Genomic DNA, 58986 nt, shown 5'->3' on the forward strand with positions numbered 1-58986 from the left:
ATATCTGGAGCAGAGCAAACAAGCACCATTTAAACATATTCGGGAAATAATGTTAAAAGTCCGTAAAAAATTCAATGTATAATCATGGCATAACAATTATTATTATATAGTTTATTTATATTCCCTACATAATCTATACAAACGCAAACAGTTCATAACACTACATATTCACCGGATTTTAGGCCGTATTCACCGGAGGGTCAATGCGCGTGCTACGGCATTGTGACGTCACAATCAAAACATTGAACAACGTTGTAAACAATGGTTGCAACGGCCGCAGCAAGCTCCGTATTTGAGCAGGAAAACAATTATTCAAACCTATTTCAGGATTATTTTTTAACATTTGGACTTCTTACACATAGCGAAACTCGGAAAGGAAAACACGCAGGTTATAAACAGTAATCTGGAGATTTTTTTTTATTTTCAACATGGAAGATCGCAAATGAAAATGGTGTCGTCATACAGCCTTCAATGTCTTATCTATTCAAATCCCGACTATATAATAAAACAATTATGGACTCTTTTGGTATTGAATATGGTTTGTTATTCACCAGAAAAATATCCATATTGACCTCGGCTTCGCCTCGGTCAATATGAATATTTTTCTGGTGAATAACAAACCATATTCAACACCAAAAGAGTCCATAATTGTATAATATGAAACACGTCAGTTAGCATTTGACAAATTGGTATATGTGACAAGGTCATTGTTTCGATCATAGAACTTGCAAATTGATGACTTTAAACGATACTGTTGATATTCTTGTTGCTTCAACTTGTTTGGTATTAATTTATTACGTTTTAGAAAATTTGTATGTGTAGCGTATGTTTTTGCGTATTTAACTGAGAGATATAAATCTAATTTGTGTAAAGATATATTGGTACATACATATTAGTAAGGGGGGGGGGGGTCAATTGAAAAATTGAAGTCATCACGTTTATCATCAAGCTTTGAAGGCCAATTGTAAGTATTTTTGTCCTCTCATGTGTAAAATTTTGAATAAACTCTGGTTTATATAAACATAAAATTAATATAGGCCTGATAATAAAGGGTGGTGATTGGTACCCATAGGATTTCCGGCAAATTGTTTGAAGACCCGGTTTCCAAAAAGCACATTGATACTGTCAATCAAAATTCAAATATATTTTGATATTAACTTCAAAGTACTTGTTTTTGCAATCAAGATGTTTTTTTTAACAAATCATTTTGCAAATGATCAATTACATTATAAGTAGATTTACGAGTTACATCTTTTCAATTTGAAAAAACAGCTGTCAATGATGTCAAAAAAAATGACTTTAATCAATCTTGCGGAATGGTTTTACTTGATATATAGAGAGAGGAAAAGTCATAAGTTTTGATGTAACTGATTTTGGTAAAAATTTCGTGATTTCAATTGTTCCAAAGTGTCCTTGGAGTTTTTAAGCCTCCAGATCTAATTTACCCCGCTTCTCAAATAAATATCGTTCCACAGTTCTCCTGAAATTTTCTTCTTTAATGTTGTTAAAATTACTAACATTGTCTTTGTGATTTCAGGGTACATATACCTTAGTCGATTGTTATTTCTAGTTTAAATGTGAGCTCTGTCTTTTTCTATTTACCCTTCATACTAGGATCACACGGTAGATATAAGCCCGGTCAACAGAGGACTGCGGAAAGTGGAGACCGGTCCTTAAGTGGAGACCATTTAAACCGAGGTCCCGTGTAGGTGCTACCATGAAAATGATCCCTTTGCTGCTCAAGGGCCATAAGTGCCCATGCAGGTCTAAAGTAGCCATCCACCGGCAAGTGATTGAATCTCAATATTGATGAAACATTTTCGAAGGAACGTTCAATAAACACAGTTTTTTGAATTTATACCAAGATTGCATGGACATCCGCTATTTTAAGTTAATTTAAGGCTATTTTATTGTTGTGGGATTTTTACTTCTTTTTAACCTTTTTTTATTCATCTGGGAACTTTTCTTCTGCCATTTCTAAAAATGTCCACTTTTATATGATTTCATTTTTCTTTCAGTCTAAAATTCATCTTTCATTCAAATTCTGCTTAAAGAGTTTTCCTTAATCTTCTTTTCCTTTTGGGGGGATTTTCATAGTTATCAATTTTATGAAATTTTTGAATTTCAAAACAATTCTAGGTAGACCTAAATAAATGAAGTAAAACCTGTAAATCTCCGTGTGCATGTTTGATTGAAATGATAAATGAACATTGTATGGTTTTATGAAGATATTTAAGTACTATGACCATCTTATGTTAAAAATACTGTCTATACGTTGGTGCTAATATTAATAAAGAAAGTGTTTGCTGTGGAAACGATAAACATTACTTATACCTCAAATAACAAATACCAGTAATTTTGTTCTAAGTACTCTTCAATATTTTGAAAAAGATTGAAGATAACATAAACCATGAACATACATGTATAACGGATACTTTTCCGAGTGGTATGTGCTGTTTTCAATTTTAAACGAAATACCGATAGAAAGGTTGATAAGCCTTTTTATGAATGGAAATCCTCAGGTGGCCAAATGTTTCATGATACGTAATCATTCAGGGTTGATATGACGCTGCATTCTGTAGTTATGACGCATCATTCAAGATTGATGTGACCCTGCCTTTTGTAGTTGTGATGTATTATTCATGTTTAAGCGACGCTGCATTATGTAGATGTGAAGCATCATTTAATGTTGATATAATGCTGCCTTCTGAAGTTATGACGCATCATTCAATATTGATGTGGCGCTGCATTATGTAGATGTGATGCATCATTCAATGTTGATGTAAAGCTGCCTTCTGAAGTTGTGACGCATCATTCAATGTTGATGCGAGGCTGCCTTCTATAGATGTGAGGCATCATTCAAGATTGATGAGTTGCTTCGTACTGAGAGTCAAATCTCTTAGATTTAACCTTGTTACACATCATTTAGGATTGATTTGACGCTACCCTCAATTGATATGAAGCTGCCTTCTTTAGGCTGTGACGCATCACTCAAGAGTTGCTCCGTACTGAGTGTCCAATCTCATGGATTTAATATTGTGACGAATCATTAAATGATGATTTGTCGCTGTCTTCAGTTGATATGAAGCTGCCTTCTGTCATTGTGACGCATCATTCAAGATTGATGAGTTGCTCCGTACTGAGAGTCCAATATCTTGATTTAATCTTGTGATGCATCATTCAATGTCGATTTGACGCTGTCTTCTGTAGAATGTGACGCATCATTCAATGTTCATTTGACGCTGCATGTTAGTACTGTTAGTCCAATCTCAATCTTGTGTGTTTCTCTCTTCAATATTCTATACTGTAGCTTGAAGTCAATCGAAATAAAAAAGGTTCGATCTTTGTAGTGCAATCACTTTTTGAGATGTCTGATTTATAAATTAGGTCTACTTTCTTTTTCTATAGCATAGCTGTCGACCTCAAACTGCAGTGCAGACACCCAACATCAAAGCGGAATTCATTCAAGAGTAAGTCGTAGAAGCAGTTGCTTCCATAATGGAAAAGGTAAAATAACAATATTTGGATTCAACTCTGCAAGAGAAGACTAGAAATGCAGACCATTTTTGCCGTTTAAATTTACGAAAAGACCCTAGCTGGTTTGAATTGAAACATGTATTAAATAATGAAATTGTAAGTTTGTACTTTTTCCAAAGATAATTTTTTTATTACATCCAATACGTAGTATCTTAATCCCCTTACAACAAAAAAGGAACAATTTTGTTCTTCTTACAACAATTTGTATTATATTTTTTTGAATTAGAGAATTTTTTGTCTTTTTTGTATGGTTTTATTATCATTTTGAGATAATTGAAATAAGCATTTTGCACTCCATTTAAAAGATTTGGGGTTTGAACAATTCCTAAGTAATTTTGATCTAAATTGAAGAAAACAATTTTGGAAGGTTTCAGATACTTAGAATTTCAACTCCTTTTGACGGAACTCTTTCGACTTTGGTGAAAATTCTGAGTTTTGTTTGTTTGTTTTTTTTTGGGGGGGGGGGGGGGGTGTTTAATTTTTATTAAGATGTTAAAATACCAATCGGTACATTTTTTTTCGAATGAATGTCTCAGAATCGACCAAAATAGTAATTTTTCGTACTAAAAACTTTCGTTGGTGCCGCTTGTATTGCTTAAGTATATGTTTTGAAGATTTCTTTGCTATTCCTACTAGCTTTACCTTTCGTTATGCCTTTTAAAACTCATTCACTTTTTTGATTTCCATTGTGCCTTAAAGGCTCTTTCTCCCGGATGCTGAAGTAGCAATAAATCGATTATCTTAATGTATTGGAAACAAAATATATTAACTTAAAGAACAGTTCCGTCAAAGTTAAAGGATAAGTTAATATTTGATGCAGTAGACAGTCATTTTGTACGCAGGGTAATTTTATATTTTATTTATTGAGTGATCAAAGACAAGTCTAAGCCATATAGCAGAAAGATAATTCTTGACACCACTGGTGCATGATTTGATATCTGTAGTGTTGTGTCACACACCCCATGAATAATGGTAGAATTCCATTACATATATGTGTATTGATTTCTAATACAGTTCATTCATTTTTCTGTCAGAATCCTCGGAATATAAAGTGAAGGCGGGGTTTGATGTTCATAATTGATCAGGAAAAGTATTGCGCGCACGTTCTACATATAATTGCTAAATTACAATTGCGTGTTGTTAGTTGTTAATTAACACTGCGAGCAGATGACACTGCGATAATACGCCAAGGAAACCTATTTGCTACTGTTTTCACACCATATAAGAAGCAATATGTCGTTTTTATGAAGCAAAGCCTAATTTGCAAGTTAAAATTCATTACTAGTTTTGAAGAAAATCGAAAGAATCTTCGCGATTTACTGTCATTAATATTTGATAGGCGCTCTCGCTTTGATGATTTTGGACCTGTAACTCATTTCATGGCCATGTTCCGGGAACTAATATTGTTTTAGCACTATATGAGACAATAAAGGTAGACTAATCATGAACGAAATGAGCTGTCGACTGCTGTGAAAATTCAGATATAGGGTCAGGAGCCGAGCGGTAAGTCTTTAAACAAGTTATTTTGAACGCAGATTGACTGCCATCTTTTTTTTCATTTCTACACCATTAATAATTTTTATTATTTTATATGCTTAATTGGTATTAAATTACATAAATATTTGATGGTCCAGCATAAACCTATCTAACTCGCGCCTTTTTTTAATGTTTAAAGTTCCGTTAAAGTTTCTTTGATTATGAAATTAATTGTGTTATACTCAATTGCAACTTCTATATCTTTCAATCATAAGTAAAAGAGAAACCATATTAATTCGTATCATTTGAAGCAGTTATATAGCAGTTAGTAGGAGAACGTGACTTTGAGACGATGCTAAATGGCCGTTAATTCAAGACTAATTTTCTTGTTTAGAACAATCTTAGAAAATAGCAAAAATATTAATTCTTGCTGCAAAGTATTGACTGTTGCATTTTTTTTCATTTCAAGAACTATTTAAATCAATTCAAACCTCGGAAAGAATCCTTTCAAACTTTGGTAAATACACTGAAGCAATTTGTCTCCTTGTGAACTCATATTGTTATACATACTAGCAAAAATCTACTACATAGACCCCACTTAATAATTTGATAACAAATTGCATATCTAATGGCACAATATTTTTATAAGTTTCTGGAAGAACACAGTAAAATTTCCATGGTATGTTTAAGTAACATTAAGTCTTAGAGATATTTGGCTGCAAGAGAGAAGCAGATTTTCTAGACAAAAGTACAGAGACCATGTACAAGCAAAGCACAAAAAAAACCTAAACGGGTGTATCCCAAGAGTTCTAAAGAATTCAGGAATATGAATTTATATCAATATAATCTAAGAAAAATATTAAGTTGATAAATGTTAAGGAATTTCCACCCTCACAATTTTATGGGTTCAAAGTACAAAAACTGCACTTATTTTCATTCCATATACTTTAAACTTTCCATTTATTGCAGAAAATGTATAGGTCACCATATTATTCAAGATGCAAAACATAAATAAACAGAAGTGTATGTCAACATAAAAAAATGTACATTTTTTGTAAACAGTTTTGAGAAAAATATGTAAAAACTGGTTAAAATGCATAATTCTGATGCTGAGTGTTCCTAAATACTTCCTACTTAAAAGATACTTTTGAATTGTGAACATCAGGTAAACTATTTTACAGAAAAGCAAATGCCTGAATGAAGAGACCTTAGAAGGAGTTATTGCCCTTGTAAACATTTTTTAAAGATTGAATAATTGATTAAATATAGAAAATACACATTTTTTAAATTCTTTAACTAAACAATATTTATCATTACACCTATTATAAAGCATTCTTCCAAGAGATATTTTTCTATAAGGTATGAATTTTAACTAATGACAGTTTTTGCAAAAATCTATGACATCATAGGAGGGTGGAATTACCTTAACAGCTAAAAGAAACGTTTAGATGTTGTATATTAAAAGTTTGTGTGTATGTGTGTGAAACAGGGCCCTGATTCCTAACTATTCAGTATTGTTAGGTTATCATCACATGCTACCGTTTAGAACCGTGACTTAAAACACCTTTGATATGTGTTGAGTATGAATGTGATTTGTTAAGGACATCAATGCATGTCTGGGTTAAAGTGGGTGGACGTGATAGAAAAACCATCAGCACCCATCAATGTGACCGATAGTAAGGTGCATTCACCTGGAATATATGTCATCTATTTTCGAATTGCATTAAGACATACTTAATCACTGCTTACGAAACTATCCCCTTTTTGAGAGAGTTTAAAAGTCGAAGACAGACTTTAAGACCATAAACTGAGAACAGACAATACAATACAATATATATGGAGGTAACGAACAGTATTTAAGTTCCAAATTCCATTAAACAATACAAAATTGGAGCAGAGCAAACACAGACCTCCAAAAAGGAAATCAGAGCTGGAATCAAGTACCATAGAGGATGGAGCATCCCCTGCCAAACGGTCACACCCGCTGTGTGCTCCTTATCATGATCGGGAAATAACAGAAAGATATGGGGCGCCGTTTTGATATTTACTGTTAAAAAGTGATATCACCTATTTGAATAGGTGATATCACCAATTCGAATAAGTGATATCACCTTTTCGAATAAGTGATATCACCTTTTCGAATAGGTGATATCACCTATTGAAAATGAATAGGTGATATCACAAATTCGAATAGGTGATATCACCTATTCGAGTAAGTGATATCACGTATTCAAAAAGGCGATATCACTTTTTGCCAGTAAATACCAAAATGGCGCCTCATAGAAAAATCCATCGACAATTCAGTATGTATAAAATGACCTTACAATTAGTACTGAGTATGAAAAACGTCGGTCAGCATTTGACTTTATGATTAATTTGTACTTGCTGACAAGGTCATTGTATCGACCATAGAACTTATGAAATGATGATTCAAACCAGTAAAACTTTTTGAAATAATGTTGATTATAAAAAAACAACCTGCATGTTAGATTTTAAATATTTAACAAAATTATAATTTTCAAACCAAATACTTGAAATAAAACTCATCAAAAATTTTACTTAAGTAAGGTTATGGTCTTGGGACCTGGATTATCAAACAGAGAACATTTTCTGCATCCTATAGTTCTCTTGTGCCTCGAAATATTCTGAAGACATCCCAAGGACATCAAGATGTTGCAACCTTGTCTTACATGTCTTGATAAATGTACTCTTGATGAAATGTAAAATTACTTTATTCCTTTCATAAACATGATAGAGTAGCATTCTACTAACCAAAGACAACCTCTTGTAGTCCCAATATCCTCTTTAATTCCTAGTTCTGACGGATGAGAAAAGGTTTTTTAATCTTCATTTTTTCCCGATTAGTTGTGGTAGAAGCAAATTAACCCGCGAATCGTGTGTCTTGGTTTGAGATACGGAAAATTACTAATTTTAGATTATGCTTGTCCTGAAAAGTTACAAAATGAACAGTATTTACTTTTACTTCGATTAATATTTTTTTCTCAATCTTTCCATTAATATCATAAAAACATTTTTCAAACGATCAAAGTAGTTCTTTAAGGTTCAGATATACTCTTCGTGTTACAATCTACAACAAGTTCTTATTCTCAACAAATCGCCTCGTGGAGTCTTAAGGTTTAAGTTCCCTCTCCCTAATCTAATACGTTTTTACTGTGTAAATTAAGTGTTATACATACGTGTTTTGTGCAGTAATGACCACATTCTTGAGATCATCTTCCATATTAATTAGATTGCAACTAACAAATTGAATTCAATAATTATATCTCTATGATCATATATAATTCATTCCTGGTGTTATCTAAAGTACAATCTGAACATTTGGACACGTCAGGAGAAGTGAGGTGTCTTTTGATCTTTGAACTTAGAAGTTTTAGTGCAAACTGTCCAGGGAAAGCAATTTCCTACATTATGTGCACCAGATTCTCATGATCATGTTAGACTAATGATTAAAAAACCATACTGTACTTTATCACAAGGTGCATAGTTATGAAATATTCCAGGTGATGTTCCTTTTGAAGGTGAAGAAACGCAAAGGATCTATTCACTAACAGATCCATGACTTTAATTAACTGGATAGTGAACTTAGCGGACAACTCGTCTCTCCCCTATTGTGTTTTGTGATGAGAGCTAAATCGGGTCTTGGTCATAGGACTATCTGTATTGGGTGGTTTGCGGACTAGAGGTTGAAGCTTGTGAACAGATGAGACGATTATGAGAAGGATTAGGTTATATGTACATGTATATATTTCTATTTGGTAGTAGACAGAAAAAAGACGGGTTCTGTAGTCCTAAGACAATGGAACGCAATATCTGCCTGTTTCTTCTTACGTTGATGAGCGAAGGAAATGTATGTGCAAAGTCAGAACCTAATGAGTCCTGGGATCTCATGAGCGAGAGCAATTTTAAGAGTTATTTTTTGGAGAATGATAGAGAAATATTTTATTTTTGATTATAGACAAACGAGTTATTGGTAGTTGGGATTTGGTAGTTGATAGCTGGTAGATAAAAAGGATTGTAGTACCCTCGGTGGTGGACAGAAGAGACAGGTGAGGTCGTTAGTTCTTTGTGGAAGACAGAAGACGAAACTGGGTTAACTTTACCAAGTGTAAGATAGAGGGAAAACTAGGTTTACAGATTTATGAAATGAATGACAGACGAGAGGAATAAGATCTGTATCTCTGTATTAGGAAGGAAAAAAAAGAGAATATTCTGTTATATTGCTAGAAGGCAATTGGAAAAAGTTGATTATTTAACTATATAGGGAAGTAGACAGAGAAGAGATGAAGGTTACGTGGTTTAATCGATTGTAATTAGTAGTTGTAGTAACTACCCTAAGAATAGAAAACAAAGCGGAAAGTGTAGCTCTACTGGGTGGTGAATAGAGCGGAAAGACGAGTTTCGCAGCTATCTAGGATTACATGAATATAAAGGGATGGGTTCTGCAACTGTACTGGTTTGTATCTAGAGCCAATAGAGGGTTGTTAATTCAGAATCATGGGGTGCGTTTCGTCGCTTTATAGACAGAACGGTAACCCCTTCTAAGGCTAAACCAACAGGAAATGAAAATGTTAAGCCATCGAAGGAGGTTTGCGGAATAAGGATACACGTTTTACGGATGATGACTAGAAGAGAGTGAAGTGATCTTTAGTGCTAGAATGGTAGGCCCTGTAACATTGAGTTTTACTAGATGAAGGAAGAAGTGGAGGGAGTTTTCTCTTGTAAGCAGACGACTGGGATGATTCCTGTACCTCTGTCATGTTTTAAATTAAGAATTTTCTGGCTGTGAGTCAATACAAAATTTAGAGCATAACTTGTAAATTGTATGTACTTCCAACCTGTGAGTTCAAAATTTAGAACATGACATCTCAGTCGATGATAGGTGGCATGCAGAAAAAAAGGGTATGGTTAAGTGTTTGATGGGGCTCTAAAAGGGAACCAATTAGATACAGAAAGAGGATATGAGTTGTGACAAAGAGAATTCCGAGGAGAGTTCATTGCACAAATATGATTCTTATGAATTCAACACATGTGAACGCATTCTCTTAACGACTTTCACCTTTTGAATGAACTCCTCGAAGGTTCATGGAGATAGTGTCAAATAAAAAAAAGCCAAGGAATCAGAATCATTCTTCTTTACAAATTAAAAACGAGAGTATCCAAGTGTTAAAACTATGGCTACAAAAGATTCTGGATGAATACTCTCACGCCTTGATATTCTACAAAGAAGTAAAATAATAGGATTGATAAAGATTTCCAGAGCCAAACGCTCAAGTGAGTTTGCTAATCGAAACGACTTTTAAAAGCTACGAGCCTCATATTAAAGAAAAATAGTGCTAATATTATGGAGCGTAAATTTGAATAAAAATGTTATCAGGATTCAAAAAACCTAGTTTTATGAGGAAATACATATAAAAATAATTCTCCAAAGATCAATGAATTTTCAATAACAGTATGTCAAATCAGTAGGATGATATCCTATTTCTCTCAGTAAAGATACTTAACATTCATTCACTCTTAAAAAAGTTTTACTTAGTAGTCATTTTTTACTTGAAATAACAAAGATAAGTAAAAGATAATTACTAAGCATTTACTTAAAATTTTAAATCAATTACTAAAATATATGTCAATTACTAAATTCAAATGTTTTACTTGATTTTTTTATTTCAAAGAATTGTTTTACTTACACACTAAAAAGTTTTACTTAGTAATTTATATTTACTTAAATCTGTGTATATAAGTAATAACATTAATCTTTTACATTTTACCACTATTTAAATCACTATATAACTAATAATTTTTGCCTCCGTAAATGAAGTTTTGGGGGTATATACACTGTCTGTCTCTCTGTCTGTCTGTCACACAAAAACTTTAACCTTGCCCATAACTTTTGATTTAGCGGAGTTATGACTTGCATATTTCACATGCCCAATGGCATTGCTTTTGACAAGACCTTTCTTTGAGTATCGCCAAATTTGACCTTTTGACCTTGACCTTGGAGTTCGACCCACTTTTAAAAAGCAAATATTGACTTTAACTTTAAAAGGGTTAGGGTTAGTGCATTCATACTTTACATATTTCATCCTTGTGACAAGACCTTTCTTTGGGTACCACCAAATCTGACCCTTTGACCTTGACCTAAATCTCAAAATTGGTAACCTTGACCATAAGTTTCGAAGGGTTAGGGCTAGTGCTTTCATATTTCAGATATGTATTTTTTGTGACAGGACCTTTCATTAGATACCAATAACATTGACCATTTGACCTTGACCTTTGAGATATCAAGAAATACCAATATATTGAATTTGCATATAAGAAAAGTTTAACTTTTGCTATGTTTTACGAAGGGCATCAGTGTTTCACAAACACATCTTGTTTAAATTGTATTTAATTGATTTACTTAAAACAATAATTTAAAATCAAGGAGAAAAGCAGTTGCAATACAAATAATTACTTAAAAATAGTAGTCTAATCACTATCAGGATTGAATTCTTGAAATGTAATATATAATTTTGGCTTCCATATTAATTGTCTGTGAGGAGGAGTTATCTTTCTTCCAAATATTCCTTCATATAAAAAAAGAGTCATACTAATTAAAATGCTGTATTAAGTACTTGAAACTTTAAACCATTTTTAAAATGGTCCTGAAAAAGATACAATTTATTCAATTTATAAGGCTTTTGATGTTGGAATTAAATATTTTATTGTTAAATATAATAAAACAATTACAAAGAAATTGGCAAAAGAAATAGAAAGTATTGTAACCATCTCATGTAGATTTCATCTAATTGACAACTCAGAAAGCTCAACTACACTCTTAAAAAAGTTTTACTTAGTAGTCATTTTTTACTTGAAATAACAAAGATAAGTAATAGATAATTACTAAGCATTTACTTATAATTTTAAATCATTTACTGAAATATATGTCAATTACTAAATTCAAATGTTTTACTTGATTTTTGTATTTTAAAGAATTGTTTTACTTACACACTAAAAAGTATTACTTAGTAATTTATATTTACTTAAATTTGTGTATATAAGTATTAACACTACTTGGTCTATACTTATATTTTACAACTATTTACTATATAACTAATATTTTTTTGCCCCCGAAAACGAAGTTTCAGGGGTATATAGTTTTTGTCGTGTCCGTCTGTCTGTCTATTTGTCTGTCTGTCTAGCTGTTTGTCTGTTTGTCCGCAAAAACTTTAACCTTGCCCATAACTTTTGATTTAGCGGAGCTATGTCTTGCATATTTCACACGTCCATCCCTTTTGACAAAACCTTTCTTTCAGTATCGCCAAATTTGACCTTTTGACCTTGACCTTGGAGTTTGACCCACTTTTACAAATTCTAAACTTTTTCTTCAGCCATATCTTTTTAACAGTAAATACCAGGACATTAATACTTCACATATATATTCTTTGTTGAAAGACCTTACATTGGATACCAACAACCATGACTATTTGACCTTGACCTTGGAGATTTCAATCCTTGTGGAAAAAAACTTTAACCTTGGCCATTACTTTTGAACGATAAGGGATAGGGCTTTCAAACTTACATATATGTAATTCCTGTGAGAGGACCATTCATCGGATACCAAGAACTTTGACCCTTTGACATTGACCTTGCAGTTTGACCCACTTTTAAAAAGCAAACCTTGACTTTAACTTTAAAAGGGTTAGGGTTAGTGCATTCATACTTTACATATTTCATCCTTGTGGCAAGACCTTTCTTTAAGTAACACCAAATCTGACCCTTTGTCCTTGACCTTGGAGTTTGATATACATTTCAAAATTGGTAACCTTGTCCATAACTTCTGAAGGGTTGGGGCTAGTGCTTTCATATTTCAGATATGTATGTTTTGTGGCAGGACCTTTCATTAGATACCAATAACATTGACCATTTGACCTTGACCTTTGAGATATCAAGAAATACCAATATATTGAATTTGCATATAAGAAAAGTTTAACCTTTGCTTGAGTCAGTGTTTCACAAACACATCTTGTTTAAATTGTATTTAATTTTAAATTACTTATAACAATAATTTAAGTACTGAATCAAGGAGAATTCAGAGCAGCTGCAATACAAATAATTACTTAAAAATGGTAGTCTAATCACTATCAGGACTGAATTCTTGAAATGTAATGTATAATTTTGGCTTCCATATTAATTGTCTGTGAGGAGGAGTTATCTTTCTTCTAAATATTCCTTCATGTAAAAAAAAAGTCATACTAATTAAAATGCTGTATTAAGTACTTGAAACTTTAAACCATTTTTGAAATGGTCCTTAAAAAAGATACAACTTATTCAATTTATAAGGCTTTTGATGTTGGAATTAAATGTTTTATTGTTAAATATAATAAAACAACTACAAAGAAATTGGCAAAAGAAATAGAAACTATTGTTACCATCCCATGTAGATTTCATCTAATTGACTACTCAGAAAGCTCAATTAGGAAACTGTGATCAAGAAAACTGTGATTAGTCTTACCTTTTATACTTTCATATTTACATGTATCTCCTTTATCAGAGGATCGACACAATACAGTTTTTCTAGTAAATAATGTCTATTTTAGTAAATATGACAAGTATATCATTTACTTAGTATTCTCTTAAGTAATAATATTCTAGAATTTAATTAATTTCAGAATTACATTTACTTAGTAATAATTCATAAAATCTAGTAAATAGAAAGCATATTATCTCTAAATTAAGTAATAATAATTTACTAAAAATGAGTAGTTCATTTACTAAGTAATATAATTCCTATTAAGTATTGATACTTTATAGTAAATCATTTTATAAGTAAATGAATTCATCCTTATTACTAATTACGTTTACAATTACTAACCATGATAGTCATTTACTTGCTATTCTGACTAAATGGATTACTCATAATTACTAGTTTTTCTTAATCTAATATCTTATTTTAAAAACAACAAGTAAAACCTTTTTTAGAGTGTTTTTTTTCACCATTACAGCCATTTGGGAGTCACAGAGTGAATTTAATGATTCACATTAAAGTTCATCGCAGAATAAGGAAATTGAAATGAAAATCAAGGGGAAAAACCCAATTTTCCAAGATGTTTGAGTTTTTTCTTGTTGACAAGTACAAATTTTGTTTCACCAAACTATGTCTTACAATAACACAGTCACACAAACTTCTTGCTTGAAATGAATATGAAAAGGTAAAGATAAAAAAAAAAACATTGATCTAAAAACAATACAAATCTGTCAACAGAACATGAATCAAAAGATTTTTGGTAATTCCAGAAGTGGGATCAGGTGCCTTGGAAGAGCAAACACCTACTGTTAAAGCAATATGATCTCCAACTTTGATGTCGGAAATTTTTATTGCAAGACTGAAATTAACTATTTCAAAAAACAGAGAAAAAGCATATTTATAAATCTTCTGCTGTTCGTATTTGCGATAGAAGAACTTTTTATAAGCTTTGATTGAAGCAAAACTGCATTATTGTCGTCCTGTACAATATTGATTTCTTAGATAATGTTATATAATTGACTGTACAGAAGTCTTTCTTTCAAAACAATTTCATTCTTTATTTTAGTCTAATTGAACATAAAGGTTTAATAAACATACAAATTATCATAATATCACATTTTATCAACAAAATAAAATTCTAAAAAATGCTGCTCCTATGTCTTTAATCTGTCACACCCGCTGTCTGCCTTATGTGTTGATCAGGTAGACAGAACTTTCCATAGTCTAATAAAACAAAGGTCTGACAATTGGTATAAAATAAATAGACCAAATACGAGCCCAATAATAGGTTACATTTGGTAAAAAGGTCATTATTATTACCATAGAAATACTAAATTTAAACGACTTTGTTGAAAACTTGAAATCCTTATAACATCAACTTTTCTGTCAATAGCTTGCCACGGATTAAAATTGATAATCGTCCATATGTCTAAATGTCGAGTTGAAAGCAAGTGTTTTCTTCTTCTACTTAAGATTGTTTTTAATAGATCCTGCATTATAGGAACATGAAAACAGGTCGGGAAATAATGGAACACAGTAAGTGCCTATCAGAGTACCAAAATATGTTGGAAAACTTTGTCTCCTAATGTTAGGAACATCTTTTTTTTTAATATCAATTTCAGACTATTTGATTAGAATGAATTTTGATGAAGTCATTTTATTAATGACCAATCACAAGATATGAAAATTTCCGACTTCCAATTTTGAAGAAAGGAGAGTTTGTCAGGCGTTCTACGGCAACGTGTTGACTCAGTACTCCTGGCGACTATGCGACTATGGATATTAAAGAATTCTTAAAAAAAAAAAAAAAAAAAAAAACAATGCAGGGATCTTTACTTGGAAAGGATTTAAGTTCCCTTAGCATTGGCAACGAAGAAAAATATCTAGAATAAGAATGTTCTTCTCGAGAACAAAAAAAGAGTTAAATCCTTCAAAAAATAAGAAAAGATGAAGATTGTGAACAGCGATAGATCTCAAAATTATATAAACATTTCAGATGTGTGAATAGATCAGGGCATAAAGCAATAGCCTCTTGAAATTCCAGAGATGGGATCAAATGCCTTGGAGGAGTAAGAATCCCCTTTTGACGTAACATCAGTCCTGAACTCTATCTATAGCGGAATCTTTTAAGATATACCCTCAAGTTTGCACAAAACTGTAAATGTTTTGCTGATATTATATTCTTAAATAAGATAAACAATTAATGAAACCTTTGAGAATATTATAGTCCAAGCGCCTAGCGACTCATGCATATTTTATTCCTCAAGATCAAAAAAGTTTAACCATTATGAGTTCTGATTATAAATTCATATTTCATGAGTAATTGTTAACAAAATCGAACTTTCCTCTCACAAAAAGAACAATTTGTTTGATTTTATTATTGTTACAATGTGGCAACATTTTCATCTTATCCTATGTATACACAGCAATCAATGAGCGACTAAATTTTTATTGCATGAGTTAGCCAGAACTTTCAGATCTTTTTATGGGATTTGCATTTGTGATTTTGAATTGTTATGACTAGGATGTAGGCATATTTACCTGAATTAATAATCAGTTGATTTGTTAATTGTTGCAGGAGATAGGGCACATAAAGCAAAAGATTCCAGTCCCTTGTCTTGCTTTCCCGCGATTATTTTTACATTGCTTTTTCCGCAATTAGTTTTAAGTATGTTATGTGTTGTCTCCTGATTGGCCACACGTAGAGCTTGGAATCAAACGATTGCCGATATGTACCTTTATTTTCTCAAAAAATTCTTCTGAATAGTGAGTGCAATTCATTTTAAATAAATTTCTGAGTAACATTATTAGCTGATATATTTTCAGCATCATAAACATTATTCATACAGAAGCAAATCATGGTAAGCAAAATTAAGGATATCCAATCAACGTCCAGGAAGGAAAACTCTCAAATTTATAATTTAATTTTAAAAAACTCAACAAGCTCGAAATTTAATACTTTGAATTCACCAATTTTAATTTTATGCATAATTGTATGTATTCCATTTCCATGTGAGAAGGCCTATCTTTGTATACCAACAATTTGACCTTTTGATCTTGTCATTGGAATTTAAACAAATTATCAAGAATTTACACATTTTTAACCTCTACCATAACTTTTGAACAGTTGATGCTATGGTTTTCTTGCTTTACATGTATATTGACTGGTGATAAGACCTGTCCATGGATATGATTTTTTTTTTCACCTTTTAAGGACAGACGAGACGTTCCTTAATAATAGATAAATTTTTCTAAAAGTTTGTCATTGAAATATTGCTACTTAAACATGTTTTCTCACAAAAAATTGAGGTACCTTACCAAAAACAGGGATAGTTTTTCTTATATAATCCTTTGGGCAAGAAAAATAATTTTCCAATTTCAAATGTTTAAGTGTTTGGATTTTTTAAAAACGTTTAGAAACTGGTTTAGAAATCAGAATGTCATGAAAATTTTGAATATTTTTCAAACATTACGAAACAGATTTTTAGGAACGTCTCGTCTGACCTTAATCTTGACCTTTGAATTATACCCACTTAAAAAACGTTAGCCTTTGACATAACTTTCGAACAATTGGTACTAGGGTCTTCATATAGTCCAGTCCAGACTTTGCAATAGTTATATCCCTTTGCGGGGCCTAACAAAAGGTCAAAAGGGAAAGAAATGACATTTCTCCTCTTTATGCTACTAAACATTTGGGTGTGCTCTAATAAAACCACTGTGTTTAATTTTTTTTCTTTCGATATATATGTGTAGCCCCATCTTGGGGCAATCATTATACAATATGCACATAATTTTCCCAGTCAGATGACAAAGTTACAAACCAGAAAACTATAAAGGCTACTGTGATGATTCAATTGGTTTTTCCCCAAAGATTGGGGCCAAGGGACATAACTTTTAAAAAGTGTGGATTCAACTATTTCACAGGCGTCTTTTTTGTGACAAGGCCTACTTTGGATACCAACAATTTTGACCATTGATCTAGGAGTTTGACCTACTTTTGAAAAACGTTCTTTTTGGCTAAAACGTTTGAACAGTTGGTGCTAGGGCTTTAATATTTCACATGTGTATTTCTCTTGAATGTATACCTTTAATTGGACCCTTTGACCTTGGAGTTTGACCCCCAATAAAAACATTTACCTTGGCTATAACTTTTCAATGGTTCAAGATTGGGTTTTCGTATTTCACACAGGTATATTCATTGAGAGCAAGTCAATTTTTAGTAACAACATTTTTCATCCCATGTAAATATGAGATTGACTATCATTTGAGAAACTTCAACCTTCGCCATAAGCCAACATACGGGGGCATCAGTGTTTCACAAATACATCTTGTTTTAAAAAATTAAGTATACATATAAAGTTAACGTTATTTTGAGTACATCATGTAAATTTGAAAGCTACATGTACAATGAACAAATTACTCACACATAAGTATTGTTCAGATAGTTTCAATCCATTTAGTTTTACAATTGAATTAAAAAAAACAATATAATTGTAATTTATTAATTTTCAAATAAATATTTATTGGGTGATTTGTCTATTTTGAATAGTTCTGAAGGTGAGTTTTTTTTTATTTTTGACTGTAAACAATTACTCTGAAGTTGATATAAAATAAAATGCTTGATTGTCTGATTGACAATATCTATGTGTTTTGGAGACCAGGTCTTCAAATAATTTGTTGGAATTCCCATTAATACCAATTATGCCCCATTATAAGCAGAACATTTGTAATCAAATGAAGCAGAATTTACTCAAAATTCTTGTACATGAGTAGAAGAAAACACTTGTGGTGGCCTTCAACTCGGTATTTAGATATAACGACGTATATTCAATTAACAATAGATATTGCCATTCATATGTCAACACGATATGTCCCAGTGAGCTTAAAATAAAAGATACCACCAAGTCTGATCTGGCACACCTGTTTCATATTTAGATATTTTACAAGAAAACGATTTTAATGGTAACCTAACAACAAAGATTTATGATAAACGCAATGCCTAACTTTTCACTCGTCAATTTCCCTTACGCACGCAACAATATATCCTTATCACCTAAATATGAGGTTTATATGTCTCAGTTGATTCGATACACAAGACCATGTTCTACGTATGAACAATATCTTAAATAGGGTAATTTATTGACAAACAAGTTGATGAAAGAAGGATATCAACAGACTCGTTCTAAGTCATCAGTTTGTAAATTCCATGATCGGTACAATGACCTTGTCAGCACAAACAATCATTTTTCATACTAATTGTTACACCGAAATGTCATCGGTTTTTCCCATCTTGTCCCGATCATAAAAAGAAGCACACAGCAGGTGGGAATGCTCACTCCTCCACCTGACACCTGATCCCACGTTTGATGTTTTAGAGATCCCTGTTTGCTCCAACTGATTTGTATAGTTTGAATGCACTTTTGAGCTTGAACCCTGTTCGTCAATTAAAACATACAGAAATGAAAATCTTAGAATTCGATAAGACTGTTATTAATTTCAAGATTCATATGAAGAAATTCCATTTGGGGGATGATGGATGTAAACTTCGGAAAACCGTAATGACTAATTGTGCTGGATTGTCAAATTAGCAAGAATATTTAAAACAGTTGCCAAAATGGCTAAACAAAAGCCGTTGCATTGAATAGTCTATGACAACTACAATCTATAGTATCGGGAAGCGCGTTGTCGAGACCTTTATCTAACTGTGAATGGTTTAATTCACTATGTTCCCGTAATAAACATCATATATAAAAATCAGTGCTTTCTATACATGACGGTCAACAGTAAATTATTTCCAAGCAGGTTATTGTATGGCTAAGTGAACAGAATCAATGGCCACACAAGTCTCTCGATATCTAATGGAATAAAATTGGGAAAATCTACTCCAGAATTCTTTGAGCCGTGGTATAAGTGCCAAACTGTTAATTTGCTGTCAAATACTGTATTTTATTCCTCGTTTAACAAAGCCCTTACAGTGTATCGAAATGAAAGCGCTCATGTTGAATAATAAGCGGAGTCAAAAGTTGATTTACCAGCAAATTATTATGGATTCTTCACTGAGCTTTGGATTAATTTCGATCTGCACTCTATGTAGTGATTAATGTTAATAATTACTCATATAATGTAGTGAAGTAAATATATACATCTATGTGAATAATAATATTTAAATGGTTACCTCCACTAAACTTTAAGGACATATGTAACGTACCTTATCTTAATTTAAGATTAAAGTGCCATCAGATGTTCGTAGAAAAAAATCAGCATGCATTACCAGGGGTTTTGATTAGATATTTTTAGATGAAAATTTTTGTATAATTCAAAATTACTAAACATATATTTTTTAAATTTTTTTTTGTACAAACTTGTTGTAGAAGAAGTTTACAACAACATATATAGACATTAAAATGTAGCACATACTTTCTTCAAGTATTGGAACTTTTCAACAGGAAGAAAGACTATAAAATTCAGACTACGTTGCACATTTACTAGCTCTTCTAATTCCTAATTATGATATCTACCGCACCAACCAAGTTCATGTGTTTAAAAATTTCTCTTTTATAACTATTTTCCAATAATTTTATTATTAAAAGATTGGCGAAAGATCGACGCTTGATTTTATACGTTTTAATGATCTTTTTTTTTTATTAACCCAAATAACAATGAATGTTTCACAAATACTCCAAGAGATAATGCTTTATACTTGTAGAAACATTAGGAATGTATCTAAGAACCCATGTAACATTCCCGCTGGAATTTGTTTGAACTGGAAAGATTTAAGCTAAATTAATGCCAAGGGAACAATATTTTTTATATAAGCGATGTAAAATGAGGTGAACTGCAAAGAAAAAGTATAACTTCCTTGACGAATTTGTGGCAATTAGTAAAAAACATTTGTTTCTTTGTTATTTGAAATTCATTCCTGTGACCTCACATTGGGAAAATACTTTTATTGTTTCTGTTATTGGTGAGAGGATTTATAACGTTTAGTATTAGAAACATACGATATTCCAAAGCACCTACATTTAAAAAGATTTAAATTCTTCGAATGAAGTGATTAGTCCTTATAAAGAGAGGTTAATTCAGAAACTGCAAAAATATGCTGTTTTTAGCCGAAAAAGTCGTTAAAAAACCTGTTCAAATCATCCCCGCCAGTGCTAGGATGGGGCCACAGAAGCATTTTTTCATATAAACATGCATACATACAGAAACTGTTAAGAACACCAATGCTACTAGTGGTAATCTGAATGTGCGAGCACATTAATTAACTGCAGATTCATCTTAAGGTAGGATTCTTCTCTGGTTTCTGACTAGATGAAACATTCAAAGTATATTTACCTATGTGTCTTATATATTGAGGTGTAAGGAATTTCAAAGACCATATTTTTCTTTCCTAATCACAACTGTACAACTTTAAATAGAAATGGTAAACTGCGTTTGAAAACTAGCAGGGACTATATTTTTGGCGGAATGGTGGCGTATGAAAATATCTTCTTTTCTGCCTCTCAAAATTATAATGGAACAATGAATTTAGTTATAATTTTTACACAATCGAAGACTTGGAGGAATTTTCAAATGTAATTTAAATTAATAATGAGGGACTAAACTTTCAAAATATATCAAATAAATATGATTTTCCAAACAAACTAGAACTTTGTTAGCTTTTAAACGCTTCCTATCAAAGTGCAGATTTGAGCCAAAAATCCATAAAAAGTATTTTTTCTCTCTTAGTAAACGATCAAAACTTTTAGTTTTTGTATCATTTTGTACATTTATAAGACTACTCTATTATATGTGAAAATAAAAAAAAGTTAAATATAGGAAGCATATGAAAATAACTAATATATCCTAAAAAATTAAGAAAAACAGAGAAAATTCGAATTAGCCAATATCCAGGTAAGTTAAATTATTTATGTAAATTTGGTAATATCATGCTATAGACCCGATATATTACTATGTTTTTATGCAAAAAGAACAAATTTGAAACTTTTGAAATAGAATTAGGTATCACATGATTGGAAACAGTATTTTTTTAATTCTTAATGTCAAGGAAAAAGATAATGACCTTGACCTGACCTTGCCTCTAATATAAAACGGTCAAATTTAATTTCACTAATACTATCACTTACTAATATTGTCTTCTTGATTCTGTGAAAATTTCATTAATTTTTAAATATTAGAAATATGAGAAGAATCCTACCTTAACAAAGCTAGATTCTTAGAACGAAGGCGATACCCTGTAAGATATGCATGTAAATTCTTGTATAAAATTTCAATGCTTATGCTCCAGTTATTCAAATAATTGCCTATACAGTACTTTCAAAAATATATTCTAGCTGCTTTAAATCATCTCCCTTGACTAAACTTAGACATTTTGTAGAACAACAAAACTAAAATTGGTTGATTAAGTACATTTATGGAATTAATGTAAATGTATCTTTCAATTAAGTTTGAATTTTCTTAAAAATCACCTGCTGAATTAGATAGATAAACGTTCATTTTCATCTTTTTTTAGCAAGCATCTCCCTCAAATTTCATACACATTGATCGTCTAATGGAATATTAAGGATGCGATTCAAGGTCATTAGTCATTTATGATGACCAGGGATATTATAAGGAGACACATGTTTGATCCTATTTTGATTTGAATCTACAATTAATGCTGTTTTAATTCTTTTTCAGGTTCTGACGTTTGTCATGGATCATACAGATATATAACAACTAGTATATAAAAACTAGAAAGATATAAAGGAGCCCCGCCATGCCAGACCTACAGATCAGTCGACAGACTGTATCTAAATACATCTCACAAGTATTCTCAGTAGCCTCGCTTGGTTGTTTTTACGACTGTGAGGTGGATCTAGTGTTTCTGCTGTACAGTGTAGCTGATTCATTGCTGGACGCCATCCTCAGACCAAATGTACCCCAGATGGTTTGTTTTACCATGTATCCAGAGCAAACACAACAATGTCGACATATGGAGATGCATGCAGCAATACAAAGTCATGTTCAAAGAGAATCCACGACATACCTCATCCTACACAAACTTCTGACAAACACGCCAGCATTGGTGTTAGGAATGTTTTGTGGCGCCTGGAGTGATAAATATGGTCGAAAACTTCCCATGGCTTTGCCGTGTTTTGGAACAACCTTTGCTGTGTTATTTTACATGGCTGCAAATATGGCCTATAAAGGAGCAACAAATCTTTTCCTTTGTGGATCTTTTGTTCACGGCTGTTTTGGTAAGACCGCCATGATCAATATGGCAGTAAACAGTTATATTGTCGATGTTACAACAGTTGAAAAACGAACTAAAAAGCTGGGAATCTTGGCAGCTATGCAGTTCTTAGGGATGTTTGTTGGGTCTTTGCTAGGAGGGTTGTTGATCGATTTGACATCTGTTCTGACGTCATATTGCATCGTATCTGCAATAAGTGCTGTTGTTGTCACCATGACTTTGCTTTGCCTCCGAGAAACAATTAAAGCTGATGACGACGAAAATTTATCTCCATGCAAGTCTTTCTTTCAAGGCAGCAATGTACAAGATTCATTCAAAGTTCTCACAAAGAACAGAAGCAGAAATATACGAACTTGTATATTTAGTCTTTTTCTCATCGTTATACTTCATCAAACATGTAGAACAGGCTTAACTGACGTCACTCTGCTTTATACGGAAAAGTCTCCACTTAGCTGGCCAACCTCGTGGTTCGGTTATCTTTCAGCAGCTGAAAATGCTGCAATGGGCATAATTTTGTTGGTACTGCTTCCAGTTTTCTCTAGTGTTGCAAAACTGAACGATGCAACAATTAGTATGATTGGATTATCTTGCGCATGTGTACGATTTGTGATTATGACTTGGAGCAAAAAGACTTGGATGGTATGGTTATCGATGGTCATTGGAAGTATCGGGGGCGTCATTAACTCGCCAGTTCGCTCTCTTTTGAGCAAAATGGTCCACGAAGATGAGGTTGGGAAAATGTTTTCCTTACTTGGAAGCGGGGAGACAGTTGCTAAATTCTGTGCTGTATTTTTTACTTATCTATATGGTCACAGTCTAGATATTTTTCCTGGGTTGCCTTTTATATTAGCAGCCGTTTTATACATTTTTATGATAATCATAATGTTTATAGTGCATATCAATTCAAGAAAATCGACTGATGACACTCCTGATTTACCCCAGGAACAATCAAATTTAGAGTTGAATCGCATCAACTATACGGCGGCTGAGAATACCCCGTGTAAGAATCGGGGCTGAAAAATCGTGTTCTTACTATTGTCTAGATATGTGTTAGAGATAAGAATATTACATTTTTTTAAATTATCACTTTTTATAGAGATGTGTAAAGTAGATATCTTTTCAACAAAATATTTACGCCATCTTGCCATACGTTCACAGTGCTAAATCCGATTGCAAGTTCTGCAAATTTAGAATATACGTGTATTTTTTTCTAATTTAGCTCAACTGAGCCTGAGACTTACAGGAGATTAATTCAAAATGGTTGTCTGTTGTCCGTGTGTCTCTAAAGTAAATAAATTAAGACTGCAATTAATTGACTCCAGCTCCTGTGAAGCCTTGTTTTCGACATTTTATCAGCTAAAGGAATATGTTGATAAAGACAGTGCTTAGAATCGAATATCCCATCTCGATTGCAAAAATACTGGTACTTGACTTACACAAACTTTGTTCATTGGTAATGGACTGTAGAGCTAAACATCAAATGAAAAAAAATATATACATATCTCATTTTTCTATATCCAGTTTGATACAAGCTTGGAATTGAAAAAGCTTAACATTTTTTCTTGAAAAGAAAAAAAGAAACATTGCGAATTGAAAAAGTTTAACATTTTTTCTTGAAAAGAAAAAAAAGAAACATTGCGAAATGGTCGCCTACTACATGACGGTATTCATATGAATATGCGTGACTGTAGTCAACAAAATTTTTAAACATAAAAAGGTTGAATCTGTATGTTTCTTTTTAATTGATACTTCACATCTCGTATGTATACAATTAACGTGAAAGGGCAATTGAAAGTTTTATAGACAAAGGCACGTTGCTGTATAGTGAAACACCGAATTGTTAAAAAAAAGTTAATCGATCAATCAATTAAAACATTGAAGAATTTATATTTTGTTTAATAGGCAAAGCAATTAAGAAGAATTTCAAAGATTTTAAATTAAACTAAAAAATATTACCCCCACTTCGAATATAAATCCCTACATTTATTATTGAAAAGATCAAACGTTGACAAACGGCAATTATGTTTAGGATAAATTGCCGATTCTCTTAGAATTACGGCTTCTTCTTAACAAAATAATTTGAATTTTTGATAAAATATTTATGCTCAGAATAAAAATAATTGGGAAGACTACCCACTTCCGAGGTAAAATTTCTTTTAAATTACTCAATTGAAAAAACTTTTTTACTACTCAATTATAAAAAGATGTAGTTCTACAATTTGAATTTAGTTTGACGGGATAAAAATTCACAAACATAATCTAAAATAAAAATAGGTTACCATGAATGAGAGTAATTTTAAAGTTTGGATTCGAACTGGAGAACAAAGATTTTGAGGAAATCGAACTTGAAATATTGTGTAAAACTATTTGTTATCGATTCTCAAAAACGTTTTTTGAAAAATATGGTGTTTATACAATTGATGTTTTTATTTTATTTTTTACAATAATGAATCTAGAAATAATTAATAACTTATTAATCACTAAATGATTAGAATTTCTTTGTAAAAAAAAATTCAATTAAAAGATTAGGAAATTCTTACAACTGTGTTGTTAATACTAATACTGTAGAATTGCAATTAGATTGATGATAATTCTAGTGGTGGTAATAAGATTACATGATTAGTGATTGCACGAAAAGCATTTGTACAGTAGAACACGCAAATAAAAAAGTCTATTGTGAATTTACATTTACTGCGGAAAGCCATATTTTTCCTTTGAGAGAAAAGATCGAAAATTCAGTATATAACGACTCATTTTCAATTTGCCCCAGATGGTTGGTTATAACAATGTGTTATTTTCACTGTATTTTATACATATAGTGAACTTATGCTGTAGGAATCCTAATATAATTATGAGATAAAGATTATATTTTAATATATAGCAAAACACTCCAATATTGAAGACTACATTGTATTTGTAAGAGGCTATTTTTTTTTTCTAGCAGTGTCTAGTATATGTTAGCACATCAAGTATTTTTTGGTTAACAATGTTCACATGTTATACATGTGGTTGATTTTTTTAAAATAAAGTTTTCATTATCATTTAAAAAAAAAGAAGTTTTTAATGAAAATTTCAAATTGAAATATAGTTTGCTTTTCATGACCATGAGAAAGTTTTTCACTGTGTATATTGAACTGGCTGCTAGGAAAGATGTCAGATTAAAATATTTTATATCAATACTTAGTTAAATTTACTGGTATACAAAAGTACGGATATTACAGATTTCTTCTTATATATATTTGTGTTATGCTGGTTTGTCTCACCATTTTTATTATCTTTACATTTAAAATGATCTCAAAAGTTCGATTTTGTTTTGCTTTGTGTTAGATGTTTTTCAATTACACATGTATTTCATAAAAAAGAAAGAAAAAATAAATGCGTTTGTTTGAACTCATAAGGCTAAATTTCCTGTCTTTGTATAGTACTTTTATATCTACTGTCAGGAGCTCCCATAAGTTCTGATACATTTATACTGATTACCTTTGTATAAATGAAAGAAAAGCAAAAACAAAGTGCGGATGGTCCTTTGCTTACTATAGAACTCTGTTTTTCAAATGGAGCTACATGTACATTAAAGATATTTAAAACAATGATGCAGTTTTAGTAATGAATGGTCATTTTGCCTCAAGAGATCATTTAGGAAGATAAATTTTAAGGTAGGCTACTGGCAGATAAGTTGATACAACAAGGATTTTAACAACCACGTTTAAAAGTCAGCGTTTGTTTATTAGAAGTATGTGAGAGGATTTGCTACTAGTATTCTTTACTGCCAATTTGCTATAAAACGTATTGTTAATTGGACTTTGTTCAAATGTTATTTCTATAAGTATTCATTTTGCACTATTCTTATGTATCAACAGTCAGATTCAAGAGTAAATGACGCCAAAGACTGACTTATCGTTCATTCACATTTGAAATGTTGAAAAGGTATTTACCTTATTTAACTCCAGACTTGACATCCAAAATATTTATAAAAAAAGAAAATAATTAATTTTAAAAGATACAACCTTGTTAAAGAGATATCTCACTAACTTTAAGATAAATCTCTAAAGAAATATCTCTCTACGTAAAAAAACAAAACATTTCTCTTGTTTAAAGAGGTATCTCTGTAAATTATAAAGATATCTCTCTTGGTCAAATAGATATCTGTATAAGCTTAAGAGATATCTCTCTATGCTAAAAAGAGATCCCTCTTTTAGAAAGAAATTGAAAGTTTTTATATTACGAATAAATTGTAGAAGGGTTTGCCATACTAGAGGCATACATTGATATCGAAAGCACACATTCAGGGTAATTTTGAGTACCAGGACGCAACTGTTGACAACAAATTGGAGATCAATGGAACAGTTCATAGTTACTTCTTATTCAAAGTAATGGGTTTCCTGCATGGGAATCAAAGGGTTTGTGTGGTAAATGTGGACTTCCAGGTCAGACAAAGTGTCTGGCTTATTCTGTAAGGTCGTCATCTGCAAGATATTTTAATGGTTTGTTTATTAGATACATCATTTATAAAAACGATTAATCATAAATGTAGCACCATTATAAAATGTTTGCCTTGAAGATCCAGTGTGATCGTTCAAGATCACAGGTGTAGGGAACTTCAACGTTACAAGGTTTTGCTTGTAATTTTTATGTAACTTCAATCCAGTAATTTCAAAATTTAGAATGCTACACTTTCTTCTTTCATAGATTTAACAGACCCAGGAAAACTTTATAACTGGCCCAAATATTCACGACATTAACATTTGTTGTTCTAGAAGACATGAATAACAAAGAGCTTTAACTCTTCCTTGGCTTGTTTAACGCCTTTTACAGTATTTTTCACTCATATGGAGACGTTAGCCGGTGGAGGTTTTTCATTCATTAACATTTTGATCATCAAAAAAATGACATGTTCTAGAAAACATGAATAATGAAGAGCTTTGACTCTTCCTTGGCTTGTTTAACGTCTTTTACAGTATTTTTCTCTCATATGGAGGTTTGTAAAATTGGACCTGTACTCGGCACTTATGGCCTATGAGCAGTTACCGTCACTTTTCGTGCTAAAACCTACACGGGAGTCTCGGTTTTATATGGTCTCATCCGAAGGACTGCGGTCTTCATGTTCCTCAGTGGAAGTCGAAGCCTTGACGTAAGGATCAACACCTAACTCTACTGCTCTTAGAGCAAACGCTCTAACCATTGCATCACGCAGGCTTCGTGTACAATTTTCGTCAAAATATCTGTATTTATTGGAAATTCATTAAATCCTGTTGACAGTTTATTTTTTGTGGTAATTAATTGTTTAAAACTGTCAGTTAGATATGAATAGGTAATTACCACATGCTTCTACTCTAAAAACTATGGTTTATTTACTTTGAAGTTTAACGATAACTTGTTCATTGCATATTTTGTAAGACCTGGGATAGATCATGCAGGGTGAACATTTGCATTCGAAACATTTATTTTAAATACATTTTTTCTCTCTTTTGCAGAATAAATCCCATAGAGAGCTTTGGTGAACAAAACTTAGAGAAAATTGCCATCGCAAATATTTTCTTACAATTGCATATCTAGTGTCAAGTTAAAAGTTTGAATTTAGATATTGAATTTCGAGCATAACAACGGCAATGTAAGCATTCACGTTGTTACCAAATTAAATCAAAGTTTGGTTAATCAAAATGAAATCATGGGTGTTTGACATGTTATTTTTGTATCAATTCGATCAATTCTTTTGGTTCTGTTTGTCTTCTTAGCTTTTACGTAAAGCTAAAGTTTATTTTCAGCTGAGATGACATTTCATTTTTACTACACTTATAAGCATACATGTATGATTTCCCCTGACATTCTTTGTTTGATAAAACATGGGATGATACAGCTCAGATTTAAAGAATTTTGAGAAATGTCACGGATTAGGAGAACCGAGACCGACTCTTTATACTAGTGTATGCCACACTATGTTGTTAATTAACCAATGGGCAATCAGGGGAATGAAATAAAAGCAATACCATTTACTGCTTGTCTGTTACTGTGCAGCCAATTATATGGCAATGATACAGTTGTTTTCCCCGAGTTCATCAGGAAATATATGTCCCAATAAAATTGTCTGATTAGCACTAACACATCAACCTTCTGAAGAGATTTGATAGCCGACACAAAAAGTTATCTGAACAAAGGCTTCAGAGATTTTGAAATATATGCGTTTGAATTGTAATGATTGTTGGAGCATTCCATAACACATATATTGATAACCAAAGCCCCCAGTGTCAAGTGTTCTAAGATATGAATTTAAATGGTCATAAGGTCTCCAGGAAGAAAACAGATAAGAATTATTGATGTGCAACACGAAGATCAGTGTCGCGTTTAATGGAAATGGTTGGTTTTATAAACAAATATCTGATTTCTAGAAGCAATTAAGATATCCTTGGTATTCTATTTTATTACAGTTACACCTACAACTTGATATAAATATTGTCTTGACCTTGGAGAATCGTAGCTATACACTTTGCATAAAACAGAAAGCGCCAATCGAAACGCCATACTTTATATAAAAGGATCTTTTAACGAATGTTGGTTAAACAGTCAAAGAAATAAGTGTAGCATTTTTAGAACATTTTCCAGTCGCAGAGAAACATATATACTGGAAGAAGAAGCTAATGACAAGAACCTGACTTAAGGTTATTTTACAAGAACACTAGGGAAATGGTTTTGGCATAAGTAATAATGTTAGAAACGAAAATTTTATGTTAAATGAAAATGTCATACATCTGGAAGGACTTCTTCTGGGTCAGGGGTTTCTGATCCAATCCGTTCCACATTAATCTTTGACCTAACTGACTAACTTTAACAGTTTACGCAAGTTTAAAAAAAAGTCAAGTGTTCAAAAATAATAGAGCAACTTGATAGACACCAACAGATATGTTCAACATAGGATTAATAAGAGCATATCGAAACTTTACTTAATTCATGAACTTGTCTTAACGTATCTTACCAGTAGCCAGGTTAGGCCAATAGTCCGCAGGTGGGGCGGGGGGTCCCGTACTTTTTCTGAAACTATTTTTCAAAAGAAGTTTTACAATTTAAATGGTAGATTTTAAAATTATTTTACTTTGTTAATTGTCATTTTGAAGTCCACAAATTTTTTGTGTACGGGCAAAATTGCAGCATTTTCTTTTCAAAAAATAAAACAAACAAACAAGTGTCTCCTTATTGTAGCTTACGATAAAGGATAAGTTTCTCAAAACCAAGTCAAACTCCAATGTTAAGGTCAAAAGGTTAAAACTGTTGATATCAAGTGGAAGGAATTTTCACAATGAATATGCATGTGAAATAAGAAAGCTCTAGATTCAACTTTTAAAACGTTGTGGACAGTGTTGAATTTTTTTTACAAAGTAGGTGAAACTCTAAGGTCAAGGTCAAAGATATATATACCACTTGAAAGGATTTGTCACATTGAATACACGTGTGAAGTATGAAAGCTTAGCATCAACTGTTCAAAATTTATGGCCAAAGTTAAAGATTGGTATTTTTGTTGAAAAAGGTAAAACTCCAAGGTCAAGGGATCGAATATGGCAGTAACAAAGAAAAGTCTTGACAAGGAATACGCCTGTGAAATATGAAATTCATAGCCCCAACCAGTCAAAAGTTATGGGCAAGAATAATATTATTGTGGACAAACAGACAACTAGACACAGCTAGATATATACACACTGTACGTAAAATCTTCGATTTCGGACGCATAAAAAATAAAAGTACAAAAAAATTATAACAATAATATCTATAGAAAGTAGAGAAAGATTTTAAACCCCTCATCCCCCAATCCGACAAAATAGGATTTTTTAGTTCGGTAAGTTTACATTTGGGTAGGGGTGGTCCCCCGCTTTGTTCTACGTTCCTTGGGACCTGCTTAAATTTAATAAATGTTTTTGGCGTTCTTCTCATCATTGAAAATACACTTTTAAAACCAGAACGGCAATGAAACCTTTTGTCTCGTTTGATTATGGACCACTTAAATTTGCTATTGGTGGCCATCTCTCATCGTGTAATTATTTCGAAACTAAATTGATATTTCATGTACAGAATATAGTAAAGGATGTAGATAACTTAAAACCTTTAATTTGAATATCAGATTATTTAACGGATCACTTAAGGTATGAATTACTATGTCTTATTGTTTATATGAACGGATATTTGAACTGCAAGGTTATAAGTGTGTATCTGGGTCCCCATTGTTAACAGAATCAATACATTTTCATCTCAACTCAATTGTGGAAAACAGGAAATTAACTATGAGAGCTGGATTTATTCTTAATACTGTAAGAATCCCATAATGAAAGTGCTACAAACTAATCATGAGAGCTCAAAGCATGCTTCTCTCTCTCTCTCTCTCTCTCTCTCTCTCTCTCTCTCTCTCTCTCTCTGTGTGTGTGTGTGTGTGTGTGTATTTCATTCCACATAAACGATATACTATGACCCGAGGACCAAAAATTCACCTTATCATACTTATTTTCTACTCTTTTTGAAAAGTAAATATTAACAAATTGAATATTGGCTAATTATTTACTCTTGATGTTGTAAATGTTTTCTAGCTCAATACAAAGTGGAATGGATCAACAAAAAAAAATTACTTTTATATTTCAGAAAAAAGATTTTTCTTAAGCTTGATGACATATGGGCCAAGCAATTGCATATAAAACATTCCTATATTACATAAGTTACAAAGTTTGAGATATAGAAAGGATATTCAATGTTTTGTAGTTGAATATCGAATTTATTTCTGCTTCGCACTCGTGAAAATATAAAAAAAAATCCTGTTCCACTCGTGAAATAAATTTCATATTCAACTACAAAACATTGAATTTTCTGTTTGTTACATTTTTTTTTATTTTCCCCGTGCCTCTGTCTTTTTGTAACAGAAAGTCAAAGGCCATCATAATAGAGCAGTTGAGACATCATAGCTTAATTTAGCGATTGCAAAATAAACATGGATTTCAAGAGCCTAATTGGAGAAACTTGGGCGATTTTAGACTTACTCTCTCTATTTTAAAACAGGCCAGGGAGTATTTTTTACAATACACTGCGACAGGATATCACTTTTATTCAATGAATAATTACAATATTTCAACGTTGAAAATGTAATAAAAAGAATTTTAAAAAATTGTAATTGAGAAAAAAAATCAAGTTTTTTTCATAGATATTTCCAAGTAAAACTACGATCCCCCAAAGAGGTCCCTCCTTACCGCGGGGATCAACTTTTAAAAACTGAATTTATTATCGTAAATCAACTAATGAATTAATAAACTGAGAATGTTTTCATATCTCAGGACATCTATTCACAAAAAATCTTACGACTAATCGTAGTCGTAAGACAGTCGTAAGATTTTGTCGTAAGATTTTGCCAATTCACAAAAAATCGTACGATTGACGTTACGTCATATTCTTGTCGTAAGTTTACGTCTAGTCTTGAGCAGACGTAAGTCTTATATTGCTATGGTTACGATTCCAATATGGCTGCAACCTTTATGATTATGTCTGCTGCAAGCGAGAGAAGAAGGAAACCCCCGCGACCACGGAAATTCAGAGATCGGACAAATCCTTTAGACAATTTGTCCGATTTTGACACAATAGCTAGGTACCGTTTGCCGAGACAGGAGATAGTAGAGCTCCTTAATTCAGTTAAAAGAAGACTACAAAGACCAACAGCACGAAGCCGTGCTGTTCCTGATATCACACAGGTAAAAAAAAATCAATCTAAAAAGAACATTTTTAAGGATATCACATGGTGCAATTTATAATTATTTTTCATTGACATATCATTTCTAAAAATATATATTTTATATATAATATATCATATCCTTGTGAATTATCATAACATGATTTGATTATAATTATACCTGAACTCCGGTCTATGTCAAATTTTACCGACAAAAAGAAAAAAGAAACTCCAAGTGACTATCAAATACAGGCATTCCTGCCCAAGAAAAATAGCAGTATATGATCAATTTCAAATTGTCTAGTAACCTTAACTCACGTATTCTATATAACAATATTTTATTTTACATGTAAAAGGACTAACTAAGTTTCAAACAAAATTCTCATCCTCCAACCCTCACTATGTCTCCTATATACCTCCCCCTTTTTTGTGTGTCTTTGTTTTATCAAAAGTATTCGTTACGTTAACCTAAATATCTCAAAATCAATCATAATCAAAAAATTTTAGAACTTCACCTACCCCGGTTTGTACTGTATATTGCACAGAACGGAATATGAGGAAATGGCGAAAACAGGCGGGAAACATGAAGAAAGCCGTGTAGAGAAAAGTTGCATGTAAAATAACTTAAAAGAATACAAATAATACGTCTATATGCACTATAAGCAATTTTATTTGCAAAAGCCGCAAGCGTTAATTCTTATGACTTCCATTTATTATATATGTATATAATACATCTAGAGAGAGAGAGAGCATTTTATTCACTGTGATTTTTTTTTAAAAGACGGCATACTTACGCATATAAACAACCACATGCACCTGACGTTACTTATTTTTCTTTTAATAAGAAAAATTTTCCCTACCTAATATTGGTATATTGTTTTTATTGAAAGAAAAATAAGTAACGTCGGGTGCCTGTGTAAACAACGTTTAAAAAATGTTTTGTAAATATTTTCGAATTCAAAACGTAAAAAATTCTCTTCACATCCGCCCTAACCTGACTATAAACAACAAAATAATAGATGAGAAATTAAATAATAAAGTGATATAATATCAATTGTGTTTATTGAAACTCACCATCAAGGAAGAATATTGTCTAACATCCCCCCTTTCTATTTAAAGAGCTAGCTTTTTAAATCAGGATATCCGATTGTTTTCTGTGCTTATAAAATAACAAGAGTTATCTTTCTTAGCGCTCTTGAAAATATTTTTTTTTCTATGAAACAAAATATTAATTACATGGTTATAAACAATTTTGCATATTAAATTTTTATAACAATAAAATTAATTATACGTTAAGAGCACAAGCCTTCAGAACGCTTTGATCTGACTGACATGTACAAAAAAAAAATTATACATGTCGGTCAGACCAAAGCGATCTGAAGGCCAGTGGTTAAGAGATAGAAATATGTCAATTTTTCATTCGAACTAGGTATAAATGTTGGAAGTAAACTATTATAAATAATTAATAAAAAAAAAATGGTAATAGAAACTAGAAATCAGCATTTGTACAATTGAACAGATTCGATAAAATTGGATTAGAAAGCTGTTCTGATAAATGAAATCTGTAAAATCTAACATGATAACTTATTGAATTTCGTGGAAAACGTCTTCGGAGAGTTAACTCTCTTATCAAAATTGTCTTCAGACAGTTATCTCTCTTATCAGAGGGATATTACACCTTAAGGTTGAAATAAATGGGTGGAAAATTAGGCGGGAATCAAGAGTTAGCGTTCTTAATGTAAATGCATTGTATTGTCAGTCAAGCAGTTTATGGCATATTTTAATTATATACATCTTAAAGAATTATCTAGTTATTAATTTAGTAGTATTTTTGTGGATATGTAGGTAGAGGACCCCCCCCCCCCCTTTTTTCCGAAATAGTTTTTTTTATCATGGGTATGACTTTCATATTTCACATGTGTATTCCTTATAATAAGACATTTTTTGGGGTACCACCAAATTTGACCTTTTGACCTTGACCTTGGATATTTTTCGTACTTATGAAAAAACTTTAACCTTGTGAGAAGACTTTTCATTGGATGCCAAGAACTTTAACCCTTTGACCTTGACCTTGGAGTTCAGTGATGATTTCTAAACAAATGACATATGATAAGGTGTTCATATTACACACATGTCATAAAAAAATTACATCTCACTCACAAAGACACCGAAAGCGGGGGACCAAAATTCCTTGAATTTTATTTTATTTATTAAACAGTTATTAGTGTGTCTGCGTTACCTAGCAAAGGGAGATTTCCAGTCAGAATGCGCAGATTTACACGGAATATCTCAGCCTACGGTCTCAAGGATTATTGGGAGTGTTTTGCTGGCCTTAGATTCTGAACTAAATAATGTGAAGTTTCCCACAACAAATGAGGAAATCATCAAGACTAAAACAAAGTTTTTCAACATAGCAAATTTTCCCGGAGTAATAGGAGCTGTTGATGGCACTCTGGTTCCAATTTTAGCGCCAAAAGAAGATGAGTTTGCATATGTATGCAGGAAGGGCTTCCATGCCCTTAACGTCCAGGGGGTCGTCGACGCAACGTTAAGGTAACTTGATAAACATGATTTTGTTCATTTTAAAATTTTCATCATTTCGGATATTTACTTTAAATTATTTATTTCCTTTGGTCCATTGATTGACTTAAAATATACCATTTATTTAAGAGTTTGAATAGTATTGAAGTAGGAGGCCCAATGGCTTTACCTGGGTATAATAAAAACCTATAATCGAAAGAAATTTACTGAAAAAGAAAGATAACTTTCTCAAAAACACATGACAAAGTCACTGTCCTTGTTCTTGACCTATTAAGAACTTTATTTCTTGATAATTTTCACAGAAAATGAAAGTGGGGTGGGGGGGTCCTGTTTTAACACTTATATTTATAAATGCATATAAAGAATGATAAATTAATAGAAGAAAAATTTAAAGATAGCAGTTGGTCACCTGATTGATCAGAGCAAGGTGATCAAAAAAGATAAAATATAACGTATAATCTATTTTCTAGATTCACAAATTATGTGTGCAAGTGGCCTGGCTCAGTGCACGACAGCTTCATTTTTCGAGAGTGTCACCTGTATGAGCTCCTACAAAATCAACATCTTGGATGGCTTCTTGGCGACTCCGGCTACGCCCTTAAGTCCTTCTTGATGACGCCGAAGAATAACCCTCAAACCGAGGCAGAAGAAAAGTACAACAGGGCTCACAGTCAAACAAGGATAGTTGTTGAAAGGGCGTTCGGCGTCCTTAAGTCTAGATTCAGGTATAAAAAATTCTTTATCATGGAACATTGTAAACTCTAAATCATTTAATTAATGCACTACAGTAACTTTATTTTATCAAATTGATGCATAACCATCGCTATCTTTTACTTTATTACTTTCCGAGTTTAAAAAAGAACAAGGGAACAGAGCAGTGTGGCTAATTATCTCCCCTTGGGGAGGAAAATTGCGAACATCAATTTAGTATGGAAAAGCTTAGGTGAATAAGTGGTCCCGACCTACTTCTAAATTGGAGAGGGTGGTATGATTTGAACGAAATTGAATCAACACTTACTTAGGAAGCTTGTATATTTTTTTTTACAAACCGACTTTTAACCCTTCAAGTTTGATGTGGCCCCATGGTATCCTACCCAAGGCCATTGGGGTCATGATTTGAACTTGAATCTACACCACCTGAGGATGATGCCATATAAATATGACCAATCAGAGATGTGCTGTTCTTGAGAAGATTTTTCCTATATATTCATATGTAAAACTTACATAGTCCATTGTGGCTCCACGATACCTGAATGTTATTTGAACAAGTTTCAAACTGCACCACCTGAGAATGTTTTCATCTTTTTCTGGTCAATTGGTTCTTGAGAAGATTTTTCAATGATGCCATAATTTTTTTCATTATTTTGTAATTATCTCCTCTGGGGGAAAGGCTTGGCTCTTCGTTTGTACAAAATCTTATAAAAAAAAATGCTTACATTTTCAGATGTTTGCACAAGACAGGAGGTTGCTTGCCTTTTGCACCCCATAAATGCATTAAGGTCATAAGTGTGGCGATTAAACTTCACAACTGGTGCATAGACAAAAAGGTCCCTTTACTGGCCCCTGACTGCAACCAGGACGCACAGGATGATGCGGAGAATGACATTGAGATTAACACTGATCGGGACGGATCCCAGCAAAGAGAAAGACTTGTCCAATTATTTGCATGAAGCTAGTTGAAGAAATTAGATGTTTCCCCTTTTTCTAACGGGTATCGATGACTTTCAATCATTGACTTTTCACATCTGTCAGTATTAATTATTTGCATTGATGAACATGACAATAACTTTAATTAATTGCTATAAAATAATGATATTTGGTAAATTTTAGCTGTGCTCGGGTTTTGGGGTCACAAAATTGGGAGAGCTTTGCCATACTTTAATAAAACATTAGTGGAATTTTAGACAAAGTACATGTATCTAATTTTTTGATGATAAAATCCTTACAGGAAGAAAAAGAAACGTAATGTAACATTAATATATTTTTTTTAATATTCATGAACTAGAAAATTGATTTGTACAAAGAACTGTTTTTAACTGGATTTGTTTTAGACTAATACAAACAATTTTTCAATGACATGTAAATTAATGCATTTTTCATTTCTGTAAAATAAAGCATTAATATTTTACAACATTATCACATTTTTTTTTCTATAAAAATTTAAATCAGGTTAAAGTTACTTAAAAATGGAACTAATTTGGACTGAAACTGTAAAAGATGTTAAAACATGTATATCTTCATTTAATTCAGAGATTTAATATGTGCAATATGATGCTTATATTCAACATATTTAAAATTATCCACAAGTGTCACAATTCAATATTTATAATTCAAAATAAGTTGGGCCATTGACCTTCTCTTCTAGATGTAAGTCTAGTTTTTTCTTCTTTAGAGCAACATACTCCTCGAATGAGGTCAAGATCTTCCTTTTGATGACAAGATCCTCTCTCATCAAGATCACCATCTCTCTTTGTATGGAGAGAAGCTCAGACGTGTCACCTATAAGAAATTCATTATATACCGTAATGCATTAAAGCATGCAAAATTTAACATGTATGCAGACTTTAAACTCCAAATCACAGAAAACATTTTTGCAACATAACTTTTAACTAAATTCATATTCATTAATTATACATAAAAAAATCCCAAAATTCACAAATTTAAAAAAAGTCTTTGGAGGGAAAAGGGGGGGGGGGTATAAAAAAAAAGCTCAAGAGGAATCTTACAGTACAGGGGAAATAATTGCATCTTTAAGTAAATCTTTATGCAATACAATGAATAATTTACCTTTCCCTTTCTCCTGTACATGTGACTTTCTACTTTGCTTCTTGTCTGTCAAAACAAAAGTGAAACATGTAGGATATTCTTAAAATAATTTGTTACCGATAAATAAAAAAAAAAACGGATCTCAAAATTCGAAACAAAATATAATTTACTTACTGAAATTGCTATTGTCAAGATCTGTGCCTGAAGTACTAGCTACCTCTGAATGAGAATTTTTAACCATCACTATACCAGAAAAAGAAAAAAAAATTGTTGAGACTTTATTCATGAATTGGTTTGACAGGTAAATTATACGAATGTTACAATTTGTCTAAAATCCAGATATTAAGGGACATTGATTCTCTGATAAGAGAGAGATAACTCTTAATGACATAAATGTCTATTGTTCCTTTATTGAAAGGCCAAGTTGAAGTGTCTTTTTTGTCAAATATTGCCCCGCAAGTTATGCTATAATTGTTTGTATTATACTTACAAAATACATTTCTTTTGGAAAATCATTACGGTTTAAGCAACATTTTATATGAGTAAGTAGAGGGTTTATGGACCTTAATTTAAGGACAACTAGAATAAAAGAAATGTTTTAAATCACCTGAGTTAAACTGTCTCTGTTCTTTCGCTGGCTCGTCCACTACAAAATTAATAAGGGTATATTACACATGTACTAAAGATAAATAACAGACATTTTAGAGTGAAGATTTTTAACCACACTTTACAAAAAAATAATAATAAAAAAAAAAAGAGCAGAAACAAAAACTAGACATTAATATGATAGAAAATTTATTTCAGTGATTAATAATGTTTGATGAACATGATGATAAATTAATTCTGTGTTTAAAAGTGCATATATTCATAACTGTCTTGCATTGCCAGGGAAATAACATATTGTTAAAAATAGTTCAGAATCGAGATATAATTCATTTATAATCATCTACAAGAAGGAGTGTTAAATCACCTGTGTCAAACTGCTTCTGCGGATGTTCTTGTTCTGGATTGCATGCTACAAAATATTATATAGGTTATGTTATACATGTACTGAAAATTCATCACAAACAAAACACATGTTCAAAATTGCATATCAATCAACTCTGATTATAAAGAGATATGTGACCTCGGGGAAAAAGGGAATGTGGTATTTTTAAAGTTAAAGTTAGCATAGGTCTACGATATAGTTTATTTCATACCTTCTAAGCTTGTAACTGCCTCTGTGCACAGGAATGAAGCTGACCGGATTGGAAATACAGCACATTCACTGTCTATAACAGAAATGATATCACTTGCTTTATGATAGGATACTAACGTAACTGAGATATTAAATCATTATGAAAATAATCAAGTGCCACTGATAACTATAAATATAATTTATGTTTACATGTACAAATGTATATGTCAGAAAGCATTATCTACATTTATATTTATAAACAAATCACATACTAACATTAATTGTTTATCATATGCCATTTTCAAAAGCAAGTATATATTTTTGTCCATATATTTACAATAAAGAATTTAACCTGAAACAAGACTGTCGCACCCCCCTGCAATGCCAGAGACCACAGTATTGGACATTATTCCAATGATCTAGAATGAAATTAATCAAAAATTAAACATTTAATATATGAACTCATTATTTATTTTCATCATTAAATAAGAAACACACTTAGTTAAATATAATGGTTAATAAACATTTTATTTACATGTGTTGTGCTTTTTCAATTTCTGTATTATTTTGCAAGATTCATTGATAAACAAAACCTTTTTCTCCCAATCTTTTATATCTGTTGGGGGTGGACCTCCGCCTGTCTGCCGTTGTGTTTTTAACCTCTCCACCTCCCTTTTTTTCGTGGAGGACTGAATATCCTGCCACTTCTTTTTCACTTCTTTCAACGTTCGCCCACATCCTCCTATGGCATTGATACTGCAAATAAAATAGATAGATCTGTACAACAAGAATGTCATTTATATTTTCAATGCGAGAAAAAAAATGATTAAATAAAAGTTATGAGAGAAAAAGTTTTTAATGAAATAGAAAGAATAAAATGTTGGATTAATCTAATCTGTGCAAAAACACTTTTTTATATACGTCTGAAACAATTAATTTTTACTAGCCCAGACCAACTAGTCTCGGGCGTCGGGCTAGTGGGTTTTCGTGAAGACTGGTCCCGTACTTGTACATTGTTTGCATAACGTCAATGAAATACTTAATTAGTTACCAAATTCTTGCAATATATCAAACAAATGATTTTTTTGAAGGGAAACTTGGATTTTTTTTCATAGTTTGTGGCTATTGCCTACCTGTTCATTATGGAAGTCCATGCGGCGGACTTATCAGCCGCAGTTAAGGAAGACGAAAACTTTCCCTTTAAAATATCTCGTTTATCTTCGACCTGTTCCACTAACAGGGCAATTTCTGCTTCATTCCAGTTCCTCTTCCGTGCAGCCGCAGCGTTCTCCATTGTTTATATTTCGTCTGCTACTTTCACTTTTCCCGCACAGCTTACTGCGCATGAGCAGGTGTCGGTAACCAAGAAAGAAAAAATCTTACGATCGATTTTCACTTACGACAATGTGTCGATCTTACGACCACTTTCATGAATAGCTCCTAACTTTTATCTTAGGATTATCGTAAGTTCAAGTCGTAGTCGTAAACTTACGATTTTTTGTGAATAGATGTCCGCTCATCATATTTAACAGAAAATACAAGATCACTAACAATCAGACCATTGTCCGCGTGGTGCAAAAATCTCTCTCCTTAATGGCCCTGAGTGCCGAGCAGAGGACAAAATTTGCAGCTTTCCACCGGAAAGTGGTTGTTCGGTCGTTAGAGCGCTCGCTTCGTCATTGGGGGGTTCGAATTTCAGCCATTCTGACCTAAGTCAATAAAAAATGGGTAGCACCTGTTCTTTCGCCATGCACTCGGCACTTTGAAGTGAAATTTGCTGGTCCTTCGGAAGTAACCTTAAAAGCGAGGTCCCCTGTCACGGCAGACGTTGGCACGATAAAAATCCCTTACTGCTCAATAGCCCTTAATGCCGAGTAAAGGTAAAAATTTTAAAAACTTCACGATAACGATGACGTCTCTATTAGAGTGAAAAATTCTCCAATGGCACTTACAAAAATATTCAATCAATATATCCAATTGGTGTTGTTTCTTGGCTTCTATCACAGCCAAGATGGAGTACAAGCCACAGTGTGAAGTTTAATGAGTGAGTGCAAAACAAATCAATTTTTTTAATCCACTGGGTTTGTATGTAGCACAGACAAAACCACGGACATTAGCAAATGGTACCACGTAAAAGCACTATCTATATTCAGACTGTACGTGACTTGAGTGAATCCACAATGCACACACCCATCTTGGTGGGTCATGCTCCTCATATTCAACTGAAAATACAACATCACTAACAATTAGACAATAGAATGAACTTACCATCTTCCAATTTCGTACTGTTGACAAGTATACTTCAATTGGTTTTATTTCTGGCTTCTATCACAGCCATGACTGAGTACAAGTCACTGTCTAAAGGTTTATGAGTGAGTGGCTCAAATCAGTTTTTTAATTCACTGCGTTTATCTACACATGTAGCATAGACAAAACCAGAGACAATAGCAACTGGTACCACGTACTAGCACTACCTATTCAGACTGTGACTTGAGTGCATCCACAATGTGAACACCTGTCTTGGTAGGCCATGCTCCTCATATTCAACTGAAAATACAACATCACTAACAATCAGACAATACAATAAACTTACTTTTCTACTCTGCTGAAATTACAACATTTCAAACAATCAGACAATAGAAAAAACTTAGCATCTTTCAACTGGGTACTGATGGCAAGTATACTCCAATCGGTGTTGTTTCTTGGCTTCTTTCACGGCCAAGATGAAGTACAAGTCACAGTCTGAAAATGTATGAGTGAGTGGCTCAAATCAGTTTTTTAATCCACTGGGTTATTTATAGCGTAGACAAAACTAGGCACATTAGAAACTGGTACCAATTTCTAGCACTACCTACCTATTCAGACTGTGACTTGAGTGCATCCACAATGTGCACACCTATCTTGGTGGGCCATGCTCACCATATTCAACTGAAAATATATCAGCACTAACAATCAGACAATACAATAAACTTTATATGCTACCCTGCTGAAAATACATCATTAACAATCACACAAGAGAATAAACTTACCATCTTTCAATTGGGTACTGCTGGCAAGTATACTTCAATCGGTGTTGTTTCTTGGCTTCTATCACAGCCAAGATAGAGTACAAATCACAGTCTGAAGTTTTATGAGTAAGTGGCTCAAATCAGCTTTTTAATCCACTGGGTTTGTTTATAGCATAGACAAAACCAAGGACATTAGCAACTGGTACCACATACTAGCACTACCTATTCAGACTGTGACTTAAGTGCATCCACAATGTGCACATCTCTCATGGTGGGCCATACTTCTCATATTCAACTGAAAATACAACATCACAAACAATACCATCATCCAATTGGCAACTGCTGGGAAGTATACTTCAATTGGTTTTGTTTCTTGGCTTCAATCACAGCCAAGATAGAGTACAAGTCACAGTCAGAAGTTTTATGAGTGAGTGGCTCAAATCAGTTTTTTAATCCACTAGGTTTGTCTATACCATAGAAAAAACCAGGGACATTAGCAACTGGTACCCCGTACTAGCACTACATATTCAGACTGTGACTTGAGTGCATCCAGAATACGCACACCTCTCTTGGTGGGCCATGCTCCCCATATTCAACTGAAAATACATCACTAACAATCAGACAATACAATAAACTTACTATGCTACTCTGCTGAAAATGCAACATCATTAACAATCAGACAAGAGAATAAACTTACCATCATCCAATTGGCTACTGCTGGCAAGTATACTTCAATCGGTGTTGTTTCTTGGCTTCCATCACAGCCAACATGGAGTACAAGTCATAGTCTGAAGTTTTATGAGTGAGTGGCTCAAATAAGTTTTTTTTTATCCACTGGGTTTGTCTACAGCATAGACAAAACCAGGGACATTAGCAACAGGTACCACGTATTAGCACTACGTATTCAGACTCTGATTTGAGTGCATCCACAATGTGCACACCTATCTTGGTGGGCCATGCTCCTCTTATTCAAATGAAAATGCAACATCACTAACAATCAGACATTACAATACACTTACTATTCTACTATGCTGAAAATACAACATCATTAACAATCAGACAATAGAATAAACTTACCATCTTTAAATTGGGTACTGCTGGCAAGTATACTTCAATTGGTTTTGTTTCTTGGCTTCTATCGCAGCCAAGATGGAGTACAAGTCAAAGTCTGAAGTTCTTTAAGTGAGTGGCTCAAATCAGTTTTTTTTTATCCACTGGGTTTGTCTATACCATAGACAAAACCAGGGACATTAGCAACTGGTACCACGTACTAGTGCTATCTATTCAGACTGTGAATGGAGTGCATCCACAATGTGCACATCTCTCATGGTGGGACATGCTCCTCATATTCAACTGAAAATACAACATCACTAACAATCAGACAATACAATACACTTATTATGTTATTCTGCTGAAAATACAACATTTCAAACAATCAGACAATAGAATCAACTTACCATCATCCAATTGGCTACTGCTGGGAAGTATACTTCAATTGGTCTTGTTTCTTGGCTTCTATCACAGCCAAGATAGAGTACAAGTCACAGTCAGAAGTTTTATGAGTGAGTGGCTCAAATCAGTTTTTTAATCCACTGGGTTTGTCTATACCATAGAAAAAACCAGGGACATTAGCAACTGGTACCCCATACTAGCACTACATATTCAGACTGTGACTTGAGTGCATCCAGAATACACACACCTCTCTTGGTGGGCCATGCTCCCCATATTCAGCTGAAAATACATCACTAACAATCAGACAATACAATAAACTTACTATGCTACTCTGCTGAAAATGCAGCATCATTAACAATCAGACAAGAGAATCAACTTACCATCATCCAATTGGCGACTGCTGGGAAGTATACTTCAATTGGTTTTGTTTCTTGGCTTCTATCACAGCCAAGATAGAGTACAAGTCACAGTCAGAAGTTTTATGAGTGAGTGGCTCAAATCAGTTTTTTAATCCACTGGGTTTGTCTAGACCATAGAAAAAACCAGGGACATTAGCAACTGGTACCCTGCACTAGCACTACATATTCAGACTGTGACTTGAGTGCATCCAGAATACGCACACCTCTCTTGGTGGGCCATGCTCCCCATATTCAACTGAAAATACAACATCACTAACAATCAGACAATACAATAAACTTACTATTCTACTATGCTGAAAATGCAACATCATTAACAATCAGACAAGAGAATAAACTTACCATCATCCAATTGGCTACTGCTGGCAAGTATACTTCAATCGGTGTTGTTTCTTGACTTCCATCACAGCCAACATGAAGTACAAGTCAAAGGCTGAAGTTTTATGAGTGAGTGGCTCAAATCAGTTTTTTTTATCCACTGGGTTTGTCTACAGCATAGACAAAACCAGGGACATTAGCAACACGTACCACGTACAAGCACTACGTATCCAGTCTCTGATTTGAGTGCATCCACAATGTGCACACCTATCTTGGTGGGCCATGCTCCTTTTATTCAAATGAAAATGCAACATCACTAACAATCAGACAATACAATACAATTACTATTCTACTATGCTGAAAATACAACATCATTAACAATCAGACAATTAGAATAAACTTGCCATCTTCAATTGGGTACTGCTGCCAAGAATACTTCAATCAGTGTTGTTTCTTGCCTTCTTTCACAGCCAAGATGGAGTACAAGTCATAGTCTGAAGTTTTATAAATACGTGGCTCAAATCAGTTTTTTAATCCACTGGCTTTGTCTATAGCATAGACAAAACCAGGGACATTAGCAACTGGTACCACATACTAGCCCTACCTATTCAGACTGTTACTTGAGTGCATCTACAATGTGCACACCTCTCTTGGTGGGCCATGCTCTTCATATTCAACTGAAAATACAACATCACTAAAAATGAGACAATACAATACACTTACTATTTCACTGTGCTGAAAATAGAAAATTTCAAACAATTACACAATAGAATAAACTTACCACCTTCCAGTTGGGTACTGCTGGCAAGTATACTTCAATCGGTGTTGTTTCTTGGCTTCTATCACAGCCAAGATGGAGTACAAGTCACAGTCTGAACTTTTTATGAGTGAGTGGCTCAAATCAGTTTTTTAATCCACTGGGTTTGTCTATACCATAGACAAAACCAGGGACATTAGCGAGTGTTACCACGTACTAGCACTATCTATTCAGACTGTGACTTGAGTGCATCCAGAATACGCATACCTGTCTTAGTGGGCCATGCTTCCCATATTCAACTGAAAATACAATATCACTAACAATCACACAATACAATACACTTACTATGCTATTCTGCTGAAAATACAACAATTCAAAAAATCAGACAATAGTATAAACCTACCATCTTTCAGATGGGTACTGCTGGCAAATATACTTCAATCGGTGTTGTTTCTTGCCTTCTATCACAGCCAACATGAAGTACAAGTCAAAGGCTGAAGATTTATGAGAGAGTGGCTCAAATCAGTTTTTTTAATCCACTGGGTTTGTCTACAGCATAGACAAAACCAGGGACATTAGCAACTGGTACCACGTACTAGCACTACGTATTCAGACTCTGATTTGAGTGCATCCACAATGTGCACACCTATCTTGGTGGGCCATGCTCCTCTTGGTTACAGACTACTAATTTTACCCCTATTTCATTGACCACTCAAGTAGTTCCAGTTTAAAAATAGAGGTTTTTTCTTAAAAATTCTTTGGGGTGTTTATGGGGTGGACTGATGTTATTTCTGGGTTTAGATGGAAAGGAGAGGGTTTGAAAAAAAATAAAAAATTGTTAATATGTGAAATTTTGCACTTGCGCGCGTAGTAGGAAGGGTGTAAAGAGGCCCATATTTACCCTTTCCCCGAAGAGAAAGTGAAAAAAGCAGGGTAGGGGTTATTTGCGATGCCTTAGCAGGAACTGCATGCGATGAATTTTCCTGAGAGTCTGAAAAATTTTTGGACTTGAATTCTTCTTACTCTGTGCCAAGTTTCAGGTAAGTTGAGCTGGTGTAATTTTTTTAATCATTTTTTATAGTATAAAGGAATGTATAGCAAAATAATTGGTAGTCTGTGTCCTATGAGGTCAAAGGTCAAATCTCACGTTAATCAATTTATTGGCACTTTTTGGATAATTTGGAACTAATTATGCAAATTGTTGACAAATTTTATGGAAAAAATTGTATTTTGGAGAAGTTAAATGGATTTAAATAATTGAAAAGGGGGAGGGGGCACCTGCTCAGCTTGTCAAAGGTATGACGTAATGTGTGCAATTGATGTGTGTCAAAAATTTATGCAATATGAATTTTGATTCTATATATAATGTTGTAGGTGACATAAAACCCATTCCTCACCTATCCTGCTATTTTAAATGCCAAATGGAGTTCAAAAACCAAGGTATGTTTTAAACATTTGATTGTTCAGATTACACTGTTGTTAATAGGAAAGTAATGCCTAATTTCTCAAAACTTTGGCTACTTGGTGTCTGTAATTTTAGTTGACACAGTTACTTATTAATTTGACACAATTACTTATTAATTATGAATGTGAACTAAAGTTGAAATTCTTAAAAATTTATTTTTTTTTCAGTGGCTCATTTCTACTGACTGATGTGGGATTGCAAGCAGTTATAGCCTGGATGGGTGGCTTCATAAAAAATCAGGCCAGTTGCCAGTCAGAAGTGAACAATTTTGTACCAGGAGCAGAGACAATGATCATTCAGAAAACAAGATACAGCTGTCAACAATATTGCAGTCCACAACAGCCAAGTTAAAGGTATATAGTCAACTGACTCTTAAGTTTGTATTTTTTTTTGTGTGTTTGATTTCTTTTTTACACTGTTTTCATCTGTCATCATCATCTCTTGCCAATCAATGTGTACTCTCTGAAACTTTCTCTTTTTCCTTCTTCTTTTGGAATTGAATATCTGCTGTCTGATTGCTGGCACTGATCTGTGATTGTCCAAGACAGGGGAGGTCAGTGAGGTGCTCAACATTTCATATGGGATGTTTGGTCCTACTGACTTCTTCTACTCTTGTGGCATCTTGGACATCATTGTCGGTGGTCGCATATCAGACAAAATCATCAGTTTTTGACAAGGACATATGTTTTCAAGATTTTGGATAAACACTGTGCAGAAATAGTGATACACAAGACAGACAGAATTTATGTACTCCATTTTAATAGAACCTTCTCTACCCCCCCCCCTCCCTGTTCTAGCTTCCAAGCATCTCCAGGAGTGATTATAGGTGACACAGGCATGGTATGTATTTTCTATGCTGAACCATTGAAAGTATATAGACATGCTTTTTAATCATTTTGTTTGTTTTGGTACCTTTACAGTGCAGAGTTGCCTCCCTTTTTTTTACAGCAGCCTGAAGAATGTTTGTAGGTAAAATGCATATATAAATTCCTTTTCTTGTAAATTCAGAATTATAAAATCCAAAATTTCACAGAATTTTTGGTATTTATTATCTAATAATGCATATTGTTACAAGAAATACCCATCAAAGAAGTCTAAATATGACCAGGGATAATCCAATTAGAGTAGTAAGTACCACTTCCTGACAGAGGCTGAATTGACCAGGTTGGATAATCTGCTTATAACAAAGGTATTAATCTCTTTCCCTTAACTTTTATACTAATTTTTTATAGCCTATATATTGTAGAATTTTTTAATATTTGTTTTACTAAAATTAAAATGTGCTAAATATTTTTATTTTTAATATTTCCAAGAATTTTATGCTTTTTGAAGGTACTTTTTTGAAAAATTGTTTAAAATATTTACTTATGCAATAGGTTAAGTTTTGTTCTTGAAATTTGTGTAGGACATATATATCTAGTATACAAAAATATAAGGAAAGAAAATAACTGTCATGCATGTGAGCTGTGAGCATTTCAAATCTGAGAACTGTGTGCCTAATGCTTATTTTACCCTCTGATTTAAGGTGTTCCAGCACATCAATTAAAGGGCCATAACTCTGCTTAGGAATCATCAATTTCAATGAAACTTCACCGGCCACTTTGTAGATACAAAAAACTCCAGCATGTCAAATTTCAGCAAAATCAGACAAGGTTTGTGTCCTTATTAGGTTACAGACTACTAATTTTACCCCTATTTCATTGACCACTCAAGTAGTTCCAGTTTAAAAATAGAGGTTTTTTCTTAAAAATTCTTTGGGGTGTTTATGGGGTGGACTGATGTTATTTCTGGGTTTAGATGGAAAGGAGAGGGTTTGAAAAAAAATAAAAAATTGTTAATATGTGAAATTTTGCACTTGCGCGCGTAGTAGGAAGGGTGTAAAGAGGCCCATATTTACCCTATCCCCGAAGAGAAAGTGAAAAAAGCAGGGTAGGGGTTATTTGCGATGCCTTAGCAGGAACTGCATGCGATGAATTTTCCTGAGAGTCTGAAAAATTTTTGGACTTGAATTCTTCTTACTCTGTGCCAAGTTTCAGGTAAGTTGAGCTGGTGTAATTTTTTTAATCATTTTTTATAGTATAAAGGAATGTATAGCAAAATAATTGGTAGTCTGTGTCCTCTTATTCAAATGAAAATGCAACATCACTAACAATCAGATTTTTTAACAGTACTTGCAAGCATTTTCTTTAGGTATATATTGTGTGAACTGTTATTTTCCGTCTGTATCTTACGAAAGTCTGTTCATGTAAATCGCACATTTCAGACAGGAAAGGCAAGTCTACATATATTGTGTCAATTTTGAGCCCGATTAAATAATAACGAAACACGGGACTGATCCCGCTTTGAAGTCAACATAATGTAACGCATTCAGAATATTTTTTTTATTTCCGAGTCCAAATAAAAAAAAAGTATTAGTCAAATTGTTGAACTTTTAATTATACTATTGAAATTAATTAATTGTCTTCACACCGTTTACTTCGCAAGTGCCTTGAATAAAGGTTATGACTGAACGATACATACGGGTGAAATTATACAAGCTTGTTTAATTAAATAATTACATTGCACGTCTACTAGATGGCAAAACTACCGTAATCGTTAGCCATAGAAATTAATTTAACAATTGACAAGTTTTATAAAACACCAACAACTACGTGTTTGTATACACTCTCATAATTATAATGGCAGTCTACATCTAATCATAGATGATAATAAAATTTCAGTTTATCCTTATAAATCTTTACAAGAATTATTCACTGTATGTTGAATTCGCGGAATTTTTTTTCCCGCGAATATGGCGAATATTACCTCCGCAAGTTAATTTCCTGCTGTACAGTATTCAGACCGTGACTTAAGTGCATCCACAATGCGCACACCTATCTTGGTGGGCCATGCTCCTCATATTCAACTGAAAATACAACATCACTAACAATCAAACAATACAATACACTTACTATTTTACTATGCTGAAATTACAACATTTCAAAGAACATTTCAAAGAATCAGACAAGAGAATAAACTTACCATCTTTCAATTGGGTACTGCTGGCAAGAATACTTCAATCGGTGTTGTTTCTTGGCTTTTATCACAGCCAACATGGAGTACAAATCACAGTCTGAAGTTTTATGAGAGAGTGAGTCATATCAGTTTTTTAATCCACTGGGTTTGTCTATACCATAGACAAAACAATGGACATTAGCAACTGGTACCACGTACCAGCACTACCTATTCAGACTGTGACTAGAATGCATCCACAATGTGCACACCTGTCATGGTGGGCCAAGCCTCTCATATTCAACTGAAAATACAACAAAACAAACAATCAGACAACACAATACACTTACTATGCTACTCTGCTGAAAATACAACATTTCAAGGAATCAGACAAGAGAATAAACTTGCCATAATCAACTGGGTACTGCTGGCAAGTATATTTCAATCGGTGTTGTTTATTGGCTTCTGTCACAGCCAAGATTGAGTAAAAGTCATAGTCTGAAGTTTTATGAGTGAGTGGCTCAAAGTCAAATCAGTTTTTTAATCCACTGGGTGTGTCTATACCCTAGACAAAACCAGGGACATTAGCGACTGGTACCACGTACTAGCACTATCTATTCAGACTGTGACTTGAGTGCATCCAGAATACGCACACCTGTCTCAGTGGGCCATGCTCCCCATATTCAACTGAAAATACAATATCACTAACAATCACACAATACAATAAACTTACTATGCAACTCTGCTGAAAATGCAACATCATTAACAATCAGAAAAAAGAATAAACTTACCATCATCCAATTGGCTACTGCTGGGAAGTATACATCAATCGGTGTTGTTTCTTGGCTTCCATCACAGCCAAGATGGAGTACAAGTCATAGTCTGAAGTTTTCTGAGTGAGTGGCTCAAATCAGTTTTTTAATCCACTGCGTTTCTCTATATCATAGAAAAAACCAGGGACATTAGCAACAGGTACCACGTACTAGCACTACGTACTCAGACTCTGACTTGAGTGCAACCACAATGTGCACACTTATCTTGGTGGGCCATGCTCCTCTTATTCAAATGAAAATACAACATCACTACCAATCACACGATACAATAAACTTACTATTTTACTATGCTGAAATTAAAACATTTCAAAATATCAGACAAGAGAATAAACTTACCATCTCACAATTGGGTACTGCTGGCAAGTATACCTTAATTTGTGTTGTTTCTTGGCCTGTATAACAGCCAACAGGGAGTACAAGTCGCAGTCTGAAGTTTTATGAGTGAGTGGCTCAAATCAGTTTTTTAATCCACTGGGTTTATCTATAGCATGGACAAAACCAGGGCCATTAGCAACAGGTACCACGTACTAGCACCACCTATTCAGACTGTGACTTGAGTGCATCTACAATGTGCACACCTCTCTTGGTGGGCCATGCTCACCATATTCAACTGAAAATACATCACTAACAATCAGACAATACATTACACTTACTGTTCTATTATGCTGAAAATACAACATCATTAACAATCAGACAATAAAATAAACTTACCATCTTTCAATTGGGTACTGCTGGCAAGTATACTTCAATCGGTGTTGTTTCTTGGCTTCTATCACAGCCAAGATGGAGTACAAGTCACAGTCTGAAGTTTTATGAGTGAGTGGCTCAAATCAGTTTTTAATCCACTGGGTTTGTCTATAGCATAGACAAAACCAGGGACATTAGCAACTGGTACCACATACTAGCACTTCCTATTCAGACTGTGACTTGAGTGCATCTACAATGTGCACAACTCTCTTGGTGGGCCATGCTCTTCATATTCAACTGAAAATACAACATCACTAAAAATGAGACAATACAATACACTTACTATTTCACTGTGCTGAAAATAGAACATTTCAAACAATTAGACAATAGAATAAACTTACCATCTTTCAATTGGGTACTGCTGTCAAGTATACTTCAATCGGTGTTGTTTCTTGGCTTCTATCACAGCCAAGATGGAGTACAAGTCACAGTCTGAAGTTTTATGAGTGAGTGGCTCAAATCAGTTTTTATGAGTGGCTCAAATCAGTTTTTTAATCCACTGGGTTTGTCTATACCATAGAAAAAACCAGGGACATTAGCAACTGGTACCATGTACTAGCACTACCTATTCAGACTCTGACTTAAGTGCATCCACAATGTGCACACCTATCTTGGTGGGCCATGCTCCTCACATTCACCTGAAAATACAACATCACTAACAATCAAACAATACAATACACTTACTATTTTACTATGCTGAAATTGCAACATTTCAAAGAATCAGACAAGAGAATAAACTTACCTTCTTTAAATTGGGTACTTCTGGCAAGAACACTTCAATCGGTGTTGTTTCTTGGCTTCTATCACAGCCAACATGGAGTACAAGTCACAGTCTGAAGTTTTATGAGTGAGTGGCTCAAATCAGTTTTTAATCCACTGGGTTTATCTATAGCATAGACAAAACCAGGGACATTAGCAACTGGTACCACGTACTAGCACTATCTATTCAGACTGTGACTTGAGTGCATCTACAATGTGCACACCTCTCTTGGTGGGCCATGCTCACCATATTCAATTGAAAATACAACATCACTAACAATCAGACAATACAATAAACTTACTATTCTACTATGCTGAAAATACAACATCATTAACAATTAGACAATAAAATAAACTTACCATTATTCAATTGGGTACTGCTGGCAAGAATACTTCAATTGGTGTTGTTTCTTGCCTTCTATCACAGCCAAGATGGAGTACAAGTCACAGTCTGAAGTTCTATAAATAAGTGGCTCAAAATCAGTTTTTTAATCCACTGGGTTTATCTATGGCATAGACAAAACCAGGGACATTAGCAACTGGTGCCACGTACTAGCACTACCTATTCAGACTGTGACTTGAGTGCATCCACAATGTGCAAACCTCTCTTGGTGGGCCATGCTCACCATATTCAACTGAAAATACAACATCACTAACAATCAGACAATACAATAAACTTACTATGCGACTCTGCCGAAAATACAACATCATTAACAATCAGACAATACAATAAACTTACCATCTTTCTATTGGGTACTGCTGGCAAGTATACTTCAATCAGTGTTGTTTCTTTGCTTCTATCACAGCCAAGATGGAGTACAAGTCACAGTCTGAAGATTTATGAGTGAGTGGCTCCAATCAGTTTTTTAATCCACTGGGATTGTCTATACCATAGACAAAACCAGGGACATTAGCAACTGGTACCACGTACTAGCACTATCTATTCAGACTGTGACTTGAGTGCATCCACAATGTGCACGTCTCTCATGGTGGGTCATACTCCTCATATTCAACTGAAAATACAACATCACTAACAATCAGACAATACAATAAACTTACTATGCAACTCTACCGAAAATACAACATCATTTACAATCAGACAGTAGAATAAACTTACCATCTTTCTATTGGGTACTGCTGGCAAGTATACTTCAATCGGTGTTGTTTCTTGGCTTCTATCACAGCCAAGATGGAGTACAAGTCACAGTCTGAAGATTTATGAGTGAGTGGCTCCAATCAGTTTTTAATCCACTGGGATTGTCTATAGCATAGACAAAACCAGGGACATTAGCAACTGGTACCACGTACTAGCGCTATCTATTCACCCTGTGAATTGAGTGCATCCACAATGTGCACGTCTCTCATGGTGGGTCATACTCCTCATATTCAACTGAAAATACAACATCACTAACAATCAGACAATACAATAAACTTAGTATTCTACTATGCTGAAAATACAACATCATTAACAATTAGACAATAAAATAAACTTACCATCATCCATTTGGGTACTGCTGTCAAGAATACTTCCATCGGTGTTGTTTCTTGCCTTCTATCACAGCCAACATGGAGTACAAGTCATAGTCTGAAGTTCTATATATAAGTGGCTCAAATCAGTGTTTTAATCCACTGGGTTTATCTATGGCATAGACAAAACCAGGGACATTAGCAACTGGTGCCACGTACTAGCACTACCTATTCAGACTGTGACTTGATTGCATCCACAATGTGCAAACCTCTCTTGGTGGGCCATGCTCCTCATATTCAACTGAAAATACAACATCACTAACAATCAAACAATACAATAAACTTACTATTTTACTCTGCTGAAAATGCAACATCATTAACAATCAGACAACAGAATAAACTTACCATCTTTCAATTGGGTACTGCTGGCAAGAATACTTCAATCGGTGTTGTTTCTTGGCTTCTATCACAGCCAACATGGAGTACAAGTCACAGTCTGAAGTTTTATGAGAGAGTGGCTCAAATCAGTTTTTTATCCACTGGGTTTGTCTATACCATAGACAAAACCAAGGACATTAGCAACTGGTACCACATACTAGCACTACCTATTCAGACTGTGACTTGAGTGCATCTACAATGTGCACACCTCTCTTGGTAGGACATGCTCCTCATATTCAACTGAAAATACAACATCACTAACAATCAGACAATACAATAAACTTACTATTTTACTATGCTGTAAATGCAACATCATTAACAATCAGACAACAGAATAAACTTACCATCTTTCAATTGGGTACTGCTGGCAAGTATACTTCAATCGGTGTTGTTTGTTGGCTTTTATCACAGCCAAGATTGAGTACAAGTCACAGTCTGAAGTTTTATGAGTGAATGGCTCAAATCATTTTTTTAATCCACTGGGTTTGTCTATAGCATACAAGAAACCCGGGACATTAGCAACTGGTACCACGTACTAGCACTGTCTATTCAGACTTTGACTTGAGTGCATCTTCAATGTGCACACCTCTCTTGGTGGACCATGCTCACCATATTCAACTGAAAATACATCACTAACAATCAAACAATACAATACACTTACTATTTCACTGTGCCGAAAATAGAACATTTCAAACAATCAGACAATAGAATAAACTTACCATCTTTCAGTTGGGTACTTCTGGCACGTATACTTCAATCGGTGTTGTTTCTTGGCTTCTATCACAGCCAAGATGGAGTACAAATCACAGTCTGAAGTTTTTATGAGTGAGTGGCTCAAATCAGTTTTTAAATCCACTGGGTTTGTATATACCATAGACAAAACCAGGGACATTAGTAACTGGTACCACGTACTAGCACTACTGTATAGGGGATTAATTTCACGGGTTGTAATTTTCACGTTTTTCTCTCATCTGACACACGCGGTTTCTTCTTCGCGGAATTTGGTATGTAATAAAAGTTACTTCCCTTGTCTCCATTTAATCCATACCCTAGCTACATGTAAGCGACATTAATCAGCGTTATGTCTTTATTTCACGAACAACAGGGTAAGTTATTATAAAATTGTTAGATTTTATAAATAATTAATTAACACAAGTGCAGTTATTAATAGTCCCTAAACGTGAAATGAATTTCCTATATGCTATAACGATGAGTGCATGTGCACCCGAGATCTTCGATACAACACAGCGAAAAACTACTGGACGGAAATAAAACTTTTTATGCAGTTCTACGAAATAATATCCTTCCACACTTCCTTCGTCAGTAAGTTCGATATTTATTTGAATGATTTTTTAAAAATCAAAATGTCGATAAAAACTACATGAACTAATATGCATGAGAATGCAGGTAACAAATACACGTGGTAACATTAGTTACGCACGGGTAATCAAAACCCATGGCCCACGTGTTTTGATTGATGAAACATGTAGCGTTGGCTATTAAAACAGCTTTTGAACAAACACAAATTATTATCTGCCGATTTGAATTAAAGTAAAGCGTGATAATTAAAATTAATTGAATGACGGTACTACTCGCAATTACTGAAATGACCATGGACTGCACGAACACCTTTATAAATCTATCGTAGTGTATTCTCAATTTTCCAAATAAAACATGGAGATTATTGAAAATTTATTCACTGTTTCTTGAATTCACGGATTTGTTAACACCGTGAATATAGCGAATATTAACACCGCGAGTTATTTTCCCCCTATACAGTACCTATTCAGACTGCGACTTGAGTGCATCCACAATGTGCAAACCTCTCTTGGTGGGCCATGCTCCTCATATTCAACTGAAAATACAACATCCCTAACAATCAAACAATACAATAAACTTACTATTTTACTCTGCTGAGAATGCAACATCATTAACAATCAGACAACAGAATAAACTTACCATCTTCCAATTGGCTACTGCTGGCAAGTATACTTCAATCGGTGTTGTTTCTTGGCTTTTATCACAGCCAAGATGGAGTACAAGTCACAGTCTGAAATTTTATGAGTGAGTGGATCAAATCAGTTTTTTAATCCAATGGGTTTGTCTATACCATAGAAAAAACCAGGGACATTAGCAACTGGTACCACGTACTAACACTACCTATTCAGACTGTGACTTAAGTGCATCCACAATGTGCACACCTATCTTGGTGGGCCATGCTCCTCACATGCAACTGAAAATACAACATCACTAACAATCAAACAATACAATACACTTACTATTTTACTATGCTGAAATTGCAACATTTCAAAGAATCAGACAAGAGAATAAACTTACCATCTTTCAACTGGGTACTGCTGGCAAGAATACTTCAATCGGTGTTGTTTCTTGGCTTCTATCACAGCCAAGATGGAGTACAAATCACAGTCTGAAGTTTTATGAGAGAGTGGCTCAAATCAGTTTTTTTATCCACTGGGTTTGTCTATACCATAGACAAAACCAAGGACATTAGCAACTGGTACCACATACTAGCACTGTCTATTCAGACTTTGACTTGAGTGCATCTTCAATGTGCACACCTCTCTTGGTGGACCATGCTCACCATATTCAACTGAAAATACAACATCACTAACAATCAGACAATACAATAAACTTACTATTCTACTCTGCTGAAAATACAACATCATTAACAATCAGACAATAGAATAAACTTACCATCTTTCAGTTGGGTTCTGCTGCTGGCAAGTATACTTCAATCGGTGTTGTTTCTTGGCTTCTATCACAGCCAAGATGGAGTACAAGTCACAGTCTGAAGTTTTTATGAGTGAGTGGCTCAAATCAGTTTTTTAATCCACTGGGTTTGTATATACCATAGACAAAACCAGGGACATTAGCAACTGGTACCACATACTAGCACTACCTACAATGTATTCAGACTGTGACTTGAGTGCATCCACAATGTACACACCTCTCTTGGTGGGCCATGCTCCTCATATTCAACTGAAAATACAACATCACTAACAATCAGACAATACAATAAACTTACTATTCTACTCTGCTGAAAATACAACATCATTAACAATCAGACAATAGAATAAACTTACCATCTTCCAATTGGGTACTGCTGGCAAGTATACTTCAATCGGTGTTGTTTCTTGGCTTCCATCACAGGCAAGATGGAGTACAAGTCACAGTCTGAAGTTTTTATGAGTGAGTGGCTCAAATCAGTTTTTTAATCCAATGGGTTTGTCTATACCATAGAAAAAACCAGGGACATTAGCAACTGGTACCACATACTAGCACTACCTATTCAGACTGTGACTTGAGTGCATCTACAATGTGCACACCTCTCTTGGTAGGACATGCTCCTCATATTCAACTGAAAATACATCACTAACAATCAGACAATACAATACACTTACTATTTTACTATACTGTAAATGCAACATCATTAACAATCAGACAACAGAATAAACTTACCATCTTCCAATTGGCTACTGCTGGCAAGTATACTTCAATCGGTGTTGTTTCTTGGCTTTTATCACAGCCAAGATGGAGTACAAGTCACAGTCTGAAGTTTTATGAGTGAGTGGCTCATATCAGTGTTTTAATCCACTGGGTTTGTCTATAGGATAGAAAAAACCCGGGACATTAGCAACTGGTACCACGTACTAGCACTGTCTATTCAGACTTTGACTTGAGTGCATCTTCAATGTGCACACCTCTCTTGGTGGACCATGCTCACCATATTCAACTGAAAATACATCACTAACAATCAAACAATACAATACACTTACTATTTCACTGTGCTGAAAATAGAACATTTCAAACAATCAGACAATAGAATAAACTTACCATCTTTCAGTTGGGTACTTCTGGCAAGTATACTTCAATCGGTGTTGTTTCTTGGCTTCTATCACAGCAAAGATGGAGTACAAGTCACAGTCTGAAGTTTTTATGAGTGAGTGGCTCAAATCAGTTTTTTAGTCCACTGGGTTTGTATATACCATAGACAAAACCAGGGACATTAGTAACTGGTACCACGTACTAGCACTACCTACTCAGACTGTGACTTGAGTGCATCCACAATGTTCACACCTCTCTTGGTGGGCCATGCTCCCCATATTCAACTGAAAATACAACATCACTAAAAATCAGACAATACAATAAACGTATTTTGCTACTCTGCTGAAAATGCAACATCATTAACAATCAGACAATAGAATAAACTTACCATCTTCCAATTGGGTACTGCTGGCAAGTGTACTTCAATCGGTGTTGTTTCTTGGCTTCCATCACAGCCAAGATCGAGTACACGTCGCAGTCTGAAGTTTTATGACTGAGTGGCTCAAATCAGTTTTTTAATCCACTGGGTTTATCTATAGCATAGACAAAACCAGGGACATTAACAACTGGTACCACATACTAGCACTACCTATTCAGACTGTGACTTGAGTGCATCCACAATGTACACACCTCTCTTGGTGGGCCATGCTCCTCATATTCAACTGAAAATACAACATCACTAATAATCAGATAATACAATACACTTACTATGCTATTCTGCTGAAAATACAACATTTCAAACAATTAGACAATAGAATAAACTTACCATCTTTCAGTTGGGTACTGCTGGCAAGTATACTTCAATCGGTGTTGTTTCTTGCCTTCTATCACAGCCAACATGGAGTACAAGTCATAGTCTGAAGTTCTATATATAAGTAGCTCAAATCAGTGTTTTAATCCACTGGGTTTGTCTATACCATAGACAAAACCAGGGACATTAGCAACTGGTACCACGTACTAGCACTACCTATTCAGACTGTGACTTGAGTGCATCCACAATGTGCACACCTCTCTCGATGGGCCATGCTCACCATATTCAACTGAAAATACATCACCAACAATCAGACAATACAATAAACTTACTATTCTACTATGCTGAAAATACAACATCATTAACAATCAGAAAATAAAATAAACTTACCATCTTTCAATTGGGTACTGCTGACAAGTATACTTCAATCGGTGTTGTTTCTTGTCTTCTATCACAGCCAACATGGAGTACAAGTCATAGTCTGAAGTTTTATAAATAAGTGCCTCAAATCAGTTTTTTAATCCACTGGGTTTATCTATGGCATAGACAAAACCAGGGACATTAGCAACTGGTACCACGTACTAGCACTACCTATTCAGACTGTGACTTGAGTGCATTCACAATGTGCACACCTCTCTCTGTGGGCCATGCTCCTCATATTCAACTGAAAATACAACATCACTAACAATCAGACAATATAATAAACTTCCAATTGATGATTTGAGTACTGTTGGGAAGTATGGGGATAACCAGTGACATTATTAGCTGTTACGTGTTTTGTTTTTGTTATC

General features: G+C 33.7%; 3 protein-coding genes and 2 long non-coding RNA genes across 6 annotated transcripts; 2 read left to right on the forward strand and 3 right to left on the reverse strand.

Annotated features, from left to right (window-relative positions):
• Window positions 1-22291: 22291 nt before the first annotated feature.
• Window positions 22292-23789, forward strand: LOC134251874 (proton-coupled folate transporter-like). The gene has a single exon (XM_062734300.1). The coding sequence runs from the start codon at window positions 22296-22298 to the stop codon at window positions 23787-23789; it is 1494 nt and encodes a 497-aa protein (XP_062590284.1). The 5' UTR covers window positions 22292-22295.
• Window positions 23790-32257: 8468 nt separating this feature from the next.
• LOC134251542 (putative nuclease HARBI1) lies at window positions 32258-36908 on the forward strand. The gene is made up of 4 exons (XM_062733952.1): window positions 32258-32485; window positions 34682-35016; window positions 35475-35729; window positions 36449-36908. The coding sequence occupies exons 1-4, from the start codon at window positions 32258-32260 to the stop codon at window positions 36672-36674; spliced, it is 1044 nt and encodes a 347-aa protein (XP_062589936.1). The 3' UTR covers window positions 36675-36908.
• Window positions 36909-37177: 269 nt separating this feature from the next.
• LOC134251883 (uncharacterized) lies at window positions 37178-40448 on the reverse strand. 2 transcript variants are annotated; one of them, XM_062734310.1, is made up of 9 exons: window positions 40081-40448; window positions 39541-39703; window positions 39300-39366; window positions 38970-39041; window positions 38741-38785; window positions 38378-38416; window positions 37945-38013; window positions 37792-37836; window positions 37178-37503 (listed from the first exon to the last, which is right to left on the reverse strand). In XM_062734310.1, the coding sequence occupies exons 1-9, from the start codon at window positions 40239-40241 to the stop codon at window positions 37328-37330; spliced, it is 837 nt and encodes a 278-aa protein (XP_062590294.1). In that variant the 5' UTR covers window positions 40242-40448; the 3' UTR covers window positions 37178-37327. The 2 variants fall into 2 exon arrangements, with proteins under 2 accessions (XP_062590294.1, XP_062590298.1); XM_062734314.1 differs by lacking the exon at window positions 37945-38013.
• A 4321-nt stretch (window positions 40449-44769) lies between these two features.
• LOC134251901 (uncharacterized) lies at window positions 44770-51378 on the reverse strand. Its single transcript, XR_009988841.1, has 5 exons — window positions 51276-51378; window positions 50899-51171; window positions 50725-50797; window positions 44923-45013; window positions 44770-44818 (listed from the first exon to the last, which is right to left on the reverse strand). It is a non-coding gene; the product is annotated as an uncharacterized LOC134251901 (long non-coding RNA).
• Window positions 51379-57617: 6239 nt separating this feature from the next.
• LOC134251906 (uncharacterized) lies at window positions 57618-58337 on the reverse strand. Its single transcript, XR_009988843.1, has 3 exons — window positions 58211-58337; window positions 57833-58106; window positions 57618-57728 (listed from the first exon to the last, which is right to left on the reverse strand). It is a non-coding gene; the product is annotated as an uncharacterized LOC134251906 (long non-coding RNA).
• Window positions 58338-58986: the final 649 nt, after the last annotated feature.

Source organism: Saccostrea cucullata, unplaced genomic scaffold, assembly GCF_032062105.1.
Source record: "Saccostrea cucullata isolate Sc308-1 unplaced genomic scaffold, CSIRO_AGI_Scuc_v1 ctg1, whole genome shotgun sequence".
NCBI lineage: Eukaryota > Metazoa > Mollusca > Bivalvia > Ostreida > Ostreidae > Saccostrea > Saccostrea cuccullata.

Coding starts and splice junctions, on each gene's coding strand:
- LOC134251874 (XM_062734300.1), top strand. CDS start 22,296: ATGCCAGACCTACAGATCAGTCGACAGACTGTATCTAAATACATCTCA.
- LOC134251542 (XM_062733952.1), top strand. CDS start 32,258: ATGGCTGCAACCTTTATGATTATGTCTGCTGCAAGCGAGAGAAGAAGG. Junction 35,017..35,474: donor GTCGTCGACGCAACGTTAAG/GTAACTTGATAA, acceptor TCTATTTTCTAG/ATTCACAAATTATGTGTGCA. Junction 35,730..36,448: donor GTCCTTAAGTCTAGATTCAG/GTATAAAAAATT, acceptor TTACATTTTCAG/ATGTTTGCACAAGACAGGAG.
- LOC134251883 (XM_062734310.1), bottom strand. CDS start 40,241: ATGGAGAACGCTGCGGCTGCACGGAAGAGGAACTGGAATGAAGCAGAA. Junction 38,786..38,969: donor GGCAGTTACAAGCTTAGAAG/GTATGAAATAAA, acceptor AATATTTTGTAG/CATGCAATCCAGAACAAGAA. Junction 37,837..37,944: donor TCTTGACAATAGCAATTTCA/GTAAGTAAATTA, acceptor TTGTTTTGACAG/ACAAGAAGCAAAGTAGAAAG.